General features: G+C 39.5%; 6 protein-coding genes and 1 long non-coding RNA gene across 9 annotated transcripts in view; 3 read left to right on the top strand and 4 right to left on the bottom strand.

The window, feature by feature from the left end:
- The window catches only part of LOC116044798 (splicing factor U2AF 35 kDa subunit-like), an 11,496-nt gene extending 1,508 nt beyond the window's left edge, over positions 1-9,988 (bottom strand). Inside the window, exons 1-6 of the mRNA XM_031292279.1 lie at positions 9,886-9,988; positions 7,895-7,982; positions 5,932-5,998; positions 3,195-3,244; positions 1,747-1,845; positions 1,343-1,476 (exon numbers count right to left, since the gene is read on the bottom strand). Of these exons, the coding sequence (XP_031148139.1) occupies positions 1,343-1,476; positions 1,747-1,845; positions 3,195-3,244; positions 5,932-5,998; positions 7,895-7,982; positions 9,886-9,929 (482 nt within the window). The 5' untranslated portion in view covers positions 9,930-9,988. The remainder of the gene's footprint in view (positions 1-1,342; positions 1,477-1,746; positions 1,846-3,194; positions 3,245-5,931; positions 5,999-7,894; positions 7,983-9,885) is intronic.
- A 1,705-nt stretch (positions 9,989-11,693) lies between these two features.
- Positions 11,694-16,779, top strand: LOC116044743 (B- and T-lymphocyte attenuator-like). The gene is made up of 6 exons (XM_031292180.2): positions 11,694-12,271; positions 14,815-15,147; positions 15,261-15,308; positions 15,406-15,534; positions 15,620-15,654; positions 15,750-16,779. Exons 1-6 carry the CDS (start codon positions 12,166-12,168, stop codon positions 16,053-16,055), a joined length of 957 nt encoding a protein of 318 aa, XP_031148040.1. The 5' UTR covers positions 11,694-12,165; the 3' UTR covers positions 16,056-16,779.
- A 4,208-nt stretch (positions 16,780-20,987) lies between these two features.
- On the bottom strand, positions 20,988-24,723 carry LOC118494491. Its single transcript, XR_004896651.1, has 3 exons — positions 24,371-24,723; positions 21,136-21,140; positions 20,988-21,046 (listed from the first exon to the last, which is right to left on the bottom strand). It is a non-coding gene; the product is annotated as an uncharacterized LOC118494491 (long non-coding RNA).
- Positions 21,438-23,705, top strand: LOC116044742 (B- and T-lymphocyte attenuator-like). The gene is made up of 3 exons (XM_031292179.2): positions 21,438-21,536; positions 22,571-22,897; positions 23,570-23,705. The coding sequence occupies exons 1-3, from the start codon at positions 21,461-21,463 to the stop codon at positions 23,671-23,673; spliced, it is 507 nt and encodes a 168-aa protein (XP_031148039.2). The 5' UTR covers positions 21,438-21,460; the 3' UTR covers positions 23,674-23,705.
- Positions 24,724-32,406: 7,683 nt separating the features above from the next.
- LOC116044441 (OX-2 membrane glycoprotein-like) lies at positions 32,407-49,196 on the bottom strand. Its single transcript, XM_031291599.2, has 8 exons — positions 49,019-49,196; positions 46,504-46,587; positions 46,247-46,374; positions 44,924-45,247; positions 43,825-44,154; positions 41,195-41,479; positions 39,137-39,238; positions 32,407-32,812 (listed from the first exon to the last, which is right to left on the bottom strand). The coding sequence occupies exons 3-8, from the start codon at positions 46,314-46,316 to the stop codon at positions 32,808-32,810; spliced, it is 1,116 nt and encodes a 371-aa protein (XP_031147459.1). The 5' UTR covers positions 46,317-46,374; positions 46,504-46,587; positions 49,019-49,196; the 3' UTR covers positions 32,407-32,807.
- A 397-nt stretch (positions 49,197-49,593) lies between these two features.
- LOC116044438 (immunoglobulin superfamily member 10-like) lies at positions 49,594-68,619 on the bottom strand. Its single transcript, XM_035998553.1, has 14 exons — positions 68,407-68,619; positions 68,222-68,328; positions 67,884-67,973; positions 67,045-67,296; positions 66,443-66,778; positions 55,432-55,770; positions 55,069-55,353; positions 52,779-52,817; positions 51,195-51,533; positions 50,831-51,115; positions 50,717-50,755; positions 50,523-50,616; positions 50,352-50,414; positions 49,594-50,167 (listed from the first exon to the last, which is right to left on the bottom strand). Exons 2-14 carry the CDS (start codon positions 68,265-68,267, stop codon positions 50,035-50,037), a joined length of 2,340 nt encoding a protein of 779 aa, XP_035854446.1. The 5' UTR covers positions 68,268-68,328; positions 68,407-68,619; the 3' UTR covers positions 49,594-50,034.
- Positions 58,084-62,775, top strand: LOC116044439 (EF-hand domain-containing protein 1). Of its 3 annotated transcripts, none has more exons than XM_031291598.2 (10): positions 58,084-58,323; positions 59,000-59,221; positions 59,332-59,619; positions 59,749-59,889; positions 60,738-60,930; positions 61,205-61,428; positions 61,574-61,714; positions 61,904-62,117; positions 62,385-62,537; positions 62,675-62,775. In XM_031291598.2, the coding sequence occupies exons 1-10, from the start codon at positions 58,261-58,263 to the stop codon at positions 62,701-62,703; spliced, it is 1,668 nt and encodes a 555-aa protein (XP_031147458.1). In that variant the 5' UTR covers positions 58,084-58,260; the 3' UTR covers positions 62,704-62,775. The 3 variants fall into 3 exon arrangements, with proteins under 3 accessions (XP_031147458.1, XP_035854448.1, XP_035854447.1); XM_035998555.1 differs by having other exon boundaries at positions 61,571-61,714; XM_035998554.1 differs by having other exon boundaries at positions 61,205-61,432; positions 61,572-61,714.
- Positions 68,620-70,773: the final 2,154 nt, after the last annotated feature.

Genomic DNA, 70,773 nt, shown 5'->3' with positions numbered 1-70,773 from the left:
CCCGAGACTGAAGGCAGGACACATTCAGAAACCAGTATCTCACTCAAAACAAGCATGGATGTTGTTTTTTTCAAAGTTTGTATGCGTGTGGAAGCACCAGAGACACAAAATAACACCCCAATTCCCAGAAAAAGTGATTTTTTCATAATATGGGCACTTTAAATCACAAAGCTTGAGGAGAGAGAGAGAGCCTCTGTTAAGATTAGGCAGTGAAGCAACCACCCAAAACATCTTTAGGCTGTTATGTCTGATGATATTGTGCTTCAATGGCACCTACACCCAAAGAAGCTTCCAGGTAGTTCAACCAGTTTCACAAGCCTGGAGATTTCCAAGCCCTTCAAATACTAGGCCTCAGGGCAGTGGGCCTTTCTACCCAGGTAGTAATCCAGCTTGAGCTGCAGGGGGAACAGTGAAGCTTTATCTTGGATCATCTAGCTCAAGGGGGGTGGGGGGGTGTTCCTCCCACCTCGCCAACCTGCTGCCAACACCACATGTCTTTTTGTGACTTTACCTGATGCCCCTACACACACTATGTATAGTAGTTCATCCAATAAAATGTTTCACTTCCAGCTGGACTGATGCAGCAGCAGCAATGATTTGTGGTTGTGTTCTAACTCCATTTGCAGGTCACAGAGACTATATGCTAAGCTATCCTGCTTTTCTTGTTTGATATTTGCCGGTCATACAAAGTGAAAAGGCAAACAAAAAGTTATCCGATGGGGTGCTGGTAAATGCATTTATTTAAACATTTGGTAATTGCAGTAAACACTTGCAACCGTTGAAATGTTGTAAATGTTTACTGCACTTGCAGGAAATTAATTAAAAGATCCAAGTAGTCTCGCTTTGCCAGACCCTCCTCCACAGCCCGCTGAAGAAGGGTCTGGCTACTCCACGTAGCATTCGGGGATGGGAGGAAAGCGTGCTCCGGCTTAATGGCATTTCTTTAAACCAATCAGAATCGTCATGGGCGGCGCTAAGCTCCGCACAGAGCCGCTGCAAAACAGTCGTGTGAGAGAAAACTCAGATTGGACAGACAGTCTAGCTAGCTGTCTGGATTTACCCTGCAGAGATCTGAGGAGCAGTCAACCATAGTCCTCAGAAATCCACCGAATTTAGAATTCCAACACAAAGAAAGCGGAAGGAAACGGAAAATACATGCATCCGGCGGAATTTCCTGCGGCACCGGAGCGATCCCGGAAGTGGAACGCCAAGGATATGGACTAAGATCCAAGTAACCCTTTGCTCGAAAATGTGTTGTGTCAAGTGGCTAACTCCAACGCAATAGTTAGGTTATACATTTTCAAAAAATGTATCGTCTTTAAAAAGGATTTATTACACTTACCCCATTTCATACTGGCGGCAGCAAGCTTCCCTGAAGTCAGTGACGGGGGAGAGCTCTGCGTGGATGGGTTGGGCGTTGAACCACCGATTGTTCAGGTCCATGACTGCTTTCTCTGCGTCCTCCTCACGACGAAACTACACACAGAGATGCACATGCTTAGAAGAACTAAGGATAGCTTAGGATAACTAACAACCAGTGGCAACTAATGTGAGAAAAACAAATACATTTGACTCAATGACGCTGAATTTACACTGGAAGTGAATAATTTGCCACATTCCAACTAAATTAAACTACATCTTTATGACAGTCAGTCCAATTCAGTCTTTTTAATCTTTACTATTCATATAAATCTCATTTGCATCAGCTCCACCTCTCTCATGAATACTTTTAGATCCCTCACCAACCTTAACATAAACATTGCCGACAAGGTGGTCGCCCAAGTTATCGCACACATTCATCTCCTCCACCTCTCCATATTTCTCCTCCATCTCTGTGAACACCTCCTGTATCGGAAATAAGAGAGATACTAAACAATGAACCTCTTCAACAGGTGTTTGGCAAGGTTCCTTTCTCAAAGTCAAACCAAATGGGGGAGAAAAAAAAAAACAGAACAAATGTATTTTGTATGGTTGGAGTGCGAAGGGTGAGTTAGGGAACAGTCTGAGGAAAGCAGCTGCTCTGTAGTCTGGTCTTATCTCTTAATGTTTACGTGTGCACCTGTTAACAAGAAAATGGGGTTAGCCAAGTTTAACACCTCGGCCAACCAATTTTCTGGGGGGTAACCCTGTAGATCTTCAACAGGGGGGTCCAGGGCCCCTAGGGCGTCCTCAGAGTTACTCCAGGGGGAGGGCGACCAAATTATTGTAATACCTAAAACATGAGACAGGTGCGTCGGAGGGGGATAAGAAAGTCAAAAGTTGCAAAGAAATTCCCGCACACTGTCCAACTCGCAGAAAAATAAATGTTATAGTAGGCAACATTTCTTTGCAACTTTTGAAATAATGTTTTTTTCAAAATTTAAAATGTCTTACCATGAATCCAACATATTATTAGCAAATACAAGTCACCTCATTTGTGAAAAAACCCCATTAATAAAAAGGCACTGGTCTATAGGTAAGAAGGCAGCCATTCACAGATAGTTAATCCCAAAGGATTTCACTGTGCCACATGTACGTTTTTTGTTGTCATGTTGTTCATTTTTTGGGCATTTCTGCCTTTATTAGAGAGGAAAGCTGAGATATGAAAGGGGGGAGAGAGGGGGAAGACATGCAGGAAAACCGTCACAGCTCGGCTCTGAACCCTGGACCCTCTGCGTCGAGGAACAAACCTCTGCACAGGTGTGCCCGCTCTACCAACTGAGCTAACTGGCCACCACATGTATGTTTAACACTAAATTATTTATAAAACCATACCAACAATTATTTCAATATCTTAGATAGATACTGTATTCATCCCGAAGGAAATGTTAGTATTCTATGCACTAAAAAGGTAATGTATAAAGGCTTTAGGCCACCCACATGTTATTGTAGGCCCAGTTTAATAGGCAATTTTATACAATATGGAGTAGGGGGTCCCTGCTCCGTCTCTGTCTCAGTTAAGGGGTCCTTGGCTAGAAAAACAAAAACATTGAAGTGCCCTGGTTTAAACGTTGGGTATAGAAACTAACAAATAATAATAATTCTGTGCAACAGGTTCCCACAACTGAAGCATATTGGCTTGAAGTTCATTTAACGCCTCTTATTAAAACATGCTTTTATATTGAAATGAGTGTTATCAGAAGCTGGGTTGGACGTGTACACGTACATGCTACATGTGGAATGAGGACGAGACGGCGGCACAAAAGGTCACTCACCTCAAAGAACTCATCGTAGTGCTCCTGCATTTCCACATCGCTGACGGCACCTACAGAATGTCAACAAGGGACAGTCAAGGCAATGCTAGATGGACGCCGTTGGCAACAGACAGTCTTCAAATGGACCGTGTAGCTTTTAACAAAAACAAATCTAACTGTAGCGACATGTCATGATAGGTCTTGCTATAACAGTTACACCCTGTAAACATCGAACAAAAGGGTAAAGAGTGTGTATGTTATTTGTTGCCAGAAAAACAGTCTACTCTCTCCCAACCTATTACACCGAAGCAAGGTAAAAACTAGAGCTGACCCTCCTCCTGGTTAGCGGGGTTTTACTTTGAAAGGATTTGCCAATGTGATACCTCCTTTACAAGACTGTTTGTGTAACTATATGTACCATCATGTGCAGAGGGGCCATGACGTAATACCACGTAACGTATTTTTTTAGGTTAACTACTTCATGACAACCCCTGGCTATTACAGTGCATAAAAGGGAATGTTCTAAGTTGAGGACAGCCCTAGTAGAAACCTGCTTTAATGAATCAGAAGCAACAACAAAAAAAGTGTACTCCGTGTCAAAGTGTTAAGTGCAAAGCGAAGAACACAAAAAGTTAATTATAGCTTTTAAGTCTAACACATCAGTTTCACGGCAGCAAAATAAGGAAGCTGGCACCAAATGTGTGCACATTATTGCACGACATAGCCTCGGGTGGTTTGAGAGAGGCCGGGAAAACATGCAGAACAGCATGTGGCCGGTCATTCTAACTCCAGGAAATGATGTGACACATTAGACATCCCTAGAGGACATGTTCCTACACTACGCCAAATTTATGTGGGGAGGTGTGATACAGTAAATTAAGTGCAGTCAGTGCTGGAGGGTCCTGCAGATGAAGGGAGAACTTACAGTGTAAACCATCAGCAGACTGGGCAGAGTTTTGAAGGTTATGAAGGGAAATGTTCAAGAGGGAAATGGTCTGAAATACAAAACGTAAATGTCTGTGACATAAATCAACCAAAATAAAGAGCTGAGGAAGAAAAAAATTTCATTAGAAAATTTTCTATCAGTAAATTGTGGTCCTTAGTTATTACATCTGGCAAGTTCCCGCTAATTATATGACGCCTTCAAAATCTCAGAAATGGCCACTCTGTTATTTATTGGGAGGTGAAGCTCATTGCCTGAACCCCTCACTGATTTAGAATTTATGGTTTGAGATATTCACTTATTTTCCCCTTTATTGGGGGTGTTTTTACTTTACATACATACATACATACATACATACATATATGGGTAACTGTCAGAAAATGGGCTACAATTTTAACATTTAAGTGTGTATACTAGATTTAAATTCCCATTTATATTAGAGACTATATATTTGTTTAGTAGAGCTTAAATAGGTTGTGATCTCCAGAAAGTAGGTCAAAAATAATTTTAGTTGATTGAAAGGTTTTACTTTGGGGAGGTGTAAAACAAGACACATCTAACACATACTGATCCAGGTCATGCTTGTATTAATGCTAAAATGTTGGACCCAGACTTTACTGCTCTGATGCAACCGCTAGCTACTTATTCACAATTATGGATCACTTTGATGGCTGGTACATTACATTCGTTTGTCTAGGCGCTGAATCAAAGAGAATGACCTGAAGCGGTATCCAAAAACGTTAACGATTTCAAATAGTCCTGAATTGTAGCACATGCATGCGACCACATTTGCAACATTCAACATACGAGTTAAAACACTAATAAAACTTGTCCCAACAGTCCAACCCCACAGATGCCGATTGTATTTCACAATCAAAACTAACAAAGAGGTCATTTTAGGTCAAGCCTGCTGTCGGGTAAGGGTGCCGATAAAGGACATTTCACCAGATCCACAGTCACACGTGATGCTCAAGTAAATAATGTCTATGTATCAATGGCAGAGTGAATGCAATGCTTTTAGATATACGGGATGCATAATGCAAATACGAGGCCCAAAAGAACAACACACAAGTCAATTCTAAGGCCTTCCTGCCCATTACACACTTACCTGTATGAGAGGTACTGCTTTAGCTCTACTAGACTGGTCTCAACATATTTACTGCACCCACCTACAACACACAGTTCTAGGTATTTCACCCTAATTAGCACTGTTTGTATGGGCTCAACATATTAACCGCGCACACCCACAACACACAGTTTTAGGTATTCGACCATAATGCCTCGTTTTAAGAATGACTGCCTCCGCTGACATTTGTAAAAAGCAGCTAAAGACGCATCTTTTCAGTCAGCCGTTCGTTTAACGACAGTGTTGACTGTATTCATATGTATTATATGCCTTTGTGTTTCACTATAACTTACTGTGATTTATTTGCTTTTTATGATTATAGATTTATGTATTTGGCCTGTGAAGCACTTTGTGACTGTCTGTGATAAGTGCGATATAAATAAACTGTACTTACTTATATAATCAGCAGTCTGTTGGGCTGTTTGTGTTTTGGCGTGAAGCCTCAGCTACACAAGGTTGAATAACAGATAGTGAAAGTATCAGCAGCAGGTGTTTGTGCTTTTTGTTGGCATTAAGTAATGGCCAACAAATGACTAAATATTTGGTTTGGTATACTTGTGCGATAATGGGGTCACAACAACCGGGTCTCCAGCTAACAGGGCCAAAGCAGTACCTCGCATCTGTTTGTTATATGTGAGCACCACTTTTAGGAAACACAAAGGGAGGTTGCTGACCAATGTTTAACTTACAGCGAGAAGCGTCGGCCGTCTGTGCACTGTTCTGGGGATTACGGTAGATGTTCTGAATCAAGATGGTCTGCAGGGGAAAGGACAAAAAGCATGCGATCAGATAGGATTCTTTGATAAATGTCTAGTTTCGATCTATTTCTGATGACATCAACTTCTATTCAAGCCTCCTTACATCTTTTTGATACTCATGCAGGCGTTTCCTTTGAAACTGGAAAGAAAGTCTGCATTCGTGTGCCACTTTTGTTTTTCTCCACTTACGTACACATATTAATCTTTTTCAAAATAACTTTTCTGTAAAAATCACCTTCGCCCACCTACAACAACCGGGTCTCCAGCTAACAGGTTAACTGATTAAAATGTACAATTCCATAGTAAAAGAACAAACTTGCAATTATGAACTTCTCTAATGTCCCAAACGTGAGCTCTGAAATACAACTGCTGGGAATAAGAAATGACAAAACAGGGAATGGCTGACAGAGCAGGTTTTTTCTGTAAGTAATTGCAGACACATTAACCAAAAAAAAAAAAAAAAAAAAAATCACATGGGTTAAGGAAATACTTAACATTTAAAAACAATACAAACTTTGTCAAAGTAGTGTATCCTCACTGCACATAAACACTTTTGACTCTCAGGTCTAATGCCAAAGGAAACAGGCCACGTCTGAGAGATTACATATATACTCAAAAAATGACTCGGGCGCCCGGATAGCTCAATTGGTAGAGCGGGCGCCCACATATAGAGGTTAAAGGCTGCATTACGCTTCTGCGTCAACTCCACGCCGTAGCTACGGCGTCGTGACCCTTTCGGACTTCTGCGTCGGGGTCGCTTTGCATCGCTGGTGCATTTCACCACCATAACGCTAGGGGGTGATAAGTCTGAGGTTATTTGCGAGGTGTCTTGCCAGCCAGTTTATGTCATGTTAGCAAGCAAACTTTAGCACCACTGCCCACAAAGTACTGCTTGCTGGCGAAGTGCTCATTTCAAAACGTTACTGACATATAGACACTTTACAAACGGATAACCCTGTCATTATAACCAAAATATGTCTGAGTTTATTTGCAAAGCTTATGTCAGGGAACTAGCATGTTGCTACTCCCCACAGTAGGCTGCTTGAAACACCGACTATCAACACGCAGGACGAGTTGACCAATCACGGTCCTTGCGGTCTGCGTCGCCTCGACGTGAAGTTACAAATTTTTGGAGGTGCACGTCGAGCTAGGGCGGAGGGCTCGGAGGGGGGGTTCGCGGCGACGCAGAGGGGTCTGCGGGGGTACGCCGTCGATTTGACGCAGAAGCATAGAATAGCCTTTACTCCTCGACGCAGCTGGCCCGGGTTCGACTGCGACCTGCGGCCCTTTGCTGCATGTCATTCCCCCTCTCTCTCCCCTTTCATTTATTCAGCTGTCCTGTCAATAAAGGTCTAAAAATGCCCCAAAAAAAAAATCTTTAAAAACAAAATTACATAGCACATTTTCACCTATTAGATGTATTTCAATATATTTTTTCCAAACAGCAATAAAAAAAAAAAAAGCAATCACTTTCATGAGTTATAAAGTGTTCACACAATATCCACTGTGGAATCGGCTACACTGCTTGTGACATGGGCGCGGGCCTTGATAAGTCAAAGGACAAAATATTTCAACGGCTGTGGCTCAGGAGGTACAGCAGGTGGTCCATTCATCGCAGGGTTAGTGGTTCAATCCCTGGCTGCTGTCCACATGGCGAATGTGTCCTTGAGCAAGACACTGAACCTCAAGTTGCTTCTGATGGCCAGCGCTTTGCATGGCAGCCCTGCCGACACCACTGTGTGAGTATGTGTGTGAATGGCTGAATGAGAGGCAAATTGGAAAGCACCTTGTCTGTTAGAACAGCGCTACAGCAGTCGATTTACCATTAACAGTGACACGTGAATCTCACAAAGAAGCCATTGTTGTAGGAGAAACACTGTGGTGTGATCCTCACCTGGCTGAAGGTTGGTTTGTTGTGCAATCTCGAGCAGCGGTCTCCATGTCTGCAAGCGCCAATTTTAAAATAAAAGGAACAATTGACCCTGGAAGAGAAGGAAAGGCGTCATCATACCTATAGTTCACTTTGTTTCAATTGATTCAGTAAAGGATAAGGACCTCAAAATCTTTGTTATTGTCAACAAAATCCAAAAGACAAAAAAACTATTTCTCAAGACTTTCTAGTAGAGATGGCCCAATACCATTTTTTGCTTCCCGATACCGATTCTGATACCTGAACTTCTGAACTTGCGTATCAGCCGATACCAAGTACCGATCCGATACCAGTGTGTCATATATTTTATTATGTTTTAACAAGTGTATACTACTATCCCTGTATGGATGTGATATTATTTCTATCTTTGTTGTCAGTCTGGCTCAGGTTAAAGTCTTTGTGAAACATGAACAAACACAAACATTGAATGCCACAGAACTTCCTTTTATTATGCAGTTTGACAGTCAGTTATAACGGAAAAAGAACATAAATAAACTACTTTAACGTAGATTTTCTTTAGGGCTTTATTACGTGGTATCGGATCGGTGCATAAACTCCAGTACTTCCCGATACCAGCGTTTTAGGCAGTAACGGAGCCGATTTCCCGATACTGGTATCGGAACATCTCTACTTTCTAGCTTAAAAAAAAAAAACATACAATTTTCTTTAAAAGTTTCAGTAATTAACAAAATAAAAATAAAGTTGGGCAATGTGGTGCTAAAACATGGGGTTTACAGTGTATTTATTGGGGACTACTAAGCCGCAGAGTTTGTGCACTAAATGAGTAGGGGGAGGAATTTATCGCAATCTTTTCCGTGGCAATACTGTATCGATACACAGACGCCAAGTATCTACCTATTATTATATAGCGTTGGTATGTGTTGGTCAGTTTGTCTGCTTGACAATGCCATTTTGCAGCAATAAAATTGAAGTGAGATGAACAAACAGATGTTGACATATAAATTAGTATTTGGGGCACCAGGGTAACGTAATATATATTTTTGATAATGATGGAGCTCTATGGCACACAGGTAACACTTGTTCGTCAGATCAATGTTGCTTCTGGTCTTTTCATGGGATTTCTCTGTATTACCTACAAGTATTACAACTAGACAATATCAACTAGATATTGTTTGGGAATTACATTACAACAATATTGTATTAAACATCAGATAAGTGAATTCTCTGCTTAGCTATCTTAACCAAAAGTTACCTTAATTTTTTTTTATTATTATTATTTCAGATACCACCCCTTCTACAGTTCTTTTAAAACAAGGCTTTAGACATCTGTTTGACGCTGCCTTTTATCAAATCAAGTAACTGTTCATTTCTTACACAGCACTCTAATTTTTATTCTTATATTTTATAGTTGTATGTAACGTTATAGCAGGTTGAAATGCCTTGTTGCTGAAATGGCTATTTCATTAAAGGTGCCTTGCCTTGTACGAACGGCATCAATCGTCACATTATTGCATTACATTTAGAATGAACATATCGCGATATTCAGGTCTGTAAAACGCAATTTTGCAGTGGCACTCCACTGGCGAAACGGAACAAAACAATCCGCCTGAGCAAGTCGGCAACTCTGCTAAGAAGCTCATTAATTAAGCAAGCTACACGTTACCCGGCTTTTTAATGACCTGCAAAGTATGCTTCAATATTTACGTGTGTAACGTTACAAATAAACTAGTGAAAGCTTTGCAAAATGACATATTTTGGCGTAAACCAACAGCACAGAGCAGCTGCAGGTTAGCTGAGGTGCCTTCCTGAGTTTCATTCAATGTGTTAGCTGAGCGTTAGCTTCCTGTTGCTAGTGTAAGATTGACTAGGACATTCAACAGTGCTGCGGCTACAAACTGAGCCCCGCTGAAGATGAAAAAGAACCGCTGCGAACATACTTTGCATAACACTTATCGTTTGAGCGACTACTACAATAGATATTGAATAAAACTTACTTGTCTTTCTCTGTACCGAAAATGGATGCCAGGTACTCCGCCATTTTCGGCTCGTCGGAGACGTAGTGGCTGACGTCATTACGTAAAGGGACAGCGATTGCGCAGTCACGAGAGGCGGGTATGGCTGCAGCCATCATATACTGTCTATGGCAGCAGCCGTACAGTCTTGAGTCACGACCACCCACCCGACAACTTGCAATGACCCTGAACGCCACATATCTGCGCTGTTGTCCTAGAAAATACAAATTTATTTTTATAACAATGATCTTATTATCTCAAACAAACCTACTTGTCTCGTTACTCGTCCTTAAGTTATTTATATTATAGTTTTTACTTGTAATTTTACATTTTCATTTTCTCCCCTGAGTTGTGCACAACAACAAGTGAGAAGCCTATCCCAGTAGTGGAAAGTTAACATCAAGTAGCCTAGGACAGTAAGTAGTCTACAGATGTGATGTAGGCCTACATAGGCCTACTACTTGTTTTACTTGTAGTATACTTGTAGTACTAGTATTTTTATCTTTTTCTGCTTATAAAATATGATGCAGTGTTATTGATGAAACTACCCAGGGTATAAAGTAGGCTAGTTAAAATTAGCTCAATGCATCAGTGATAATAATCCCATGTTATGAAGGCCTATATGGAATACCACAACACCCTGAAAGCACCTACTGAGTATCCTACTTTTACTTTTGATTGGGTACATATTGCTGATAGTAATTCTATACTTTTACTTCAACATTTTGAATGTGGCATATTTACTTGTAAGGGAGTATTTTTATGTGAGGTATTGTTACTTTTACTTAAGGATCTGAATAGTTCTTGTATTTTTATTCCACTATGATTATCTGATAGCTAAAATAAGTTTTTACATGAAAAACAAAGTGCTCATATAATGCATTATTAGGGTCAGGCCACCTCTCGCATTGCCAGAACTATCTCCACAGCGCTGAGGAGGAGGGTCTGGGTAGTCCACACAGCATTCCGGGATGAGAGAAAAACATGCTCTGGTTTATTGGCATTTCTTTAAACCAATCACGATCGTCTTGGGCGGCCGTATGGAGCAACGGTGCTTCTGCAAAATAGCCTCGGGAAGGAACTTGTTTTGGTGGAACGTGTACGTTCAAAGGTTGTTTCAGTCGTGCAACAGAAAACTCAGATTGGACAGATAGTCTAGCTAGCTGTCTGGATTTACCCTACAGAGATCTGAGGAGCAGTTAACCATAGTCCTCACAAATCCACCGGATTCCAAGGTAACGGACATCCGGGCCTAAATGAGGGACATTCGGCGGAATTTCCGGCGGCACCGGAGCAATCCCGGAAGTGGAACGTTGTGTATATAGACTAGGCCACCTATGATATGACAACTTGTTAAAGGTGGGCCTACATTTTACAACTGCTTATTTAGCTTACTTTTATCTGTGTAGAAACAGGACTTCAGATTTGGATACTTACATACATAACCTTCACTGTGCATATTATATTTCCTCAGAGTTTTAAAGGGACACACTTACACAACATAGATCAAAAAATAGTTATCATCTAAGCCCACAAAACTTATCTTTTTGAGCGGTCCTTTAAAACATGAATGAGGCTGACTCATTGACAGATAAGCAGTCCATAAACTGATGATGTTGCCCGATAGCAACCACACACACACACACACACACACACACACACACAGAGTGGGCATTAAAAGAGGCCACAGCATCCCCATCTCCCCTTCAGCGCACTGTGCATCCTCTGAAACCGCACTGCTGTGCACAAGGTCGCACAAGTTTGCAAGAAAGGCAGACGGTGAAGTTAAAAGAAAGGGAGAAAGAGAGGAAGTCAGCTTGAAGAGGGTGAACCACAGACACTGCCAAGAAATGATGAAGTCGCTGTCAAGGTGCACAGACTGAAACAAGACTCGGAAATGAAAAGAAAGGTAACGTGAAAGAGAAAGATTGTAGTAAAGCATTAGATCTTTGCTATTGCTGTATTGTAGCCGGGTCAGCGCCTAAGACTGGGGGAACCCCCTAATCTGAGATGTTTTGCAGCATTGGACCTGCAACATTTAGAGAAGCAAGACCACCCACACCCTCCGCTCCCCTCCAGTGCACTCGCAGCCCCTATTCTTTAAAAGGAAAAGAGGCAGAGGTAGAAAGGAGCGAGTAGAAAGAGGAAGCAGCATGTTGCTAACTAAATCCAACCTCGGCTTCAGCACTTCTCAGTTTTGTTTAGCCAAATAACGATGTGCTCAGAGGAACATTTCTCACTTGGATTGGCTGCGATTGCGAGATGACTGGAGGTTTTCTGAGTGTTCCCATCATGAGGCCTTATCACCGCTGGACCATCCTGCATGTGTCCATCTTGGCAGGGCTGCTTCTCACCTTAAATGCTGACAGTAGGTTCTTATTGTTTTTGCATATTGTCCTGTCTCAGTATTTGTGACCATTATCCAAATACCCTGGTAAAGGTTGGAGGCCTGATTTCTGTGTAGGTCATGAATTCTAAAGTGCTGTGTACATGTCTACACAGGATTTAGATTTAAAATACAACTGCTAAGTATGCAGGCAGCTTATATACAGTTTTTAAAAGGACGAAGTTGGCGTATACAGTTATTTCCCAAACCCAACAAGTGGCTCAGTTTGTTGTGAAAGTTTTAACCGATATTAGGATTATGTTATTCTTCCTTGATCATGCCACATAATAATCTTATTATATAATTGTCTTTAAAAGTACGTCATATATATATATCTTGAATGTATGTTCAACTGACACGTAAAACTAATTTTATAATGTCGGTTTCAGATGTTGAAAATACTTTCGGTTAACAGGAGGATGTTTTTCATACGTGTGGGAGCTTGATGGAAACATTTAAGAGTTTTTACACAAAAATAAATAAAAAGGCAGAAATATTTTTCAAAAACATGGAACAACTAAAATCTATTTTTCTGGAGCTTACTCATTAGCTTCATCAGTCATCTACCCACTTCACGTTCCTTGTTTCTATACATTTCCGTTTGCAGTATGTCCTGGCAACAGGAGTGGCGTGATTTCTTATTGTAAAAAAAGCTATATGTGCTGTGTGAATTACTTTATTTACTGCCACCGACCACAGTGTCATTCACATATTTGTCTACAATTCTGTGGTTTCCTTTAATGTTTCTTTGTGGTTTGAGGCCAGAGGAGGTATTATTTAATAGTGACTCATGTTGGTGGCAGTTGGTGGCACCAACATTTATAAATGGACTTTGTTCATAGAAAAAGCATAATTATCCATTACCACTATGCACATGTTACACCAGTATAGTTAACTTATTAAAAATGCCAAAATAAGCCTTTAAAAACCCATTGGTTTAAAAACAAAGTCAGTTTTTTTTTTTTTTGCAGATACATATTTTTCATAGCGACAAACCCAGTTGTCATGGAACTATAGATGTTTAGATTTTCAGTTTTTTCCAAGCATTTTAATACTGTGATGTCTGAAAGCTCCAGAACAGAGCTTGAATTGAACTCAACGTTCATGAACAGTGGAACATGTGTTGCAGTTTTCAGTGATTTATGCAAAGTAAATTGGGGATTATCAGGGTGAAATTCAGATATGTGGGTTTAAAGTTTCCATCGAGACGCAGTACGTCAGATGGGGATCATTCTCACTTCCTTCTCATGCAAATTGTGTTTCCATTTATCACAAAATGAAATGCCAGTTTCAGTGTGTGTTTTTTTAGTTAGAATTTTTACCGTACTAAGATTTGCATCACGTTGATGGTACTTTTTCCTTCCTTTCACAATATTACTAAGAAAGGCTACTTTTGTGTAGGATCGGGCATTGAGAACCGATTCCTACTTGGAATCGTTTCAAAAATTACGATTCCAGTGGAATCGTTTCTTTATTGGAATCGTTTGGAATCGTTTTAGGATTTGGTTTCAAATCCGATCATAGCTTCCCAATTTAATATGCATAAGTTTTGGTTTCCGTAGCGGCCAGGCGCTTGTTGTGTTGCAGCCTTGCCGCCAGCACAGTAAGCAGCGCTCTGGTGTGGCTTTATTTTACATTGAAAAAGGCCTATAAAAGTGCAAACCACCATTAAATCAAAATAAAACGTATTCTCCTCTTATTTGTGAAAATAGGCATGTGACCCGTTTCAACTCCACCCCTCAAAGAATCGGAATTGAGAATCGATAAGAACCGGAATCGAAAGGAAGAATCGGAATTGGAATCAGAATTAGAATTATTAAAATCCAAACGATGCCCAACCCTACTTGTGTATTTCAAATGTTAGGTGTCCTTTAACCAGTGTAACAACTCCCCTGGACCGTTCGCTTCAGGTCTTGCAAAGTCTTAGTTAGCCCTAGAATGCATTAAAAACTTCAATTTATTCAAAAGTCTTAAATGTTTTCTCTTGCCTGCAGTGAACAGTAATGTTAGTTGGTAATACTGCTAGCTACAGCTATATACGCTCATCCACCCATAATTGGCAAGTGATGATTACTGGCAAAAAAATGAATGTACTTAAATAAATTATTAATTTTTAATTGGTGAATCCATCCATTTTCCCTCTGCTTATCTGGGTCCAGGTTGTGTGAATTTAATTGATTATATCACTGGGAATTATTGTCATATGCTGCTACAAAGTACTGAAAAAATATAATATAATTGAGTTATTTTGGCTGGTGTGTGCCAAACAGGTATGAAATTGTATTCTATACTCTGTATACTCTGTATGTGGTATTGAAAAGGCCTTAAACTTTGTAACCTGCAGAAAACATGATTAAAAAACATTTTATTGTACAATATATAGTGCTACACTGTTTTCAATATCTAATGTCATATTCTTTCGTCATTAAGCTGGTATCAGATTCAATTGTTCCATTACAATAAACTGTAAAGTAAACATGAATTAACCTATTCTGTATTTGGTTTGTGTCATTTTCCTTTTGCAGGTCAGAATTCAACTTGTGACATAGAAATTAGAGTACGTCGCAGCACGGTTTATGAAGCTGTCCCTGGGAAAGACCTTCAGATTAACTGCCCAGTTGCTTTCTGCAACAATTCCCCACCGACAGTCTCCTGGTATAAATATGAGACAACTACACCTGTCCCTGTTGATGTCAGCAGTAGCAGTCACATTAAAACAAGGTGGACACCTTTAAAGCCTTTAGAAGGGATATCGTATTTGATCTTCCAAAAAATACTCAGAAACGACTCAGGTGAGTATCGGTGTCAAACTGGAGACAGTGTGAGTCATAAGATCAACGTCTCTGTCGATGGTGAGTGTAACATTTTTACTAATTTAATACATCTAAACTAAACTGACCTAAGAAACCTGTGTTCACATTGTACAGCTCATATTTATAACTGCCATTAACAAAATGTCTATTTGTTATAGGTATATATGGTGAGAATAATGTTACACAGAATGACACAAGTAAGAAAAGTTTATATATAGTGTTAGTGCTACACTGCTATTCCACATGCTTTCCATGTCTTAATATTAATCTGATTTAATTGAGTCAAACTTCTTTTTATTGCAGAAATAATGGTTTTGGATCCTGAATCACCCAGAGACAATCTATGGATATACATGTACTTTGCAGCTGGGATTGTGCCATTTGTCATCATAGTGATCATTTTATCCATTGTATCAATGCGAGGGTGTAAAGGTGAGATGTTGTATAAATATGCCATATGCCACATGACTGTGACTCCAAAAACATAAACTAATTTCATCAAAATGCCATCATGCAGGGAAGCCAAAGAAAGAGTTACAAACTGAAAGTCAGGTAAGACGAGTATATATTTCAAACTTACAGTCCATCCCATTTTCCCCATTTTTAACACTTTACTGCAAAATGCTTTTTTTTTGGGATGTTTTCAGTACATGGCGATCCCCATGGTCGAGCAACCCTTCCCACACGCCAGCATCCAGCCCTCGCCAAGAGGAACCCCCTCTGCGCCGCCATCTCGGAGGTCCACCCGGAGGATTACATCGCCCTCACAACCCAATGAGCTGCCAACACCAAGAGACAATGAGGAAGAGGGGAGTTCTATTGTGTATGCTGCTCTCAACCATCAGCTTCCAGCGGGGGCTGCTGCTCGGCCGCCACGGAGACAACAGGAGGAGACTTCAGAGTATGCGGCTATCCGTGTTAAAGACCCATCACCCAATATAAATTACTTCTAAGTGGACGACAACTCACATTAGCCGGAGTAATGTGCGTCTTTGATGTTGGAGAGAGTAAATAGGGCGAGGACCACGTTTCAAACTGGTACATCCCAGAGGAGCTCAGCAGAGCGATTTAAAAGGAGATATACAGAAAACTCGCCCTGGACAGGCAACGTTTTTTCCATTTGTGTTTTTGTAAAAAAAAAAACGCTCTCTTATCACAACATGAGGAAAATAAAACCGGACATCTACCTGAGACTCTAAAGATTTGCCCTTTGCTAAAATTTGCATCTCCATCTGGTCCCTGCACACCAGCACAGGTGTTTTTCACTCTGACTGATTAGACGTCTGCTCAAGGTGAAGTTTGGCTAGGGGGAGCTGTGCTGGGAATTTGTGATGTCATCATGTACCAATAAGAATGGGTACACCCTAAACATGCCAAATTAAAATGGAATGTAACCAAGTGGTCTCCACTCCATTTCAATTCAGCCAGAGGCCCAAAGACAACAAGGTACCTATAATGTTTTGCTATAAGGTTGCCTTGTTTGCATCATCAAACAGTAAAACCTTATCATTTTGCTTTCACGGAAATGTTATTGACATTATCCCGCTGGAGCCATGTTGCAGGATTTCTTCAAATATACGAGGCTGTGAGCGACCAAACTGCCAACCTGATCTCACAGAATTCCGTGAAATGAACACGGCCCCTTAACTCAAAATCTGTGGCAGTGTCACGGAATCGGCGAAAATTCCGTGATGGGCCCACGGAAGCATTCCGTGAAATTAACACGGCCCCTTAAAAGTCAGAAACCCAACGGGTTGGGTTTAGGAAAAGAACAACGGACAGTTGGGTTTAGGAATTCTGACACGCGGAACACGATCCCCGGTCTCCTGGGTGAAAGTCCTGTGTTATTTGACCCATCCACCACCCAAACCAACCTCCTTATGCAGATATTCGGCCTTTCATACTATTTGCTACCGTTGTCACTCTTAATGCTACGTCATCTCCTCATTGACTTTACTTTGGCATTGTTTTCCGTGGTGGCCACACGGAATTCCGTCCCACCACCACGTAATGCGCTGTTAACAGTTCGTGATCATTTCACGGAATTCTGTGAGACCAGGCTGAAACTGCAGATGCGCTGATCCAACACTCGCTCTGATATCATAAATTGTCTGAGAGCAGACAAGTTAAAGGGTAAGGCTGGTGATACTGGTTTTGTTATTGTACAACAAATCCCATAAAAAAAGACCAACAAGATTGAATTGATCCTACTAACACATATTGTCTGTGTGTCTAAAACCTGATATAACTTATGTGAACTTCTAAAAACACATTGAGGAACCTCCCTGTTGCACTGGGTGACATGTTTCTTTACCATGAACACACACACACACACACACACACACACACACACACACTCACTCTAGTTTATTTTGACTCCCACATTCACCATCCTGCTGACACAAATACTCACAAATGGACCAAGTGTGTATTAATCTGCAGCTGAAAATAGTCTAACAAATCACTTTTTTACTCCTGTGTGAGTAATGTCTGTTAAAACCTGCAGTGCCTCTACACCAGCTGTTTTAGGAAATTACTTTTCAAAAATGAAACTATATATTTGTGCTTCATTCTTAAAGTTTTGTCTTCTTAAGAACCAATGAGCTTGGGGTCAAGTGCCACAGGCAGGATGGGGAGTCAGACAGTATTACAAAATAAACTAACGTTTTTGGTATTTCATTGGATTTGTTGACAGTAAGAAAAATATAGAACTACACCAGCCTTATCCTCTAACATGCAAGTGGGAAAAGGGCTGAAACCATGCTAAGAAGTCCTCTATCTTTAATTCTACAACATTAGAGGCTAAACGCAGCACCATCTCTAACCAAACTAAATGTGTTTTTTTTTTACAGAATATTTGCAAACTGTCTTCAACTAAAGAGGATTTGTTTGTGATCTTGCTTTGAATGTTTTGTGGCATGCACTCACTGACGGTTCAAACTGTGACCATCCATGACTTGAATTCACTCTGACGAGTGACATCACATCTGATAACAGTAATGGTTTTATGGGCTGACAGATTGTATATCACAGCCACTATTAGCACACTTTCTGACTATGTGAATGACGAATGAACTTCTGTAGTTTTGCTTTTCAAAAACTTTTATAATTGTTATTTCATTTAACTTATGTGCAATCAAATAGCATAATGTGTAATCAAATAATATGTAACCATGACTGTTTGATTTGAATTAAGATTATATGACGCCATCACTGCTGAGTCGCTTTTGTACCGTTTTTTCTGTAAAACAATCTAATACGATGGAAGCAAAAATGTTTACTAGAAAACCACCAGACTTTCAGATGTAACGAGGTTAAAAAAAAAGGTGTGTGTGTGTGTGTGTGTGTGTGTGTCTAAAATGTCCTTTTTGGGCTTTGATATGTATGTTGAGTGTAATGGGGGTATGCATATGCAGGGTAATCAAAAGCAGGAAGTTAAGTAAACCACTGTGATCTTTAGAGCAGCCCTACAGTGATAGCTGTTTGACTCTAGTGGATACAGCAGCTGGTTCCCACCATGAGACTTAACTACTGCCTGACCATCCTTCATGTGTCCACCTTAGCGGCTCTCTTCCTCCCTTTGGATGCTGATAGTAAGTTTTTGTTATTCTATCTACCGTACATCGCTCACTCTCAATCTGAGCCGGTCTTTGTTTCTATTTTGTTAATTAACGGGTTCAAGAATAGGAAGAAGTTAAACAATGTTTTGCATGTTAAAGATTATAAAGACTGAAAAGGTTTTAAATACACGTATTATACCTCGCACATAAAATCCAGGGCAGGCGTACAGACACTCAAAGACTCAACAGCGCAGCGTTCAAAACTTGACAGGGAAGTAAAGTAGTCAATAAACTAGACTGAATATGAATGTTTTTGGTTTAATTCCTATAAAAGGGAAAAAGTAAAAGACATAAGATTTTACTCTGTGAAAAAAACCTAAAGAAAACCCAATGACTTCCTGTTAAAATTGGGTCTTTGATGCTATAACGTAGTAACTTTAGCTCATCGTTTGCACCTCAGGAGGATCTTTATGGAGCATCTTTAGATGGTTGATGGAAAATATTAGCCATTCTTCTCATACAACCATTCCAGCAAGTAAAAATGTCAAAGATTTAGCTGTTTCTTGATCCACTTGTGTCATTTTTATTCTGAGAATAACGATTACAAGTAAAAAGCAGGCTACATACTGCATGGCAGAACAGCTTTGTAATAAGGTAGGATCGCCATCAAAGACATTGGGGCAGGTCTTTTGCTGTGAAATTAAGCCTCTTGGTCACTGTTCTAGCTTCATACTTGGCATCACTTTCTCACAAGTTTCCTCTCCTTCATTAAGATTCATTGGCAGACCCTGATCCCAACCATGGCTTCAACACCCAAACTCTAACATTAAGTAGTGTAAACTTAACCCTTGTGTCGTCTTCCCATCGCCCATGCAACTTTTTGTATTTCTACGCTTTTCCTGACTCTTGTCCTGATGTTTTTGTCACTTTTTCCGACGTTTTTGTTGCGTTTTTGTGCTTTTTAAAAACGTTTTGCCGCTTTTTTCGACATTTTTTTTTTTCAAATACTATAAGATTTAATAAAACACCCAAATCCAATGAGAACAGTGAACTGACCATTTATTTTACTTGTAAAGAGCGTTGTATGGAACCACCCACGTTATCTTTTTGACAATATGGTTGAAAGAAATCCAAATTTCTGATATATAGAAACTTTGAAAATGGGTCATATTTGACCCGAGGACAACAGGAGGGTTAAACATTTTTAATTTAGAAGATTTAAGGTCGCACAGAACCCAATGCAAAAAAAAGTGCTTTAACCACAGAAATATCACACATGATTTGCTGACCTGAATTGAAAGTTTGATGGCAGCAGCTGCAACATTTCAAACTTTTTTCTGTGCTCTGATTCTTTTCTTTTCTACTCCTGCAGACTGATTTTGAAAATGTCACTTTGCATCGCTTTCATATTTTGTCATCATCAGCTGGTATCACATTGCCCCAGTCATTTCTAATCTTCTGTCATTTTTTTCTTTTGCAGGTGAAGTTTCAAATTGTAAAGTTGAAATTAAAGTAGGCAGCACAGTTTATAAAGCTCTCCTTGGAGAAGACCTTCGGATTAACTGCACAGTTGCTTTTTGCAACAATTCACAACCGACAGTCTCCTGGTATAAAGTTGGGGAAACTAAACGTGTCCCTGTCAAAAGCTGCAGTCACATTAAAACAGAGTGTAAACTTGTAAAGCATTTAGAAGGGATATCGTTTTTGGTCTTTGAAAAAATACGCACAAGTGACTCAGGTGTGTATCAGTGTAAAGTGGGAGGCAGTATGAGTCCTGAGATCAGCGTCTCTGTCCATGGTGAGTGATCCTTCTGCACAGCATGGATTATACTGGACTGTACAGATGCTGAATTCACTCTCTCACAGTGATATCGCCATTTCACATGCATTATATGGCTTACATTCTTTATTGAGGCTGAGTCAAATGTCCTCTTTTATCTTGCAGAGAGCCCAGAAGACACTTTCTGGCCATATGTGTACCGTGGTGTCGGACTCATGGTGTTTGTCCTCATAATGCTAACTTTATGTGTTGCATCAAGATGCGGGAGTAAAGGTGAGGAGTTTTGATCTTTACATACAGTGATTGTTCAGCAGCAGAGGCACTCTGCAGACGTCCTGATGAAGGTCTAATCTAAAAAAAAAAAAAACATGAAAAAATGCCACAAAAGATTAATAACAAATATATAATACAGGACATACTATATAACATTACTATAATCATTCTGAGAACAGTAACTAATCTCTCCTGTTCTCAATCTAATCATGCAGGAGAATCCAGGGACACACCAGATCTGAGCTGCCAGCCCTCCCATGATGCATTGCCTCCCACTCATATCTATGAAAATGATTAGTAGTCTCCATGTCTGTGCCTTGATATCAATCTGCTCAGTTAAAATCATTCATATCAAAACATTTCATAGTATTCATTTCAAGATTTTGTAACCTGCACATTGTATCTCATTTATTCACATACTGATACTTGTTTATCAATGCTTGGCTTTGCTGTTATGTTTTGTATTTTTATGTAATATGCTTTGTGAATGATTAATGTGATTCTCGTGGCCTTAAAATGAACATGTACATTTTTACATTGACCAAATTAAATGATTAATTGATACATTTCTTCAAAATGATGTGTTTACTGTTGTGCATACTATTAAGTGTAATGGGGGTATGCATACGCCAAAGACCACCGAAAGCAGGAAGTAAAGTACACCACTGTAGTATCTAGAGCAGACAGTGATAGCTGTTCTACACAAGTGACAAGAGACAATAGCTGGTTTTTGAGTGTTCCCACCATGAGACTTGACTACTGCCTGACCACCCTTCATGTGTCCATCTTAGCGGCTCTCTTCCTCACTTTGGATGCTGATAGTAAGTTTTTGTTATTCTATCTACTGTACATCGCTCACTCTCAATCTGAGCAGGTCTTTGTTTCTCTTTTGTTAAGTAACGCATTTACGAATAGGAATCAGATAAATAGATAGATAGAGATAGACAGATAGAGATAGAGATACTTTATTTATCCAGAAGGAAATTAAGGTGTCCAATAGCTTATACACAACATACATACACATAGGCACACAGACATATGACATCCACGCACACATACGTAGTACAAAAATACAAAGGAAGATATCAATAGTGTGCCCTTACAGTAAAGTTAGATTGTAGCATGAAATAATGTTTTGCATGTTAAAGGTTATAAAGAGTGAAAAGGTTTGAAATACACTTATTATACCTCACACATAAAATCCAGAGCAGGCGTACAGACACACCCAAAGACTCAATGGTGCAGCATTAGAACTCAACAAGGAAATAGATTGGACGTGAATGTAGTTAGAGTCTATTTATTTCCTATGTAGAAAAAAGTAAAAGACATGAGCAACCATGTCATAAACGTAAAGCCTAACTGTGTAAAAAATAAAGAAAACAACCGACATAATTGGCTTTGTAAAATGGAAGTTGTAAAATGGGTCTGCTGCTATAATGCAGACTGTAGTTCATTGTTTGCACCTTGAGAGGATCTTTATAAATATGTGTAGATGGTTGATGAAAAAGATTTTGGTTAGAATAAATACATACATAATTACATAATGTATAAACAAACATTTGAATTTGGAAGATTTTAGGTCTCACTAAACAAAAAAAGTGCTTTCACCACAAAGATACCACAAATGACTTGTGACCTAAAGTTAGGTTTGATGGCAGCAGCTGCAGCATTAAAAACTTCATCTGTGATCTCATTCTTTTCTGTCTCATTCCTAGACTGATTTTGAAAATGTTAGATCACCTTTCACTGCTTTCTGATTATGTCATCATCAGCTGGTTTTAGACTTTCCATCAAGTGTGGATAAATTGTCCAATCTTTCCTAATCTGTATGTTTTTTGTTATTTTCCATTTGCAGGTCAGAATTCAACTTGTGACATAGAAATTAGAGTACGTCGCAGCACGGTTTATGAAGCTGTCCCTGGGAAAGACCTTCAGATTAACTGCCCAGTTGCTTTCTGCAACAATTCCCCACCGAGAATCTCCTGGTATAAATATGAGACAACTACACCTGTCCCTGTTGATGTCAGCAGTAGCAGTCACATTAAAACAAGGTGGACACCTTTAAAGCCTTTAGAAGGGATATCGTATTTGATCTTCCAAAAAATACTCAGAAACGACTCAGGTGAGTATCGGTGTCAAACTGGAGACAGTGTGAGTCATAAGATCTACGTCTCTGTCGATGGTGAGTGTAACATTTTTACTAATTTAATACATCTAAACTAAACTGACCTAAGAAACCTGTGTTCACATTGTACAGCTCATATTTATAACTGCCATTAACAAAATGTCTATTTGTTATAGGTATATATGGTGAGAATAATGTTACACAGAATGACACAAGTAAGAAAAGTTTATATATAGTGTTAGTGCTACACTGCTATTCCACATGCTTTCCATGTCTTAATATTAATCTGATTTAATTGAGTCAAACTTCTTTTTATTGCAGAAATAATGGTTTTGGATCCTGAATCACCCAGAGACAATCTATGGATGATCTACATGTACTTTGCAGCTGGGATTGTGCCATTTGTCATCATAGTGATCATTTTATCCATTGTATCAATGCGAGGGTGTAAAGGTGAGATGTTGTATAAATATGCCATATGCCACATGACTGTGACTCCAAAAACATAAACTAATTTCATCAAAATGCCATCATGCAGGGAAGCCAAAGAAAGAGTTGCAAACTGATTTGGAAAATGTTATGAGTGTGACATTTTTCATTAATTTAATACATCTATACTACACTGACCTAAGAAACCTGTGTTCATATTGTACAGCTCATATTTCTTACTGCTATTAACAAAATGCCTATCTTTGTATCATTAAGACTTAATTCTGTATTATGTTATAGGTGAGGGTGAGAGTAATGTTACACGGAATGACACAAGTATAAGAAAAATGTATAGTGTTGTGCAGCAACAATGCTATTCCACATGCTTTCCAAATCTTTATTAGACTGGGTAAACCCAGCCCGATCTGCCGGTGATTTAATTTCACCCTGCAGCTCAGGCTGGAAACTTGTACGTTTATCTATCCTGCTTCCGTTACAAATTTGCGGGAACCAATCACAAACTGGCTTATCCACCTGGTGCTCTGTTGGCGGGTTTAACACGATGACAATAGAGAAGCGACCATGCTGCTTTTTGTTTACATTCAACAAGCCAGCCACCAAAGCGCAGCAACCCATTGATGCCGCTGCTACGTCACCCAGATCGTTGGTCTGATTGGTTGAAGGACTATCCAATTGCGTACAGAGTCATTTGAACTATGCCCGTTGATCACGCCTCTTGTGCAGTAGAAAATATAGAGCAGACTCCCCGGACTAATGTTCAAAAGCAGAGGCACTCTGCAGACGTCCTGATGAAGGTGTAATCTGAAAAACAGAACAGTAAGAAAACATGAAAAATGCCACAAAACAATAAGATTAAATATGTTATACAGGACCTATTGATTATTATAATTCTGAGAACAGTAACTAATCTCTCCTGTTCTCAATCTAATCATGCAGGAGAATCCAGAGACACACCAGATCTGAGCCACCAGCCCTCCCATGATGCATTGACTACCACCACTATCTATGAAAATGTTAAGTAGTCCCCAAACTTTGTGCCTTGATATCAATCTGCTCAGTTGAAATTATTCATAACAAAACATTTCATAGTATTCAGTTTAAGATTTGGGAACCTGCAACTTGTATTTGATTTATTAAATTCTTTACCGATTTGTGTTTATCAATGCTTGGCTTTCTTGTTACTTTTTGTATTTTTATGTAATATGCTTTGGGAATTATTAATTTGGTTTTCATGGCATTCAAATAAAACAAATGTTCTTTTACATAGAATAAATAGGATACATTCCTTCATAATGATGTGTTTAATATGTTGTGAATAACATTGAATATTGCTGTTACTTCATTTTGTGTTTTTGTGTTCCTGTAAATCAAGCTGTAATAACACAGAAGTGAAATTTGTCACATGAGAAACCGCTATTGTTAAGATTTACCAATGTGTGTGTGTGCAGAATGTCACACATTCAAAGGTAAATAGTTTTGTTTCCTGTACAGGCAACACTCTTGCACGCGGTGCAGATACCCTTTTTAAATGTGATTGTCTGTGTGTGTGTGTGTGTGTGTGTGTGTGTGTGTGTGTGTGTGTGTGTGTGTGTGTGCGTACCTCTGTTCTTTATGCTCCCTTTTGATTTCAATCAATTACACTATCTGTTGTGCTTTGGGAGCCGAATGTCACCTGGCGAACAGGAAGCAGAATTACACCACACGTCACATTAAAGGTGCCCTGCCACACAAAACTGTTTTTACTTACATTTTTTGAAATATGTTAGGTCCATATGTGTTTGTGTTATGTCGTGAATGTGAAAATGAACTGCTACCTCCTCTGTCAGCTCTAGCCACTGAAAAGAAATAAGCGGAGAAATCAGGCCAATTACAAAAGCTGGTCGGTCTGACATCATGTTGTCTGAGCTCATTACTATTCATGAGCTCGCCCAGTTGCGCTTGTTAAAGGATGCTGATAGCCAGGCTCTCATTGGCTAGCTGTTAGCTAATCAGAGTCAAGCAGCTTAGCTCGTTGAATATTAATGAGAACTGGCAAAAATCGAGCTGAGTCTTCCTGCAGGCTTTCTATACCACGCTAGAATGGCTAGAAACAAGGTAACCAAGGCATTTTTTCCACAAAAAAATGTTACAGAGTCCATGGTAGAACTTCAGACATTACTACAAAGTAATGAAATACGTGTGGCAGGGCACCTTTAATGTATGTAAAAACAATAAAAGGGTGGATGTTGCTAAGCTGTGCTAATTAAAGGGATGAGGATGATGGGAATGTCATTAGTTCTGCAGGTATTTGGTCATAAAATAAAGTAATGGACAAGTGAAATTTGACCTGCTGTGGCAGTAGAGGAAAAGCCAGAGGATCACTACAACATCCTTAAGATACAAAATCACATTAAAAATCCATCTAATAGATATTGAGATATTTCAGTCTGTACCAAAGTGGTGGACCGACCAACCTTAACTGCCATACTAGCATGGCTAAAAAAACTATATTTTAGAATGTTAGCCTACATTTGGAGTTAAAAGAAATTGAAGTAAATCTGCATCTTTAATATTGATAGAGGAATGTGTTGCGTATCGGCAGATAAATAACAAAAACTTGTGGTATAATCAACACATTCTCACTCCTATCGTGTAAAATACGGACGCTTGGTCAGGTGCCTTTGGCGTTGTTATTAACACTAAAAGTCTCCTTTATCTAAACGCGCTGGGTCAGGACTATTGGCGTCACTTTTGACGCAGTTAGGTTAAGGAAAAGATTGTGAGTGGGCTTATAAAAAGGTACGTTTCCATGACACACGGGACAAGAATGGGACAGTTAGGTTTAGGAAAAGAAGAACGGGACAGTTGGGTTTAGGAAAAGAAGAACGGGACAGTTGGGTTTAGGAAAAGAAGAACGGGACAGTTGGGTTCAGGAAAAGAAGAACGGGACAGTTGGGTTTAGGAAAAGAAGAACGGGACAGTTGGGTTCAGGAAAAGAAGAACGGGACAGTTGGGTTTAGTAAGAGAAGAAAGCGACAGTTGGGTTCAGGAAACGTGACACGAACCCCGGTCTCCTGGGTGAAAGGCAAGCTAATTTCACAAAGCCAAAGCACAGAATTGGCAGAGTTTGAAAAATGAAAATGCATAACAGGGAAGGCAAGTGCAATTAATACATTTCCTTTGATTTCAACACTGAAACTATACTATCATCCAAGGTACTCATTTCAGTATAAGTCACTTTTAACCAACAGGTGTTGAAGCACGTTTGGAGCAGGCCAACAGAAAGGGGAAAACCTTGTTCTATTTCAGCTCATCACAAGATTAACTCTCTCCCACCCTGAATCCAGGAAATGAAACATTTCACTTCAGACTGAAACCAGCTACAGTATTCATAAAAACTGAACCAAAAGTCTCCACAGGCCTCCCCGTGTGAAGTTCCATTCAAAAGGTCATTTCTACGACACAAATATTTTTTATAGAGAAAGAGAAAACATTAATTGTTGTATATCTAAATATAGTGGAGTGTTAATAAAAATGTGTACAAGAACAAAGCTGACAATATAAAAAAACATAATTTTTGAGTCTCTCAGAACATAAGACATTTTTCTTTTAAAGAGTGGATTTAATGTTTTATCTTCCATACGTAAAAGGCTTGACATCTAGCACACAATGGCATTACATTTTTATTCATAATTAACACTAAATGAGCAGCAACTTCATTTTAGAGTGTAAAGTTGTGATTTCGTGGCACAAAGCTGTGACCACATTGACGGTCTGATAATGTTTTGTAGTCTTTTATAATCAACAAAAGTTCTGTCAAGGAGAGTAGTTTGCAGCTGATTAAATGGGCACAACAAACACAATTCAAAAGTGAGTGATAGGGAGTTGGTCTTACAGTTTAGGGCTGCATGAAGCACCACGAGCAGCGTGGCCTGTGGGATGTGTTACCTCTGTGGTTTTGAAAGTGCTAAAAGCTGTCATACATAGCTGCATTGCTTGCGCAATACTATTGTCAAGACCCCACCTATGACATGCTACATCGCCCACCACCCATGTGGAACATAGACTCTTTGCCCCTATGCTTTAGAGTTACAAACAAGGAAGTACAAAATTGTTGTGCATGTGGCTGTTTCCAGTTGTTATTACATGCCAATATCTTTAAAAAGATGTGCTAGTTTCTTCATTATTTTACTTTGGAATAGTGAAAGTGGAGTAAATGTGCACAAAAATATGAATTAAGACTGAATGGGGGGAGGGGGGGCATTTGAGAACTCTTGCTTTAAAGCAAATTAAACATTGCTACCATCTAGTGGTGTAAAAGCAAAATTCTGAATTCTGAACTTAAAAGGGAACTGGGCATATAATTAATTTCCTAACAGTGTTAAAAGTAGGGGTATAAGAAAAAATTGATACACTTGAGTATCGCAATATTTTATTCAGCAATACTGTATCGATTTTCAAAAACGCAGTATAGATTTTTTTAATTATTATTTAAATTTTTTAGTTTATGTGCAAAAATATTCATGTAAGATGGTGGTTCATGTTTATGTTGTGTTTAAACCCCCTACTGCTAGATGGCTATGCTGAGACACACCACTAGTGTCCTTGCCTAACAGTGCCTAACTTTTTGCTATGGCTATGGCCTACTGGCCTAGTGGCTATGGCATATTAAAATTTGCTCACTAAGAACCTGTAAACCACAATCCCAAACTGGCAGTTTGATTTTCTGTGTACTGAATTGTTTACCTAAGTAAACTTCTTTGACTTTTATGCACATCATGTCTTTTTTTAAATATTAGTTTTTCTAAAAATACTTCCCAATACATCGCCTTACGCACAGTATCGAAATATATTGCAATATATTGAATCGTGACCCATGTATCGTGATACGTATCGTATCGCCAGATTCTTGCCAATACACAGCCCTAGTTAAAAGCCACTCACCAAAACAAAGTGATTTTTATTGTGAAGTCCACTCGAGGTCAGAACAGTTTCCTCCAGATAAGCCTCAATGTTTTTATTAATAGTCATTTTTTTGTTGTTGCTTTAATAACATCACTGTTAACAATCAAAAAGAAACAGTAACAAAGGAACTACTTACCCTTTCCTGTCTTTGTGAGGTTTGTGGAAACTGTAATACAAAAAAAGTTTATTTATATGAAAGATGTTTGGGAAAAACTTTGCAATGGTTCAATTCAGACTGTAGAGTTTAGTTGTTTGTTTTTTTTACCTCTGAGCCGCTGCGTCGAGGCCCGAGGACTGTAGAGTTTAGTTAATTTAATACCTGACGCGCCTCGTGTGATATGTGATTTTGCGATTCTCACGAGACCTCGTGATATCGTGAATATTCAGTTGCCGGGCACGGTAATTGATTTCATAAACAATAAAAGTCCACTCAAGAGCTATTTTTTTTTTTACATTCTATACTCAAGACTAGCCTTTTCGCCCAGATAAACCGATTTATCCTAGCCTCTTTTTTTTAACCATGTACTTAATACGGTTATATAATTCAACCATTTATCCATTACTTGTATTGTTACTACGGTATTATTATAAAAGTATAGGCCTATATTATTATACTATTACTATTAATATATTATTACTATTTTAAGTGTTATCCCAGCTACTTTTAACTATTACAAGTGTTTTCACATTACTTCAATGTAATGTTTTCCCAATTTATTTTTTAGCTTACTATTAAAAATTTTTCCTATTATTTTTAGCTAGATATTTCAAGTGTTTTCCCCTTACCTTAGCTAACTGTTCTAACATTTTCATGCAGCAAAATCTTGATGGTCTTGTCTTGATTATGAAAACTTGACATTAATCAAAGTGACATTACCAGAAGTTGTCTTGGTCATGACAAGTTGACATTACATTTGTTTGGGATGTCTTTGTAATAACAACTTGACATTAAACAGGATGACATTATGTCAAGTTGTCATGACAAAGACATCTTCTGGTAATGTCACTTTAATTAATGTCAAGTTGTCATGATCAAGACAACCCAAACAATGTCAACTTGCCATGACAAAAACCGAATGACACTTAATGACAGAAGTCACGAACGTTTATGACTTGTTTATAACGTTTATGATGCGTTCATGACAGTGTCATGTCGCGATTATGTCGATACCTTCAAGTAAAGTGTTACCCTACAATCTTTCCACATACCCCTTGGCTCCAGCAGAATTGGTTGGGAATCCCACCATGAGACTATAACGGCTTTCTAAAATCATTTTAAGGAACAATAAAAGCAATTGCATCCTGTGGACTTGAGGTTTAACTCATGGCAACAATTATTTTACAACGTATTTTTCAAATAGTTATTTTGCTATGAAACTAAAAAAATGTATCCATGACTCACTCAAATAATTCCTAAAACAACTGTTTGTGTGGGATGTGTGTTAATTTGAGGCTATTTTAAGCTTTAAATATTTGCATTGGTTCATCATAGATTATAAAAAAAAAGGCATGAAACACAGTTATGCCACTAACAAGGTCTGACAGAGAAATAGTGAAGTCACTGGAGTGGGCTGTTGGAGGAAATGAGTTTCCTATTGTAACATTATGGTGAGGTTTCTGTACCACCCACAGGCTTCATACATTCACCCAACAACGTCTAAAAGAATTCAAGTTGGTTCGGAGAGTTCAGTTACACATGTGAGGTATTACTTACGTCTAATATTCTTACTCAATATCTCAAAACACAGATCATACAAATCAAAACAAAAGCAGATAAAGTCTCAGGTTTTATTTCCACTTCTAACTTCAGATTTATCTCAGCACCTGTACAAGAAACTAATGATCAAATCTTACAGATACTAAAAAGGTGAACGCTGTTAAAAAAACAAGACACTATTAACACTGAAGACATGATTATTCACCTGAAATAAAAAAAGAAAACAGCAGGTCGTCAACTTAGCTACGCTTTTTAAAAACTTCAATAAAAGGCATTTATTAACATTCAAACCTAATATTCACCTTTATATACAGACAATTTAATGTTAAACCACCCAACAGCTGAGTTTATTTGTTAATAGAAAATATATATATATATTTTTTTTTCCTGATAAATGAGGTATAAATTACATTTTCTACGATTAACTATACTGTGCACAGCCCATATGCAGACTGATCTCATAAAATGGTGTATGACACGCCAATTCGTATGCCATTATTGGCGTGTTATAAAGACGTATACTTGCTTTTTAGCACGTTTATTTGAATTTGAAAACACAGGACTTTCACCCAGGAGACCGGGGATCTCGTCCTGCGTGTGACGTTTCCTTGTCCCGTCGCTTTCTTCTTTTATTAAAGGCAACCCCGTTTTTCATTTTCTAAACCCAACCCTTCTTTTCCTAAACTCAACCGTAGCTTTCTTCTCGCGATAACACGTTGTTCTTGCGATAACACGCTAAGTGGCGATAACACGCCAAGTGGCGATAACACGCCAAGTGGCGATGGCATGTGTACGCCCGCTCTATACAGCGTAGACATACGTACAGATAACATGCCACTTGGCTTAAGAAAGTTGCCGTGTATATTCACGCAAAGTCATGATGCCATGTTGCCCATAGGCCAATATTAATATTTTCCCAAATAGAAAGTTATATTCTAAGACTGGTGTTGTGTAAGTGGTGAAATGTTGTGCAACAATGCAATACACACATATATGGAGGACACGCTCTAAATGTCTTTGCACACACACTCTGTCACAGATCACACACACAGTGATTCACAGCTGCAGGGTTCATGCACACAGGAATCGTTTGGGCGGTGTTTTAACCACCCAGCGCTTGAAGTTTACAGGGTCGACCACCCTTCTCTGTCACGCACAACACAGCAGCTATAAATAACAAACCTTTCATTCTTTCCCACTCAAACCCATCCTTTTAGTCTTGAGTCACACCAGGGCCGGTTCACTAAAAGTCAGATTTTAGCCTCCATCCCCCTTCGTCTTTTGGATTTCCATGGCATGGCATCCTATTAATCATCCTTCTTTTCTAGTTTACAAAAAAATGGTTGTGTCATTGACAACCACAAATACAGTGTTTTCAGGTGATGTAGCAGGCTGTGGTGACCGTTATGGTGGTCAACAGCAATCAGGCTAGCCTGGGAAAACCCTGACGAACTTCAGGTAAATTTGAGATTTGCTCTGCAAGTCAGTCTGCCCAAGAGCCCATTAAAGCCCATTTCCAATTTTTCCAAATCGAGGCATCAATCACAACCGTTGAGGGGGGATTTACACGATGACGATAGCGCAGCGACGGCAAGTAGCTTGTTGTTTACATTCAACATGACGGCCACCAAAGCGCAGCAACCCGTTGATGCTGCCATCTCTGCTACGTCACCCGGATCGTTGGTCTAATTGGTTTTAAGGACTATCCAATTGCGCCCAGAGGCATTTGAGCGGCGTCCGTTGGTGACGCCCCTTTGGAAATGAGCTGTGAATGAATCTTTCCCAGACCCACTGTCAACCAGGCTAGCAATCAGGCAGCAGTGGCCAAGAAAGTTTCAGCCACCCTAAAAGGCTCTGAAGAACAATTTTCTCATCATCTTCTTCCTCTGAGCGATGGGGGGGGGGTCCTATGTGGAGACAGGAACAGTGGAACAGTTTTGGTTGTTTCCACTGAGTTATTTCAGTGTCGCCATGTTCGTCTGTGCACCAATCGGGATTGAGCAAAGTGTCAATTAAAAGCGTCTGATGACAGTTGTGGGGGTTGTTTGCTTTTGTTGCCAGATCACCGTCGGTCACATCTGATCAAACCGCACTCACACAACGACCCGATGACAGTTAGCTGAGTTTTTCAGCATTAAACTCTAAAAATAAATACCTAGGAACATCTAATCCACTTTCATTTGTGCTCGTTTAGCAAAATGAACGTCATATAGAAAGAATTAAGATTTGAAACCATGTTTTAAGGGGCTTTAAAAGAATATAGAAATAAGTCAATGTTTGAGTTGCTTTTAAATGGAACCTAATCAATTTCCCACTGATAAATGATGTATTAATGTATTTAAATTTAGATTACATTAGTTGATTTCTTTTGACAAGCTACCCAACAAAGAACATTTCAGACCAACAGAGAACTCTACTCAAGCTCGATATATGAACCATAATTTAAAAATATATACATTATCACAACATCTGAGAATTGACCTTATACACTGCAACACCACTGGACCTCCATGAAGCCATAAGATCTACTGATCCAAATCCAACACCCCCTTATTCATATCACAAGGATCTCATCAATCATCAAAGCAACTATTCTAGTGTAAGTGTAATATCTAGCATTAAATAATGTGGTTTTAGTGCCGTTTACGTTGTAGTAAATGACATGAGAAATGTGTGTGTGCACTAGCGGGACCCTCCCAGCCCGTGGAAGCAGAACCAGCAGCGTCGGTTCAGTTCTGTGAAAGCTCTGTTCCCTTCCTCTGCACGCTGAGCTGGAGGGCACGGTGCTGAGCAGCTAGGTCAGGCTCAGAGCTCCACTGGACCTTCATCAAAGCAGCAGTGACGTCGGCATCCAAATCAGTCTGGACACAGAGAGAGAGAGAGACACACACACACACACACACACACACACACACACACACAGAGAGTTGGGTCAGCTTTGTCCCAAGAAACTTTCCACAACGTTTTATTTCCCATTTCCCATTAATCAACACAAATCCTTTCCCCCCCCCCCCAGCAGTCTGCATGTCCTGTCGGGCTGTGACACCATTTTCCTACAGGGCACCCTCTGAGATTTCATCTGTGAAAAGGTTGAGCACTATGAGTTTAGGGGGACATCAGGTATTTATCCTTAAAGAAAAGCAAAGTGAGTTTCAGAAAATATGCCACTGCTAAAACTATAGATTTGTTTGAAAAGCACAAAGTTACATTTATTATAACAAGGGAAACAAGTATATAATATTGTCCAATTCATTATAATAAAACTTGACTCTACACTCTTTATTTTAAACTGTAGCTAAATGCTAACAGGACTGGCACTACACATGTTGACATCAATCATTTTCTATGAAGACTACAGCTCCAACAAGTTCTTATTTGCTTATGAGATAATGCCAATCCGCTACTATTATTCATCAGAGTATATGAGGTGGAAGTCAGTGCAAAGTGTTAAGGCCAATAAGGGCTGGGAATCAAACTGTTGTTTCTCCAGTGAAGAATGAGTTTCCCAAACCAAAAATGTCTTAACATCACAGGCAGAGGTTGTATTTACTTGATATAAATCCCACCCAGGAATGCAAAAATAAACACAGCAAGCACATACACGCTTGTATCCCCAAAACACCCACTTCATTCCAAAAAGACCACATGCACATATATAATGAAACATTGCAGGAATTCCTTCGCCGTGATCAAGTGACTGCCACGCCTCAATGTACATGTGGCAGCAACGGGAGTTATTTAGAGGTTAGTTTGTAGCGTTAAAGCTGAATCGACACATGTAGCCTAAAAGCCCAGTAGAGCGAGAGTGACAAGTGAAATGTGTGACACAGAGCTTGGAAAATCAATCAACACTGCAGAGGCCAGATGTTTCTGAAAAAGAAAGCAGAAGGTGTCACTTTCATCAGGTGAGGAATTTGGGCTGCATCTCATAGTCCTTATTTGATAGCTCCTCGACTCCTCGGCTGAACCAGAAGTTGTTCTGTCCCTCCTCAGCGAAGGCTGTCTCAAAGCTCTTATTTCTGCCGCGAGGAGCGAGCATTAAGGAGCTATAGGCGAGGATACACGAGAGCAGCCTTCCTGGAAGCCGTGCAGCTGAAGTAGTTGCTAACTCCGTCCATACAGCTGACAAATTAATGTGACGCTTCAGAGGAAAGGACGTCTCATCCCTCTAAAAAAACACATTTCCTCGTTTCCTCTCTCCTCCGATGATTTCCTCCCGTCTCTCCCGTGCCTCCTCGGCGGGAGGGACTAAGACGCGAGGAAGGGAGGCAAGTGGAGGAGTCGAGGATGTGGCGCGCTGCTATATCATGTTTTTCTACCTCTAATCTCTAAGGAGCAATCTGTGTTACCCTCAGTCTTGCCCTCATGACCGGATGTGTTGACTCCACATACGTACTTCCTGCCGTGCTACAGATTAAAAGCTGCCACTGAAAACATTGGCTTTCATGATTAAACGTCTCTTATCTGAGGTTAACTCCTTGTCCTTGTAGCTGTGCCACCACTGCACCTTATAGTCTGTACATCTCCACCCGGTCCCACCAAAAAAACAAACATGGAAACACAGACACAAATAGCAAGCAGCATTTTTACTGGAAGAACCTCAGTCCTTGGCCCTACTTCCCAGCTGTGATTGAAGGCTGAATAACGCCCACTGATTCAGAGGCAACCACAAAGGACCATTTGTGGCCGGCTCGCGGTACAACTTTAGCCACAGACATCACAACTTTTCATGCCGTCCACAGTGGCTTTCTCTGCAGCTGAACATCTCAGACACACTTTAAATGCTCTGCATCCCTCCAGCAACTAACAACAAAACAAAAAATATATTCCCTCTTACCTCTAGTGGTATCTACTGTAAGTCATGCACATAGTTTTACAGTATATGCGCCAGTTTTGAGATATTTAGCTGTGGTATTTGTAGATTAGTTTGGGGTATTTCACATGAGAAATGTATGTATTTGTGTTTTTTCCTCTGCTCATCTTACAGGTTTGACACTGGCAGAAAAAGGTGAGGGTGCGCGTTTAAGTTTTTGAACGTAAAACACATTTGTTTTTGGTCTCTTGATTGTTGGTGATTTTGTCACAAAACAGAATAGAAAAAAAAACACTTTCAGTATTTAGTTTTCAGGGGCTATAAAAGAGTTTTCAATAGGAATATTTCTTTGGTAGAAAGTAGTTCATGAACACTGATGGGCAGTAACGCGTTAGAAGTAACGCGTTATTGTAATCCGATTACTTTTTTCAAGTAACGAGTAAAGTAAGGGATTACAATTGCAAAAACAGTAATTAGATTACTGTTACTTCCCCGTAAGCAGGCTGCGTTACTTAACCGTGATTTTGTTTCGTGAGACCGTGCGCCGCGACGTCAGTGGTAAACACCGACATGTGTAGTGTTGAAGAAGAGACAACATGGAGCACGGGAGAGAGCAGGACCATGCAAGCGTTTAATGCTTGGAAGTACCGACATTACTTTGAGTTTGACTCGGTTAAAGGTGACAAAAACATCAGCGTCCGCTGTACACTCTGTGTGGGAAGAAAACTTTTATCTACAGCGAAAAATTCCACCTCAAATCTGAGCAAGCACCTAGCAAGCCGGCACAGGAATGTGAAACTCACTGAAAAAAAAAAACCTGAACCCCCAACTGACATGACCGCTGCGGCTACATCCAATTCCACCGGGCAAACCTCCGAGGGCCCCTCTCCTGCTAAACAGGTGAAAATAGACTTAAAAGCGACAGGACTTAGTGTCGCTGAACTGAAGAAGCTCATCGCTGGCTATATTGTCGAGGACATGCTGCCAATTTCCACTGTTTTATTCAGGTCGTGCATCATAGTTTTGAAAAGTAACTTAACTAGTAAAGTAACTAATTACTTTTGAAAATAAGTAATCAGTAAAGTAACTGGATTACTTTCTTGGAGAAGTAATCAGTAACTAATTACTATTTCCAAGTAACTTGACCAACACTGTTCATGAATATTATCATACTAACCAAGACTGTTTCCAAAAAAACAGTCCTGGTTGGTATGGATAATATACACTGTTTTAAGTGTACTTTGTCAATGAATTCTCAGAGATGATTATTTTGTCAAAAGGCATAATGAAACCAAAACTACTTTCATTACTATGCAACTAAATGGGGTAGAGAGAATATGTGTTTTTGTAGCTCAGGTAAACCAATCCTTTAATTGGATCTACCTATCTTTATTAATTGTGTATCACCGGCCATTGCATTAATGTTAAATTTGATGCCAACATTGATATTGATACAAACTGGATCACTCATATCCTGTGAGATCTGAGGTGTGAAACCCCGTTGTAGTCGAGTGTGTGGGTAACATTCACAAAATGCTCTCTGTGTATGATGCAATTAAAAAAGCTTTAAAGTGCTCATATTATGCTCATTTTCAATTTCGTAATTGTATTTAGAGGTTGTACCAGAATAGGTTTATGTGGTTTAATTTTCAGAAAACACCATATATTTGTTGTACTGCACATTGTTGCAGCTCCTCTTTTCACCCTGTATGTTGAGCTAATCAAAATGAATGAGGCCAGCTCCAAATAAAGACAAATGCATCACAGCTCTCTTCCCTTAAACTGCAATCTGAATCACATCACAGTAAAAGCCTGTATTCCTGGCACATCTCAGCCAAGACTGGGAAATACAGTACGTCTGTGTGTGTGTGTGTGTGTGTGTGTGTGTGTGTGTGTGTGTGTGTGTGTGTGTCTGTACAGTCGAGTGTTGTTATCAGCTGGGCAGGCTCTCAACTTTGGGCTCTGTTCCTCCCTGTCACTGCTCCCTCCACCAGGCCTCTAATGTCTAACAGTCCAAAGGATTAGACAGAGAAAGAGGCTCTTTTCTTCTGGCTGCTACCTCGCTACAATAAGCACAACCACTTGTTATTCTGCTCAGGATGCACGGAGTTGGAAAATGAGGAAAGACCTTCAAGCAATGTGGAAAGTCTCAAGCAAACGGGAGCTTTTTTTTTTTTTTTTTTTCTCCAGAGAAAAATCTATTTTTGCAGTGACCCAGCTGCCATGTATTCAAGATCTCCCACAGATACTTGTGCAAGTTCTGGTTCAATACCACACCATCAATCACGTGCAAATACAGTGTTTTCAAGAGTGTCAAGACTGGCCCCGACTGTCATGAGTTTAAGAAAAACACAAACACTCTTAAATCAACAGCATGATTGAGGCATTGTTGTGTGCGACCCATGTGGGCGAATGTTGGTTTTGGCGCTCGACATGATGAGGTGACGAATAAAGTAGGAATTAAAAAGATGTGTCATTGGGTTTCCAGCTTTAAGACATGAGGAAAATGCACATATGTGGCGCCTGCTTTCTTATCGCACAAGAAAACAAAGAGGAGGAGAAGCTGAAGAAAAAAGAAAACTCATAAATCTTATTGAGGAAATGCATTGCGCTGGAAGAATTTAGAAACCTTGTAAAAAAGGTCCATGCAGGTATGACAAAAATATCAAATATAAACTATATTTAATTGTCGTATGACTCTGGTTGGCTCATGCGCCACAAAGCGAAATTGTGCACTGCCAAATCGAGAGTTGCCGTGAGACCGTCCTGACCCCGACACATCAGCTGCAACTTTTCTTTTTCTTCCTTTACGAATTTTGTTGGCCGGCAGAAGCACAAACGTCAGCCAAAGCTTCTGTCGTTGCCGCGATAACTTTGCTTTTCCCTGCCTCTCCTTGGCGGGCAGAGAAGTGATGATAAAAGGGGGAAATGGGCAGCGGTCCACACGCCACATTACGCTGGCAGCACACCGTTTCCATGACACCCAGTGAGGATTGTTGGAAAGGTGTTAAGAGGAGTCAAGGGAGTGTCAATGACACATGAGTAAGCATGCCACCTCTGTGTGGAAAGTCGCTGTGAGCCCTGCAAACTGACCTTTTGACATGTGAGGTATTTCATGGTTTGACACTATATTCACTTCCTGAGATTTCTTTCCCACACTACAAACAGTTGAAACAGCTGAATTTACCAAATCTTCTGAATTTCTCCAGAACAAATTAGTTAAAACAGAGAATATTCTTTTTTTTGGTTTGTTTTTTTGAAAGGCCCTTTTGAAGCATTGACCCCATATTGCCACATTTTTACATCCAGCAGACAAGGAGCAACATTAGCACTCATTTGGAGTTGTGTTTGTGTCCAATTGATGAATGTATATCCAATATCCATTCTATTTTTGCTCTTTCTTTGGTCTCTACCAACTCCTGAGGGAAATATCTGGCTCTTTAGCTACTTACTGCTCCATGTTTACCAGCTAGTCGCTACATTTATCTTGTTTGATAGCATAGTGGTTTTCACTAAAGACAGCTGACTGGTGCGCCTGGAAATGATGCTGATGAGAGTGCAACAAAAACAATAAAGTTGCAGGGCCAGAAAACCAAAACAACGAGCTGAAAGTCGGTGAAATTCTCCCTAGAGTTGAGGGGAACTGCAAACCAGTTATAATTCTTTGTGGTGATCCGAATATAAACATATTGACAACATCAGCTTTAAGTACGACTTTTAACGTTTTTTTTTTTTTTTTTTTACGTTGTTTTAGTCAGGATTGGCTCAAGTTCTCCGAGGTTGTTTTAGTGTGCCAAGATGTTTATGTAACCAGTAGAAATGTAGCAATTCATCACAATCGCTACAATGACAAGAGGCTCTCAAAACTTGGCCAGCACAACAGGCCACAAAACAAACAATGTGCTGCATATCAGCAGTGTTTTTCTCCCATCATAGAGATCCTGTAAGGAAGAAAATCCCATAGAAAAAGACTGATCCTGAAGTCCTCAGCCTGTTTATTTTTTATTTTTTTTACAGTTACACCTCAGGCTTCTGCTGAACTCAAAAGTGCCTCTTATTCACTTTCTCCGCCCACACTTTCCTGAACTGCTGGCAGCTTCAAAAGAAAAACATCCACCTTCACATACTCTCATTACAGGAGTTAACAGTATGTTGGTTACACTTCCCAGAATGCCTTTGGAAAACCACTAGAGAACCTTGTTGCACACAGCTGCTGCAAACACTGGTTCTTCAACCAGTGTATGCCGTTTTAGGTGGATTCAATGAAATCCTAATTAAACAAAATGTGGATAGAATATGTAAATACATTTTGTCAAGTCATTTAAGAAGAGGGAATGTGGCTTGAAAGTGCAGCTGCAGAGTCGGGACTCACCGTCGGTACAGATGAAGCACTTGCAGAGACACACACAGAGACACAGGAGGAGGACCGCTGCCACACCGCACACTGAGAGGAGGATGACCATGGCAGGACCCACTGCAACACACACACACTTCCATTTAAAGCACCGTTTATGTTTGATGACATCTGGACTAAACATGTTAGGTGATGTGGTACCAGAATAATGACTTTCTTATGAGGAAAATAATCCTTCTCGTATGCTGCAACATTACAGGATTCAGGAGGCCATCAAAGCAGCCATAATTACCCGTGACTAGAAATAGCTGAGAATACACACATGTTGAAAACAAAGAGCCTCTTTCTGCTTCACCTCAGCACCCAAGAATGGGAAATAGAATTGGTTTCTACATATTTTTGAGACAGTACTGGTATGTCGTTTAATTCTGGCTTGTTTCTTGTGCTGCTGTAACATCTAATCTCACGCTCAGATTTTACAAACAAAATTACTACGAAGTCCACCTGGCTAACGGCAGATTTTATTTGTGGTTACACCTTATTTTTTTTATTACACTCTCTTTCACTAAGAGGATCCGACAGGTTCGATGTCGCACGGACCGCTACAGGACATCATTCCTACCACAGGCAATACAACTTTTTAACACTTCATCACTGAGTGTTTTAGATAACAATACTGTACTAAGTGCAACTTGCACAAACATAGGTTTTACTTACATCTTTATAAATACTATTTAAGTAGTTGGTACATTTTTATTCCCAACTTGTATATACGTTTGTACATTCTCCACTTTGTATTTTTTTAATCATAATTTTTTGAATAGTTGTTCTTGTATTCTATCCTATTTATTATTATTTCATGTATTTTCTGTACGTTTGCTGTGTGTCTGATATTTTGCTGCTGTTGCACCGTAATTTCCCATTTTGGGATCAAGAAAAATCTATCTATATCTATCTATCTATTTTGCTTGCTTTTGTCAGAAGCTAATATCTCTAAATTTTAACCCATTTAATTCAATTCAATTTTATTTATAGTATCAAATCATAACAGAAGTTATATCAAGACACTGTACAGATAGAGTAGGTCTAGACCACACTATAATTTACAAAGACCCAACAATTCTAGTAATTCCCCCAAGAGCAAGCATTTAGTGCGACAGTGGCGAGGAAAAACTCCCTTTTAGGGAGAAACCTGGGGCAGACCCAGGCTCTTGGTAGGCGGTGTCTGACGGTTACTATTTTAATTTGTTGTACTATAAGTAATATTATTCTAAAGGCCCTACACCACCGTGGTGCACAGGTGTTTTCACTTTTTGTGTCCTGTAGGACTGTGCATGAGAACTCTGTAAAAGAGAAAATTAGGGGAGTGGTTGAATGCAAAAAAAGTGAGAGCATTAAGTTATGCTAAATATGTGCATAAATACAAGCACTTAATGGCATACAGAACACTGTGTGGAAAACGCTGGGACTAGCAGCTCCTCTGGATCGCGGCATGTTTCAAGCTTGACGCTCCTCCTCAGACAGCATTCATTTGTTCATGGGAATGAATAAATAATAATAATAATAATAATACATATAAAAACATTTTCACCTGGTCTGTTATAATTCCTATCTAACTTTATGGCTGGTTCTTTGATATGTTTTTTTTTATTTTTTTAAATAATTATTCAGTAGGCTACTTGCAGTGGTAGAAGAAGTACTCTGATGCAAGTACTCACAAATATACCCCACTTAGTGCCTTTTTTTGAGCACATATGTAGCATATGAATTTTCTTCCTCACTTATTTGCGTTTAACAGGTCCCTTACTTTTTATGTGTGTTGAAACTGACCCATTTGGGAAGTCTGTTCACATGGTTTTTCAGGGTGAACACACTTGTGTGCAGGCCCTTTATGATAAGGTTGTTGTGAGTTAATCTGACTGTAGATCAGCAAAGTGGACCAGGCTTCTAACTGCAGTGAGATGTGAAACATCATACAGAATAATAGAAGAATTGGTCAAATTGTGAAAACCTTTACATTTAATGTGATAAAATGTGATAAAAACCCCATTGGAACAGGATTTACGAGCTCCTCACCGTTTGTGTTGAGGGACACTGTCAGGGGTTTGTTCAGACCCGGGTGGTGCACGATGCACTCGACGGACTGGTCGTTGAGCATCGCTGATTGGAATAACAGAGTGCTCGTGACTACCGTCGTGCCGTCGCCCTGGTCGTAGGCGGATGAAGCGGGCGGTCCAAGTGTCCGGTTGTCCCCGCCGACGTTCCACATGATCTCTGCTGCAGGTCGGGACTGGGCCGTGCAGTTGGCCTCGGTGACTCCTGACGACGAGGTCACATAACTCACCTCTGGTTTGGGTAAAACTGGTGAAAGAAAGATTGTGTTCAGTGGCTGTTTTTAATGAATGAATGAATGAATGAATGAATGAATTTTTATTTATTGGTCGTAACCAAAGGGTAGGGTCGGAAGCTTCAGCTTATATAAGGCCCCCCCTTGTCACATTTTTAAAATAAACTAATTTTCAAGGGAATAAAATCGACAAGACGAAAAAAGATAAAAAAAATTATATGAAAAAAAAAAAAAAATCAAAACATGCCTACATCTACCTACGTACATACATACCTACATACATACACACACACACAGACATACATACATACATACATACATACATACATACATCCATTTAGGGTCAGTGCTTATATACATTGCAATTGCCACCTTAAGGTAAATAATATCATATTTAATGATGACAACCATTAATGGTAATGATGCCTATCATCATCAACATGACTATCCACCTTCGCACACAATAATATTACTCAATTTCTATACTTATCTAGTATCATATCTTTGAACCCTTTTTTAAATTTAAAAACATTTCCGATATGTTTTAATTCCCTTGGCAATGCGTTCCATAACTTCACGCCACAGACAGAAATGCACCTGCTTTTCATTACTGTGTTACAGGTGGTTGTTTCCAATTAAGGTCGCCTCTGAGGGCGTAACCCCCTTCTCTTTCTCTAAACATGGTTTGAATGTTGGGGGGAAAGTAGATTATTTCGAGCCTTATACAGAACTAACGTAGTATTTTGGTTCACCAGCTCCATGAATTTCAGTGTGTTTGACTTAAGAAATAAAGAATTAGTATGATAATTGAAGCCGACATTATTCACAACTCGTATAGCTCTTTTCTGAACTGTGCACACTGTCTGTAGAGTGGTTTTACAGGCATTGCCCCAAATCTCAACACAGTACGTTAAATATGGTAGTATCAGCGTGCTGTAGAGAGCTACAGAGCTGTTCATAGATCTATAATTTAGGAAGTATCTGACTTTACTCAATACCCCAATGCTTCTGGAAATTTTGGATCTTACATGGTTTACTTGTGATTTCCAACTGATTTTATGGTCAATTATTACCCCTAGAAAGGTGTGTTCATAAACTCTCTCTAATAGATATAGTTTTGTGATACTGGAAGCCGTCTTGTATTTTGGTCTGAGCCTGCCAATCACAGACAACAGAAAGCAGAGATTTGTTCCTCTGCCTTTATAATGGAGATGGAGAGACAGAGCACATCGCCTGTCAATCTCTTTCCCCCGGAGGACACAATGACACATGTTGTCCTCCGACGGGCCGCCAGAAAACAGAGGCAAAGCAGCTTTTACTAACTCTGGGTGGTTGTGTGTCTGGATCTTCGGTCAGGGGAGACAAAGCTTGTTTAGCAGAGCAAGGAGAAGGACATACACACACACACAGGCCTTGTGTCTAGGGAAACAGTAAGCCACTCATCCCCTGGGCTTTCTCCCAAATTAATCACCCCTTTCCCCCTCAGTGACACCCCTCCCTCTGTCAACATCTCACACACGCACGTACGCACGCACGAGGGAAAAGCGCTGTCACCGAAACAGTAGTTTAATGACCCACTTGAGAAACTTTCACCTCAGGGTTTGTTTATACACAGCGCTTCCCTTCCCTTTCCTGAGCTATATCTGGGATACACACATACACACACTTCCTCTCAGCCTACAGTGTATCTCCAGTACAAAACGTGTCAAGAACATTTGGAAAATAATCCCTAAGATGTACAGTGTTTGTATTCAGTCAGGACTGTGCAGTGTTAGCTTTAAAGCTCCCTATAAATAAATATAAAATACAAAATGTATTAGTCTAATACAATTTTATATTGTTTTTTGTGCCGGTCTCTATGTATTTTCTGGTTGACTTTTGTATATTTGTATAAAATGCAGATCTACAGTAGAAACAGCCACTGCCAACTAGGTTCAACTTGTTTCAATAAAAAAAATCCACATTAAATAATGAAATCATAATTTATGTCTTTTCACATGGGGCAGTTCCCTCAGCATCATTTTTTCCCCCCCATTAAATGACAGAAAGGAGCGGTTGAACGAACGGAAACTTCTCTCTGTTGCTTCATCGACTTGTTTAGAACAATGTCGGGAAATACCTAACATTAGTCATAAGTTCAGTAAGTCATAGCTTTATTAAAACATAATTAATTTGCAATGGCATCACCCAAGAAAGATAAATGGGGCACTCAAGGATCTAAATTAAGGATCCCGATCTCCTTTAAAAATACTTCTCCAAGCACCTACCCTGCACACACCATTCTGTTCCCATTTAAGGAGTTCTGGCTCATATGCAGTGTGATTTCCCACGAGGAAATAGATAGTACACGGGTACTCACCATGAACAGAGAGGCAGGCAGTGTCCCGTCTGGTTCCGTCTGGGTACGTGTGGAACTCGCAGGTGTAGCAGGCCTCGTCCTCAGTCCTGACCGCCTGGATGGTGAGTTGGGTGTCGCTCAGAGATCGGCTCAAGCTAAACCGAGCCTTGTACTGCTCCTCTACAATCCGGTGGCCACGCTTGGCGTAGGAGGCCACGGTGGTGGTGTCGCCCTGCTCGGCCGTCTTCGTCCACAGCACCTGGTGCACCCTCTCGGGGAGGCTGTACCAGCAGGACAGGGTGGCCAGCTTCCCGCTCACCGCCGTCTTGTTGCCATCCAGTTGCACTTTACCTGGGACAAAGGAAATGCTCCCGTTATTAAAAGGTGCTCTAAGCGATGTTGGGTGATGGCACTTGTTGTTGACGTCCCACCCCCAAATCCTTCTTGTTGGTTATTGGCTGGAACACTGTTATGTTGTGTGGTGCAGGTTGGCGCAGTTTGTTTTTGTTGCCGTTTGTGGAGACTGGACTGTCTACAGAGAGAGCGTTTTTTTTTTTACAGTGTGTTCAGGGGACAGGCAGCTCGCGGATAGTGAGGAGATGTTTGCTGTATGTGACAAAAATGTTGAAGCCTAAAAAACGTGTGACATCACTTTACACAACCTTTAATATCAAGACAATGAAGATGATATGCAATAGCACGTTGGCTCTGTGTTGATTTATTTCTTCTGGCATCAAAATGTGCAATAAAAACTTCACATGACTGCTGCTTGTGTGCAGGAGCCAGGGTAACGAGGGTAAAGAGGAGTCTGGGTGTAATAAAAATGTAAGTGCACAATTAATAGTAACAACAGGAAGTGCCAAGACTAGCTGGGTGGCGGGCAGGCTTTCTTCCCTGCGAGTTCAAACCTCAGCCTACTACTTCCTGTCTCATACTGTAAGGGGTCTAGTAATAAAAACATAACACTATGTGTGACGTGTGTGAAGAAAAGAAAAAAAGTGTGTGGAAAAAAAGAACAAAAGTTCAAATGTTAGGTGTGAGCAGCAGCACTGGAAAATGCTTATTGAAGATAACTTGTTCTTTAAAGATAACATGAGCTAGGGGGGGGGGGGAAACTGACCGGTGACGCTGACGCACGTCGTGCCATCTAGCGGGCCCCTGGGGTAAACATCAAAGATGCAGCGGTAGCAGCCCTCGTCATCAGGCCCCACCCTCTGGAGGGTGATGTAGCTGGCGTCGTTGCGGGAGGCGGTGAGCTGCACGTTGGATTCTTGATGGCTGATGCGGATTGGCACACTTTGTTCGTACGCCAGGAGGACCTTCTTGTGCCTGTTGAGCCAGCGCACTTGCCGGACGGTGTCGCCCGCTTTCGTGGTGACGTTGCAGCTAAGCAGCAGGGAATGACCTACCTCTGCGCTCAGACTGGCAGGAGCTACCACCTGACCTGAGTTCAGAGACCATATTACATTTCACTTTTATGAAGCCTAAAATAAGTAAATGTGAAAAAAACTTCATTACAAGTTAAAAGTATTACCCGGGACTGATATATTATTATTATTTTACAATATTAGATAATGAATATTCTCCACCCTCCATAGGGTCACAAGATACATTTGAGAGGATGTGAGATGATTAATGAGAAAGGAAAGAAGAAAAATAAAAAAGGTCTGATACACAACTGTGTATTAATTTTTCTAATCTCGAAGCTTTTACTTTGAAATATTCAATAATTGTATCTCTTTGAGCCTCGAACATCTGAATAAAACTATTGAGAAGTGTCTTACTGTAACATCTGGAACAAACAAGGAGCACCGACTAGATGCGGCTTTTTTGTAACAAGTAACAAGCCAAACGTTTTTTAAAACTTGGCATATGTTTTGTTTATGTAAAATCTTGTCAAATGAAAAATGTGTAGTGGAGTAAAAAAGTACAATATTTCTTTCTACAATATAGTGAAGTAGAGGTATAAAGTAGAATTCAATGTAAAAAGGCAGGCATTGTTAAGTTCTTTCCTTAACCCTTGTGTTGCCTTCCCGTTGACCATGCAACTTTGTGTTTTTCTGGGTCGAAATTTCAACGTTTTGTTGTTCTTTTTCAACACTGACATTTTTGTCGATTTTATTCAAAAAATGTTGTCACTTTCTTTCCAATTTTTTTTAATAATGTTTTTGTCAATTTTTTGTCGCCTTTTCCGATGTTTTTTCGACAAGTTTTTGTCACCTTTGGAAATGTTTTTTTGTCACTTTTTTTTCAGCGTTTTTGTAGCTTTTTCCAACATTTGTCACTTTTTTTTTTCCAACATTCTTATGTCACAGTTGACCCGAGGTCAACAGGAGGGTTAATAGATGTGTACTAAGTTACATTCACTGACATCACTGCCAAAATGAATATAAAACAGCAGAGCACTCAGTACCAAAAAGCAATTACTGACTGCAGAGCGTACCTTGCGTCCTGGAAACAGCCGTTCCTACTATCCAGAGCAGCAGACACAGGGGCAAGGCAGATCCACACATTGCACACGGAGGCTGGGTTATCAACTCACAGTGAGCCAGTAACACATCCAGGCTGCAGCTGCAAAACACAAACACTGTCAGAGAGCTTTACACAGCTTCAACCACAACTAGTTTGAGGCTACACACAATTAAAACATTATTAAAGAAACAAGTCGTGTGAGTGAAGAAGGCTGTGATGCAGATGTACCCCCGTCAGCTGTCCAGTGTTTTGACTTGTTGAGCTGCTGTTGGTCAGAACAGCTGTAGCTGCATCTCACTGACACACTGTCTGCTGTAATGGGAAACATGAAGCCAGAGGATGACATTAGCAATGACAGCATCGTCTCAGCCTCATAAGAGATCACTTTTTAAAACGTTCCTAGATCCTGAAAACAATCAATGCAACATACAGTATTGTATCGGGGTATGGTTGCATGGAACTCACTTCAGGCTGAGAATGCTAAAACGCACAATAAATCAAGCTTTAAAAAACAAGTAAAGCAACATCTAAGGGCCCTAAGCCTGTAACCATATTCTGTAACTACTTTTGTACTTTGTATGTATAGGAATATTTATGTGTATACAAAAATGTTGTAAGATTTAACTTTTCTATTTTCAGTGCATATGTATGTATGTAATATTTATAAGAGTATATGAAGAGGAATATGTATAGTTATATTTGCAAGAAGGAATAATGCTAGTTATACTGCTCTTATTTTTAGTTTTATATCATGTGGCTGTCTTGTCTGAAAACGTCTTATCTGTTATAATGTTTTATGTTTTGTATGGACCCCAGGAAGAGTAGCTGATGTTCTGCATCAGCTGATGGGGATCCTAATAAAATAAAATTCAAAATCACCCTTTACTTACTTAAAGAAATAGGGCCGGGTATTGCCAATGATTTCCCGAATCATTTCGGTTCCGATCCAATAACATTTCTGATTGGATATTGATTAGGTTAGGGAAATTTCAGTTACAAAACCAGTTTAGCTTGGCTATAAAAAAGAGATTCTCAGAGAACTTCTGCTGTGAACTGTACGAACAAGAAGCAACCCTCAAATATGTTTTATAATGCACCGGGTTAATGTTTACATTACGAAAAAAAAAAAAAGTTTAAAAGTACTTTTTTACTTAACATGGCAGTCATTGAAAAGACATATTAAAAGATTTTAATTGGAGAATTGATTATTTTAACCCAGCCCTACTTAAAAAAATAAAATAAAAGTGTGAACAACTCAACTTTTTTTCGCAGCTCTGGCACATTAGTTGCCAATGGTAATACAATGTGTTGGCATCAACAACAACAGCTGCTGACTCATGAAACATCACCTGGGGTGTAATGGAGGTGTTTACATGATAGTCCTGACAGCATGCACATCCTCTCCAGTAAACCCAACAATCATCCGGCAGCAAAACAAGCTGCCACACTTGGGATGTCTAGACAGAGGCGACCTCGAGATTTCAAAATCAAAACCTGAAATCCTCAACGAAAATTACAGTGGTCGGATGGTGACGCAAGTGGTGATGAGGAGGCAGTAGTCAGTAAGGTGATCACGACATGAGTGACTTTGTATGTAAAAAGGTGTGTGGAGGGTGCAGACGCCATCTAAGCTCAGCCGTTGGTTGGCTGTCAAACATCACATAGTGTTAAGAAGACAATTAGATCTGTAAACGTACCGGAGAATTCTACTCTCAGATCACTTCTCCACACCCTGGACAAAAAGGTGGGAACAGCAGGGATCAGGCATAAACTGGCCTTTGATCAGAATCAACCAAACCGCGTTAAAACCACAAGACAGACCTCAGAGCTTTATGGGCGTTGTGTGCTCTTTTACAGTGCCAACCATCTGGCTTCAAACATGCAGCCTGCTCCTGTTGGGCAACAGTTAAATCACCTTTCAACTCCACTGAGGTCTCACTGTGGGCTTTTGTAACATATCTGATTGACATCTAGGCTTTTAATGTGAAAGCAGCAGATAAAGCCCAAGGAAGGTAGTACATTTCACATTCATGAGAGCTGAATACTTAATGTTCACCAAGAGAGGGGCTGAAACAGGCTGGCAAACTGAATCCTCAAAACTTGCCCTACATCCAGATGTGCACTTGACATTTTTGCACAGCTGGTTCAATCCCAGAGAACAAACGTTACGTGAGATTTCTTGAACCGATTGCTAAGAAAAAACCTGGAAACCACATAATATTTTTTTTTCTTCTTCATATAATCAAGCCAATTTTGTGGAACTGTAAATCTGTCTCTTGACTTGCCAAGTGTACCACATGATAATCATAATAGATTGATACAATAAAATACAATACAGACAAGTAACACATTAAACATGTCATGAAAATGGATTTCTACAGCCAGGAATACTAAGAAAAATATCAACTGATTTAGATATAAAAAAAAAAAGTAAAGTAATTAATGTATTTTCTAGTGTATGTCAATGATACAAGTGAGTTCATTATAAGGCACCAAAACAACTTTTAAAGAAAAAGTTATTTGCAGTAAAAAACAAACAAAAGAAAAACAATATTAGTTTAAAAACATACTTATCGACTTAAAAACATGCCAAGGAGTTTCACCATGAAGTTAGAGGAACTCATTTAAGTGAGTTGACATTCCTGGCTGGATTAAGTAAGAATGACTACAATGGTAACATTTCAAGTTATTCCACATCAATTTAGCTGCAACTGCACTCGTAATAAAAGACATCTAAACTTACGAGCTGATAGATGAAAGTCCGCAGAAGACGGTGTGAGCTCCCAGCAGTACTTGAGTTGCTCCCTGTGCTACAGGTAGTGTGGAACTGGAGCAGAAGAATCCATGCTTCCGAGATTAAACTACAACTGAACCAACCCATGGATGTACCAACCGCGTTGAGTTTCCTGCTGCCTGCTCCCTGATCTCTTAATACCGTCAACTCTTCTTCGGCTACATTTGAAGGAAAAACAGGACCTCCAGTGGCCATGTTGTGCAACTACTGCTACAAATCTGAACCAGAAAAAAACTGATATTTTATTAAATACAAATGCAAATTTTGTCTAGGGGTGATTATTCTATTTGGTGTTATTAGAGATGCAGTATATTCTTTGGATCATCACACGGAGCTTCCAAAAATGAAGAGACTCTCTCCTTGCCATGGAACACTTATTTTGTGAAATGTTCCTTTAAGAAAGTAATGACATACATGATTTATATTCAATGCCCACAGTAGCACCTATGAGCCACATTTTTACGTATTAGACAACACAAACACTCATTTTGATTTGAGATGTGTTTTGCGGACACATTTTTTTAATTTTGTTAAATGCTCCTTTGACGCAAGATTCATACACATTCTATATTCATATTCAGCATATTTACAGTCCCCTGGAATTTCATCTTTGCTATATTTCAGTTCACGTGAAAAACAAAACAAAAAGAAGCAGTAGTGAATTTATATATACATATATAACAGTAAATTGGTGTAAAATTATCAAATTAATTATATTACAGATGTTACAAAATGCTTACATAAAAACATAAGTCAAATGCTAAAATAAATTCAAGTATGAAAACATTAAGACCAAATCTACAGTGTACATGAATCTCTGTGATCTGCTGGAATAATTATCTATGAACTGGGACAGACGTGTCCTGTGGGCCGTATTGGAAAATTGATCTTAAACATGTTTTCAGGCTTTGAGGCAGTTTTGTTCAAGTCCAACTGTCTTCATTCAGGGACTTCGGCCTTGTGGGTTATTCTGTGTCACTAAATAAGTTGCGACTTAATGTTGGAGATGATACTTTAGGGTAGATGTGATGTTTTTTTCTCCCAGTAGACACCCGTTGCCGTACCTCATTCACTAGACTCATTAAAGGTGTTTTGGGCCTTCAGATAAAAACAAGACATTGGTCAGTTGCCAAATCAGTCTGAACAACAGTGATGCAGACAAACATGCTTATGATGAATACACAATTAGTCCATGAGTAAAGGGGCATCATATTTGGCTTCATGAATTAATAACACATGCAAACGATGCAAATACAAAAAGAAAATGCATAAATGGACTTACTCATGGTGATCTTTAGTTGTTTTCTGAGGTGTCTTGTTCTCCTCAGAGTCCCTGTGTGACAGACTGAAGGAACAAACATTTATTTATGGGTTTTATCTGAAAATATCTCAATCAATCGTAATCAAATTAACTCTGAGACACTGGTATTACAACAAGACAGTTTGAAATTACCAGTTCCAATATTTTCTTATGAGCCAGACGGTGATGATTGCAGCAAGACAAACACCGGCCATTACCACAGACAACACAATAATCAAAGTGAAATCTGGGAGAGAAGAGAAAAAAATTATTAAGACTCAGCATTCATAAAGCAACTACATATCAAATGCTAATACTGACTTGAGGCCACCTAAAGGCTAACTTACTGTCATCACTGTTATCAGACCTAGATTCCTCATCAAAACCTAAAAAACAAAAAAGACATGAGCTATAAAGTTTATATCAATCTATAAATCTGTATCTTCAGAAGTTTTTCTCACCATCAGACGGCTGTCTGATCTCAGGAATCATGGTAAACACCTCTATCTGAGGACCAGAGAGCACTCGCACTGCACATCCAACCTGTGTGCTGTCGCCATGGAGACGAGGCAGCACAGCTGTAGCGGTGACAGTGACTGTACCGTTGGTGTTGGTGACACTGGAAGAGTTGTGGTGAGGGACAGTCAGTGTAACTGTGGGAGCAGGTCGACCTGTGGCCGAGCAGGACACTACTGCCTCTTCAGGAGAGTTGGATTCTCCAACATGGAGAATGGCTTCATGCAGCTCTGCAAAGATCATATATTTAAAAAAATATATCATATGAATGATCACGTAAATGTCTCTAATAATGCAATAAGTTCTTACCATAAAGTAGGAGGCAGGTTGTAGCAGTGAGAGCTCCTTCAGGGTAGGTGTTAAACAAACAGCGATAGCATCCTTCATCCTGCTCCGTCACCTTCCTGATGACTATGGAGTTGTTCTGCAGTCCAGCACATTTAAACTCCACTTTCTCTTCAAAACCAGCATTCACTCTTTGACCAAAGTATTTGTTGTGGGTAGCTAGATTCTTCTCCCCCTCAGGTAAAATTTTCTGCCATGTGACTTGCAGAACATCTTTAGATTGCATCAGCTGACAGTTTAACTGAGCCTCTTCTCCCACTGCTGCCATCACAGTCTGCTGGGTTTCTATCAGAGAGGTTAGACCTGCAGGAGATGACAGTTTTAGAGGTGGAGTGCGTAACACAGCATATTTCTTCACTTCCAACACCAACTAAAATAGGATATATGGGGAAAGGGGGACATATCGGTCAGTGGTGAGACTGATCATGTGCTGAATTTACACTGGATTTTAACATTACGCTGCGCGACGGCCTGCTTTTGCTCCAGTGTTTTCTTATATTGCATGTCTGTGTCCTCTCGTGCGCTTAGAGCAGCAACTAACCTTTATCTACCTGTGCAGGTACAGTAAGGAGAGAAAAACACACGATCTGGGCAGAGAAAGTAGTCTACTGACAGCTGCTGTTTGGGACAGGACAGTCATCTATCTGGAACATTACGCAGCTTTAATAACACGATGAATGCTACGGGCACCACGTGTATCCGGGTCAGACTCTGGAAAATAGGGCATATGTTCCCGTGCGCATGTTGTGGTTACTTGGCGCACAAGTGAAGTCTCATTTGTTTAGGCATTTGTTTCTTTGCAAGATATGATAACAAATGTGAATTTTAGCATTAAGCTATGCAAACGTATTATCAAAATGAACCGCCCAAAACATTACACAATAACTCTAAAAACACAGGAGTCACACATCTGTGCTTTCAGTCTAAGAACAATAGGCTACATTATATAGACTTAGGCTAAATTAAATGAGGCTACTTTATCATCTCTTTCTCACCTTTGTGAAAGACTCCCAACGCACAAACGAATTGTAGGACTGCACGGAGCGCCATCGGGTCTGAGTCTGATTTGAATTTACCGCCCAAAGTTGTCGCAGGTCTGATACGTGTCCACCTTTCTTGGCTGTGGCCCAATTAGGCCATAAAGTGCAGGAGTGGCACCAAGTACCTGCACACGGGCGCACAAACACGTCTGAATAGCATTCATTTATTATTTCTGTATCCACTACTCTAATCTAGGCTGCATTACTAACACTACAGTATCTTACAGTTCTGTGTTGACATTTTTAATTTTAAAGATAAATAGACCTACCAATCACAACACAACAGGGTAGCTTTATCCATAAACATGTATAAAGCTATATACTTTATTCTTTCAGTGCTCAAGAAGAAACTGTACCTCCAAAAGCATTTATAGGCTATACAACAGAAAACAATGACGATTCAAAAATAAAGTCACAGTATAAAGTTACAACAAAATTAAAATAAATACGCCTGCAACTACACATCAAATGCTAATACTGACTTGAGGCCACCTAAAGGTTAACTTACTGTGACCACTGTTATCAGACCTAGATTTCTCATCAAAACCTAAAAAATAAAAAAGACATGAGCTATAAAGTATTTATCAATGTATAAATCTGTATCTCTGGAAGTGTTTTTCACCATCAGCAGACGGCATATATTTGTTGTTGGTGCAGTCAACAGGGAGATTGGCTATAAAGTTACTGTATGATATAGATTTTTAGATGTGTTGTGGTGTTTGAACTTTTCTGTGTCGGCATATAGACAACATCTCACTTGCATAAATGAATATCATTATTATTAATAACAAGCCTAGGTATAGCCAACAGTTTAAGGAGTAGCCTATTAATATACTTACACACTGCCTGTCAAATAATATGATTTTAGATGGATAGAGAGATTATAAATCCAGGGCAACAATAACATGTGAACACCAGTAAAACCCCCTTCATCACACAAACTTTTTATAAAACTGTTTTATTAAAAAAAAACTAACTCAGATGTGCAAAGTAAATAATTGTGAATGGGAAATAAAAACATGTAATCTAAAATGAGATAATTAGACATAGTGGTAAAACTCAATAGCCACAGATGTTAATAAATAAGTATAAAGTTCACTGCGTTAGTCTACCGCATGACGTCAGATGTGGATGAGGTTAGAGTCAGTGCCAGTGGGGGGGGGGGGGGGGTCCTGGGCCTTTGTTGATGAGGCCAGCTGCAGTCAGGAAGAAACAGGTATTGCTCTATTCTCCGACGTGCACTCTAATGATCAGCCTTTTATACATTTATTTTTAGCTTACGTCACTGCAAAGATTTTAAGTGACCTTTTTGCATCAAATTTTTCATTTGTTTAACATTCCTTAAATAAAGGAACAATATACAAACAATGTGAAAACATCAAAATGATAATGAAATGCTATTAAAAAGATCACATAAACATGGAGCGGTATACAAAATACAAAACCTATTTTTTGGAAACACTCATGTGTTTTAGTTTTTGTCTGAGTGTCTGAGTACTGGCGCTGCAGTCTTGAGGGTTATTCTGTGTTACATTGTTGACACACATCAAAATCAAGTCTTCTTGGTGAAGGTGACTGCTCTGGCTGGTCACTTGTCAGACTTTTCTCAGGAGTTGTCCGTTTTCTGATTTGATTGTTGTCCTGCGTGACTACACACGTATGGACCCTTGAGAAGAAAAAGACGCTGACATTATTACATGATGCCATACATATTTCTATAACTAAATTCCTCTGAACAACAGGAATGAACATGCTGACTATAAGAGAACGATGATGGCTTCATGTACAAATATATGTAGAGAGACAAGGTGGTATAGAAAAACAAATTCTGTAATAGACAGAGTGCAGAACATGTAAATCATTTAGTGAAGTATTACATATGTGTAAGTTAATAACAATTAGAAAGTGTCTTACTCTTCAGGTTCTTGGATGCTTGTGTTGTCCGTCTTGTTCTTCTCAGAGTCCCTGTGTGACAGGATAAAGGATTTTAGGTTTAAAGGATTCAAGAACAGTTAGAGCAGGACAGACATTTATCAATTATTTATTTACTGGTTCCTATGTTTTCGTATAAGCAGCACGGTGATGATTACAGCAGAAATATTGCAATGACTAAATAAAATTGAACAGGTAATATGAATAAACATGCTGACAATGAGTACACAGTGATCCAAAATCAAGATAAAGTGATATTCATTACAATTACATTTTGCCGTAAATATCAGATTATCCAGGAAGTTAAAAGGATAATAAGTTGATATAGAGACAAAATGTGACAATATACAACAGAGTGTAGACAGGTCATATTATTTTGTGAGAGTGAAGTGAAGGATGACAAGTACAGAGTGTCTTACTCATTAGTATCATGGATTGCAGTTGGAGGCATCTCATCCAGGTCCCTGTGTGACAGACTGAAGGATTTAAGAACAGTTAGAGCAGGACAGACATTTATCAACTAGCATAGACTGAGACAGATAGTGACTAAAAGAAGTACCTGTTGTGCTTTTTTTGTCTAAGCATGGCAGTGATGATGACAGCAGCTACACAAACACAGACTGCCAATAGGCTTACCACAGACGGTATGATCCAAATCCTACCTTTAAGAAAAAAGGGAAAAAATGTTGATATGATAAACAAGTTATTAAACAATTGAATGGGAATAGGCCTACATCTGAACATTAACTTACTGCGTTCACTATTATTAGTTTCAGATTCCTCATCAAAACCTAAAAAAAAGAAAAGATATGAGCTATAAAGTTTATATCAATCTATAAATCTGTATCTTTGGAAGTTTTTCTCACCATCAGACGGCTGTCTGATCTCAGGAATCATGGTAAACACCTCTATCTGAGGACCAGAGAGCACTCGCACTGCACATCCAACCTGTGTGCTGTTGTCATGGAGACGAGGCAGCACAGCTGTAGTGGTGACAGTGACTGTACCGTTGGTGTTGGTGACACTGGAAGAGTTGTGGTGAGGGACAGTCAGTGTAACTGTGGGAGCAGGTCGACCTGTGGCCGAGCAGGACACTACTGCCTCTTCAGGAGAGTTGGATTCTCCAACATGGAGAATGGCTTCATGCAGCTCTGCAAAGATCATATTAAAAAAAATATATCATATGAATGATCAGGTACATGTCTCTGACAACACAGTTAGGTTCTTACCATAGAGTTGGAGGCAGGTTGTAGCAGTGAGAGCACCTTCAGGGTAGGTGTTAAACAAACAGTGATAGCATCCTTCATCCTGCTCCGTCACCTTCCTGATGACTATGGAGCTGTTCTGCAGTCCAGCAGCTTTAAACTCCACTTTGTTTCTAAAGTCAGGATTCACCCATTTATCAAATTCGTTGCTGTAAGTAGCTAGATTCTTGTCCTCATCAGGTAAACGTTTCTGCCATGTGACTTGCAGAACATCTTTAGATTGCATCAGCTGACAGTTTAACTGAGCCTCTTCTCCCACTGCTGCCATCACAGTCTGCTGGGTTTCTATCAGAGAGGTTAGACCTGCAGGAAACACAACTCAAACATTAATAAGATACTCCACAGAATTCACTTCACTGGGCAAAACATGTTTAGAATGGGAATCTCATCAGAAATCTATCTGTATTGCACACAAATAGCCCGGATAGCTGTGTTTACATCACCTGGACCACTGCACGCACATTACACATTTGTGGAAAGAGATCACAAGACATCCTTCTGAACTGGACATCACTGAAGACCATGTAAGCATAAGCAATATATATATATATATATATATATATATATAATATATAATATATATGTATTGGTATTAATATTATGGCTACTGATAATCATTATATGGACACGACTGAATCTAACTGTCAATCCCTCATAAATCCCAATCAGGTCTGGGAGCAGTTTTGGAAGGGATCCAGCACACAATGGGCCAGACTACTCCATTATATAATAGCAATATGAAAACTTCGTAAAAACGTAGAAAAATCGTAGCCTACTGTAATTCAAATTCATAGCAGTAATTAGGCCTACGTAAGGCAACAACAATAATAGCCTACTGCTGACCATGGATGTATTAAGAGAACTGCTGACCCGTTCTGCAGAAAGAAAGTAGATCTCCTGCAGGAAATGACAGCTCATATTGTGGTTGTGATCTAATAGGCTGCGATGCTGCAAGTCCAATTCAGGGATGAAGTCTGATTTGTTAGGACATTTTTTATTTGCAAAATAAGATATAAAATATGACTTAACCAATGCAAAATCATTAACCGCCAAATAAAAGCGTTGCGCAACTATAAACAATACAAACACATAGCTCCATTTTGAGGCTATAGGCTACAAATAAATCACACAGTTCTAGTAGGGGAAACACACATGACTGTTTCTTTCTCACCTTCCTGAAAGACTCCAAACGCTCCCAACGCACTAAGGAAATATGTGACTGCACGGTGTGCCATCTTTGTTTCATACCAAGTTTACCGCCATCTGTTTAAAATCGAAAGTTGTAACACTGCACTTATGCTGCGCCCATTAAAGGGCGGGTCTTTCCTAGAACTGTAGTGGGTCCAGGTAATACCATGGTCCAGGTCTACTGCCCCCAGAGGGGAAGTGTATTATAGGACAATGTAAGACTTTCCACAGGGAAAAACATGCTGCCTTTTGAAGATGTTTTTGTAGAATTCATCTCAACCCTTAATCATTTCTATTTTATAATAGCCTATTTAATAGTTTAGTTGTGTTGTGTATTTTTGTTCTCAGGTATGGTTTATTAAGAGATCATTCTTTTTCAGGGATGCAATCCTAGTGTTTCTGTTTGGTTGATGTATTTGCTTCCTAAGAAGAGGATCAGTCCATCAACACAGATCTCAGCATTTAAAGAAAAGAATCAAAAATATCATATAAAGAGCATTAAGGAGGTTTAGTGATGTATCCTTATTTTTGATACAGTATTGTTTAATTCACAGTCGCCTACATTGTCTTTTCTAGCTATTATAATTCTTATTAAGAGGTGCAGGCTACTTATAGATAGTCTATAAAGGCTATATGCAACTGCTTTACACAATTGTATTTTCTTTTTCAAATATTTGTCCAATTCTGAATGTTTTATCGTCTTTCTATATTTCTTATGATTGTACTTTCTGTGTTGTTGTTCTGAATCGATGACATTGTAAATGAGGGTTACCCCTCAATAATCTCACGAGGATCAATAAAGGTTATAATAAAGTAATTTCCCCCTTTGGGCCCTCTATGGGTTAAACTGCAAAGGGCCCACTATGGATTTCAGGGGGGCTGCCCATGTGTGGGCTTCCCACTAAAAATCCACAGTGGGTCCCGATGGCGGATGTATGTGGGCTGCCCCTGCCCACACTGCCCACACTACCCACACTAAACCCAAAGGGGGCCCGCAGTGCCCTGTTTGCTGGGATATATCTATGGTACATACATATAGTGGATGACCTGTGGGCTGGTGGTTATTCTATCAATTTCTATCAGTGAGATGGATTTGGTGTTGCTCGCCCCCTGGTGGTGAAGTTAGAGCTCTTCAGTTTGGGTTGATTAAGTCTCCCATTTATGAAAGTTATTTTTAGCTACAGCAAACGTTTTTTCGAATAAAACTTCTTGAATTAATTAGCTAGGCTATAACACGTAACGTTGGGCTACTGTAAGATACTGAACAACTTGATATTATGGATGTTTACTATTTTTTTTTTTTAAAGTTTATCCATTTCAATATCTTATCATTATGGACATTAATTTATTACCCTTGATTTAAACTCTGAATATATTTAAGTAGCCTAGTTTTCATAAATAGTTGTTTACTTTTTTGAAATGTTCTTGACATGGTTGCTGTCCTGCAGTTTCCATGGATACCACAAACTTACTACGACGGACGGAGCTGTGTAGTTTAACAAAACGTAGCTAGGCTAAACTAATTCCATCAATTACGAAAAGTACTCTGTTAAACAGCTTGCGCAGGTGAGGAAATCGAGGAAAAAAAATACCTCAAGACCGACAATGTCTGGGAACTGGAATAGCGGACTACCATTTTTACCAGGATACGCTTTTTATGATGTTACGGTAAGAATGCTGGTTCTCCTACAGGCTCTAACGTTTTACGTTAGCTAGCTAGTCACTTTATTTATTCGCAAGCAAATTGCTGTTTTCTATCTGTAACGCAAATGCATTCCTCCAGTCCTTGTGTCGAATAACTGGATAGCAGTTTCGACAGTGCTATTCAGGCTTGACCGAGTTTCTAAAATTAAAATGTAATTACAATTAAAAAGTGTTTATTCTAGGGTTGTTGTTTTAAGGCCACCCCTCTCTTTAAGTGGTATGTTCCGTCTGCCCAGCGCAGTTCAAGAGCTCCTATTAGTCCAATTACGCCCAAAATGATTGTAACGGCTTTGTTTAGGACTGTTGTGTGCGTCCATTGAACTTAATTAGCCTACTTTAAGTCTCATATTAATACGGGTTTATGTATAATCATCTCGTTTTTAGTTAGTTCTTGCTCTTCTCCAATTAAGAGAAATATGGGGCTGCAGTGTTAGCTTATAGAGCCTATGCCTACTTGCATTCAATACGCCTCTGTTTTGTAATTTCTCATTGTAAACACACTATTAAGCCTGTAGTCACTGTATCTTGTGGGTTCAAGCTATATACATTTTATTGTTGATATCTGGCCTGGCACCATTGGGGTTTATATTGTGATTTACCAGAGCTAATGTATCTCCTCCTGAATGATCTGTCTCTGCAGAAGTCAGCCTTCCATCGTCCCCAGACACTGGACTACAAGAATGGCTATGCCCTGCCCCGTCGCCCCACTGTGGGCATTGGACAGGATCCTCTTTTCTCAGAGCAGTTAATCCTGCAGGAAATCAGTAAGCTGTCTTCTGAGACACCAGCCATTACTTATGGCTCCTTTGACCAGAGTGTAGTCGAAGACTTTATCCCAGCTCATGTGGCCCTTGACAAGAAGGTAGATTAAGGCGTAGAAGACCAGTATTTGAAGATTGTTGTTTCTGTTCAATTAACTATCTAATAAATTCCCTTTCTTTGTCTTTTCTTCACCACCCTCTTGTCTTGTAGGTGCTGCGCTTCTATGCATATTTTCAGGAAAATATCCTGTTTTCCCCTGAAGAGGAGTGCCGTGCACGCCCAGTGGTCATTTACTACTACCTTGAGGATGACAGCATGTGCATCATTGAGCCCGTGGTAGAGAATTCTGGGATGCCGCAGGGGAAACGGATCAAACGCCAGCGTCTGCCCAAGAATGAACGTGGAGAGCATTACCAGTGGAAAGACCTGAATATTGGCATGGACCTGGAGGTGTACGGGGTCAAGTACCGCATCACGCAGTGCGATGCTTTTACAAAGGTACAGCACTCAACCTGGCTGCATGAATGCTCTCGCAGTATTATTTTCTCTGTGTGTCTGACAAAAAAAAATATGGATATGTTGTTGTAAATATACTCTGCGTCTGTGTCTCTCATTCATCACATACAGGAATTCATGGAGAGTGAGGGCATTGTTCTGAACGACCCAGAGCCGATGCCTTGCGTCACTCGTGGCAAAAACCCTCGGCCTTCCTACACAACACCGTCTGAATTTGACAACAAGCAGCAGTTTCTCACCATGGATCGTAAGGTAAAGGGAATCCCTTCCATTCAAAAACTCACTGGATCATCGTTACAAACCCTAATCGGCAGCTATTAACAAAGAAGCAGGAGTACAATAACTCTCCTAATCTCCTATTCAAGGTTTTTAGAAAAGAAAAAATGATCTGCTTTTTGTTTGTTTTTATACCTGCCATAATATTATATTGGCTTTTGCAGATATCAGTATAGGTCACCTAGTCTAACTAAAACCTTATTGAATTTTTGGTGAAGCTCCTGTGTTTTCAATTTAATGTTGAGCCTATGTCAACAGTTACAAGTGAAGCCAATTTCATAGATTAATTGACACTAATATGGAACCTAAAACAAAGTGTTGTTCCAAACCACTGAGATTAAATAAGTGACCCTGCATAGTTAAAGGTGCAGTAGGTAAGCCTTATAAAACTAACTTTCTGTCATATTTGCTGAAACTGACCCTATGTTCCAGTAGAACTACATGAAGCAGGTCATTTAAAAATAATCTGGCTCCTCTGGCACCACCTACAGCCTGTAGTGTGATTTGCAAAAATCCACAGCTCCCTGTTCAGACACACCAATCAGGGCAGGGGGGGGGGTGTGTCTAACTGCGTGTCCATCACTGCTCATGCACACGCATTCATTCTCCCTTGTGGGGGGGGGGAGGGGCTTAGGCGACCATTTTGGGCTTTAGCGGAAATGGGGGGAGGGACTGAGAAGTTGTCGATGTTCACATTTTTTGGCTAAGTCCTGGATCTTCACAATCCTACCTACGGTACCTTTAATTAGGTGTTTTTTAATTTGAGATTTGCATTTGGCATACCCATTCTAGTTTCACGCCTCTTTTAACCTCTTCTTGGTCAGGTGCTGCGTTTCTTTGCCCTGTGGGACGACGCTGACTCTCTGTTCGGGGAGACCCGGCCTGTCACCATCCAGTATTACCTGGTGGACGACACGGTGGAGATCAGAGAGATCCACAAACCCAACAGTGGCCGCGACCCCTTCCCTGTCCTGATGCGCAGACAGAAGCTGCCCAAGAAAATCAAGCCAGAGTCGGGTGAGATGCAACGCTGTGTCACTTTTAGCTGCGTCTATAACTACATTAGATCTGATGAAGTGCTTTGGTCGGGTGTCTCTTTGTGTCCAGTCATGTACAGTCAAACGTGAATGCCTTTAGAAAGTGTCTCCAATTTTACATCATAACATCAACAACACAATTTATATAATTTGACACTGTAATTGGAGTAGTGTTTATAATGTTTTTGTCAATCTGAATTGTTTTAGACAACATGACATAGATTTAAAGACAAAATCCTCTTATTCCTATCCAGAGACCTTTCCCCGCTGTGTGCTGGAGGTTTCAACAGCAGAAGTAGATGAGTACTACTCCCCCAAAGACTTCCAGGCTGGTCAGAGGATTACCCTGCTGGGCCGCCACTTCCTGCTGTACGACTGTGATGGCTTCACTAAAGAGTATTACCAAAAGAACCACCCTGACATGAAGATGAATCCCTCAGAGCTACCAAAAAACACTGACCTGCTTCGGGAGAAGAAGGTGAGAAACTGATACTGATCTCTTTTGTTGTCCTTTACAAAACTATAGCATCAGTATTGCCTGAGGGTATGTGACTTAATGTTGTTATAGATAAAAATAAATTTAAAAAATCTCATTCGTTACCCTCTCCTGTCCATGTTTACAGGAGGTTCCTCCCTATAATGGTTTTGGTTCACTTGAAGACTCTCTCCAGAATTGTTTCTCTTTAATTCCTGAGCCCCCCAAAAAGAATGTGCTAAAGATGTTGGAAAACGACCACAAAGTGTTGCGCTACAGTGCCAGGCTGGTGAGTCCAACATGCATGAGAACGTGTCTGTGCTGCGTCTTTGACCAAACCTTGTGAATAACTAGTAGTTTGCTATATGTACATAGTTACAAGTTAGCCAACTGCATTCAACCAAAATCCAGAGCCGTTAACAACAAACCAGATCATTTCTCTCCGTACTTCAGCTGCCCTGTGTTACTGACATTTCAGGACTCCCAGAATCCCGAAGATGAGGGCCGACGTTTCATACTGTCCTACTTCCTGTCCAACGACATGATCAGTATTTATGAAAAGTCCAGTCGCAACTCTGGTATCATTGGTGGCCAGTTCCTTGAAAAGACGCGCATTCCCAAGCCTGGCTCTACACTGGACAACCCTGAGTTCTACTCACCTGCAGACTTTGCTATTGGAGCCACTGTGGAGGGTAACATTCTCAGTTAAACAGCCTGTATTTATTTGTTCTGTTATTATGTCTTAGTTTTCAAAAGGACTATTTTTATTCAGAAATTACATATTTTCTCCATGGAAAAATCAGCAGTGTATAACTCACGTTGTTACTGTATACATGTCCTACTTGATACATTAAGCTGAATCCAGAATGGTAATTAATTCCAATAGGTGTTCAATAGATAACATAACCTAAAATCTCAGCTCACGGCATCTTTCTCCTCTCTCTCGTCTGTTTTTGCAGTTTTCAGCCGCCGCTTTGTGTTGACCGATGCTGACCACTATGTGCTGATGTACCTGGAGTCCAACGCAAGCCAGATTCCGTGTCAGACACTGGATTCTTTGCGACAGAAGCTGGGTGTAGGGACGACCAATAATCAATCAGCTGACCAAAATGGTAAAAAAATCGAATCAGCCTTTTAGCAAGTTCTCTAGAATGGTCTCTCAGTTGTAATGGTTTTCCAGTAGATGTCACGTTTTACATTTTTTGACTTATACAACAATTTATGCCTTCTTTTTTAAATTCTTTATCAGGTGGTGATGTAGGAGAGCCATCTTCATGATGTCGGGGGAAGGCTGGATTGCCTCAAGACTTGTTCACTCCCCCGATAAATTAGACCACAAATCAAATCAAAGCCTGTGCAGAACGTTTCTTGACATAAACGAACACTGGACCTGCTGCAGAAAGAGACTACAAAACAATTCCAACTGTTTAACTAAAAATTAATTAATTCACAATCTTGACAGTAACGGTTGCCCCGGACAACAAGGGGGACCACAGTTTAGTTTGGTCTGGTTGCCCACGTTTGCACCCTCCAGTTCTGTGATCAAAGAAATCTGCTATTTCTGAGTGCTGGTACCACATGTCATCATACATAACAGCACTACAATTAAAAGTGAAGTAAATAACTCCAATAAGGTACAAAATCAAAATAGATTGACTAGTACAACTACTGTTTATTCACATATACACCTTTATATAATTAGTATAGTGAAATGATTTTAAAATGTCACAGTGTAATTGAATGATATTACTTAAGTCCTTTCTGACAGGTTGGAGCAGTGTAAAGAGGAAGATACAAAGTTTTTTGTACTCTCTCATTTTCAAATATGTAAATTTTCCAGACAATTAAAGGGCCCTATAACCATCCAGAGACATACATCACTGGACAAACAAAAACCTCACTTCCATATATGAATGAAATAAATATCAATGAATGTCGTCCGATTCTATTGTTGTGAGGAGTCTTATTTTTTTGAATCCAGTGCAACACAGAGTAAACATAAGTGAAATCACTTTTCACATTAAAACATCATGGTTTCATCGACCAAACAAAAACAAATGAATACATGGAATGACTCAATGAATACATTAATAAAAACACATCAGCTTAAAGATTAATTATTACAAATTTGCCTTTATCTTTATCACAAATACAACCACACAGTATATTTGCACTGAGAAATAAATAACATTAGTACACAATGAACGTTAAAGTGCAAAATGACCAAGATACGTATATATTATGTCTATTTAATATATTATCTAATTTAAATGCTATATACATATTGATATACATATACTAATTTTAGCATACAATAATTTTGATTGCTTCACCTGTAAACTTTATAATTTCATCAAATAAATAAATTTGCTATGCAAAAAATGTATGTAGGCTCTTTTTTTCCCCACAATGCACACTAGATGACGCCAGAGGACATTTCCTTGTTTTCACCAAAACACATCAGTTGGTTATGCTGTGATGTGCCTGTTGGATTACTTTAAAGCTCTTCAACGTTTTTTAAGCCAAGGACCACTTAACTAAAAGAGAGACGGAGCTGGGACCCCCTACTACATATATTAGTAGACAATTAAGTTGCGTATTAAACTGGGCCTACCTTGTATATGTATAGGGCGGCCTAAAGCCTTTACCTTTTTAGTGAATAGAATACTAAGCTATTAATTGTTGGCATGATTTTATGAATCATGTTTTAATGTTGAACATACATGTAGCACAGTGAAACCTTTAGGATGAACTGTATCTGTGGATGGCTACCTTAGTGACTACCTTACCTACAGGCCAGTAAGCATATCAATAATGGGTTGTTTTTTCCCACTAATAAACTGATTTATATTTGCTAATATGTTGGATTCATGTTAAGGACGTTTTAATTTTTGAAAAAAAACGTAGCAATAATTTGGTGGCCCCTCCCTGCAGTAACTCTGAGGACCCTGAGCCCCCTGTTGAAGATCAACCTTGACTGTACTATTGCACTAAGTTGCAGTCACTGTAACCCTGATAAGAGGTTGAAAGTTGTGCATAAAATAAATTAAGCTCAAATGTAGACTCCTTGTCTGCTCACTAACTTTTTACCTCACAGTCACTGGTCACTATTCAGAACATTTTTACATTCTACAGAGTCAGAACAGCTGCTTTGCTGGTAGCTCCATAAACAATGTTAAAGTGCTAAGTTTTGAAATTCAAGGTGAAATGGTAGTTTTGAAAACTATCTGTGGAAAATGGATCTTGCATAGCAGCTTGTAAAATGCAAATGTTTTTTCATGCTTGCATGCTTAAATGACAGCTGTGTGAAAGTCCAAATGCTGATTAAACGCTTTCATCTCTTCTGCTACCCTTTAACCTGCCAGGAAAAGAGAAACGTTAATTATACATTGCCCATGAGGTGAATTATACTACATTTACAAATACATTGTCTTGCATTGTGTCAAATACCTCACCTTTTTCGCTTCACTGCAGCAGCAACAGTAATTGCAAAAATAAACACTACAGCAGTGATTACAAGTGCGATCCCTGATGAAGATAGTCCTTTCCCTGGAAACAAACAGCATAGGGTTAGTCTAAACAGTACTAAGGTAAACTACATTTAACTAGAAGAGGAAGGTGGGGGGGATTTTCAGGGTAACATTTGTACTTTTTACTGCTGAGAATTGACTTCCCTTGTCTGTCAGATGACCTCCCCATGGGAGAGCCAATGTCATGAGTCATTACTGGGACAGGTTGTTGAACGTGAAAGCTTAGGAAGTGAAACTAAAATGTTGGTAATTCAATGAGTCGCTGCACAGCTGACTCTGTCACACTGCAACTTCAACGTCATTGATATCATCGTAGAGATCAAAAGACAACACAAGGAAATCCACATTAAGTGGGGCACTGAATAATAAGCACATGGAATACATACACGATCACATCATTCAAAGTCCTCCAGTCACAATTAAGGTGGCAGTTTTTTTTTTCCATTATAAATCTATATAAACTATTAACAATCACAAATAAAATCTGACAAGTACAATTACAACCTACAAATCTAAACCAGTACAATCAATGATAAAACTAAAATGGAACCCTAATGCCCTGTATACACACACAGAGAAATACTACAGAAATAAAAATCCAACCAGTTAGCACTTAGACTGAGTTCATTCACACGGTGCATTTGATGCACTTCCCAGACTTCCTCATGGATTATTGAGTTCCTGGTTCAGCGAATTGGACACGGAAGTGTTACAGAACTAGGACACAACTAGGCATATCATAATAATGATGTCACAACAATATATTATGATCCTGATACGTCACACTGTGACGACAGGATGTGGTAAATGTTTGACTTTATCTTCCAGTCATTCAGAATGATTAAGCAAACTGCTGAGAATTTTTCTGTAAGCTTTCCTTCCAGTACACTACAACAGGATTTATTTTCTTGGCACGTCTTCCTTTGACACACTAATTTCCTCTCTCTTTCCATCTGGCTGCATTCATGTTCCAGGAATGCTTGTTACTAACTTATCTCCAGGGAGCTTATTCCCGGAGTCCTTATGTTTTCTTACCTCGCAGTTTTCCATGAATTGGGGTGGCAGCTAAATCATGGTTGCAGGTGCCGTGATCTTGCTCGATACCCTGCTATTATTATTATTATTAATCCTATTTCTCTATATCTATATATCTGTATCAGTGTCTGCGTCCAAACAGCGACAGATGGCGCCCTGGGTCTGTCTGAGGTTTCTCCCTAAAAGGAAGTTTTTCCTCGCCACTGTCACACCAATCTATAAATTCTATAAATCTATAAATTATAGAGTGTGGTCTAGACCTACTCTATCTGTAAAGTGTCTTGAGATAACTCTTATGATTTGATACTATAAATAAAAGAAAATGTCACTTTCTAAGAGCAACACACCACATTGCTATATAAAAGGTAATACAAAATATAATATATATATATATATATATATATATATATATATATATATAAAAGGCTATACAAAATGATTGATATGCCTACCTTCTTCCTTCTTCTTGTTGTTGTTCTTCTTCTGTAAAGAAAAGGGAATCCTCTCCCGCCTCTGTCCCGTCACTCCAGTGTTCAGCAGACAATCCACATTTCCTTCCCAGTTTGAGGGCACTTGCAGAGTGATGTTGCTGCTGCTGGTAAACGTGTGGTCACTGTTTGTTACTGTAGCAGTCTGTGGTTGGTCCGCCGGGGTGGCACTAGGTGAGAAGTCCCACTGAATGGTTGGAGCTGGTTTACCTGTAGCAGAGCAGCTGAACACAACCTTCACGTATTCTTCGTCCTGTTCACTGCTGGGAGCTTGCACTTCTGTTTTAAACCTGGATATCCCTACCATAGAGAATCAAAACTGGTCATTTTGAGAGCTAACAAAGATGATTTGATCACTTGAACACTTTAGTTACACTTTACAGAATAAGGACAAGTTCGAAAATGAACGGAACTCTTCAGAAAAAAAAAAAAAAAAAAAGTCTCATTTTTGGGCTTCAACCAGCAAAAACAATGCTGGTATTACTTAATTTGTTTTTCATTTTCCTGTATTCCCAGAATTGCAATTTAGTTTCAGGACTTTTTCCACAGAATTTGCTGCAATTTACCTTGCACCGTGAGGCAAGTCTGCTTTCTTTTGGACCCATCGGGATACACGTTGAAAGAGCAAATATAACAGCTTTCATCCCCCCATGTAACACTGGCCAGAGTAATTGATGTCGAGTTGAGAGACGCCTCTGTGAAAATCACTTTCCCTCTGTAAGGATCATTTACTTGCTGTCCAAACCGCTTGCTGTAGGATGCCAAATTCTCAATGGACTCGTCTTTGAAAAGCCTCTGCCATGTAACCTGGAGCACACCTGTTGGGAATAGTAAACGTCCAATCAATACATTTACTCAAGTGCTGAAGTACAACATTTGAGATACTTGTACTTTACTTGAATATTCTGCTACATTTCAAAAGGGGAAATACTGCACTTTTTACTACACAATTATTTGAAAGCTTTAGTTTACAAATTAAGATGACGACTTGTTATATGTATATTTAGCTACATCTTAATATATACAAGCACATCTGAAATGATTAGTCAATTAAATCAATTGGAAGATAATTAATTGGCCAATTTTTTAAAGTGTGTGTGTGTGTATATATATATATATATATATATATATATATATATATATATATATATATATATATATAAATATGTAATAAGGGGGCATTTTCCTGCCTTGAATAATTTACTTTTATTACTTTAAGTAGGCTACATTTTTCTGATTATACTCATATAGCCTATTTTTATTTAAGTAACATTTTCATTGCAGAACTTGTGTGTGGTATTAGTACTAAAGATTCAGAATACTTCACCCTCCACTACTGGTCACATCTTTACTATAAAACTGGCAGTTAAAAAAATTATATAAAATAAAAAAAAACCTTTTGTACCTGTAGGGTTGGCTACTGCACACCTGTAATGCGCATTGCTGCCGTAGTCAGCTGTTGTATTTCCATAACCAGTAATCTGTGACGTGCAGGCTGAAAATAAACACAGCTGAGTTTCAGACCTATAGTAAAATATCCATTTGTTGTGATGTTTAGTATAAAAATAACTTGTTGAATACACTTTGACTATGCATACATTACAGAATATAGATATAGATTCAATGTATGGGCAGATGATAATATCCGACTACAAAAAAAGGCTGGATTCTATTTTGTAAAAAAAAAAAAAACTACTACAGTGAATATGGAAGTGCTCGCCCTCTCCTGTCAGTGTCACTTACCTTTAAATAGCAAACCAGCCAGTATCAGGAGAGGCAACATCTTCATCTGCTGTTGTACAGAGAATACTTTCAGTTTAGCCTCTGAGCAGGCTTTTATAGGGGCTGTCCTTAAAATGAAACAGAAAGATAGAAGGCAGGGGCTTTAATCTGGGAATTAGGGGAAAAAAAAAAAAACATCTACTTACAGTACATAAGGTTGAGGTTAAATTCTATACTGTTAGGTTTAGCATTAGCTTTTAACTGGACCCACAATGCAGACTGCCAGACACGTGAACAGGAGGAAGTTGAAAAAAAAAAAAAGATTTAATGACCAAAAAGTGCAGGTGATTCAACAGGTCAGGTGAGTATGGCTGGTCAGTGTGGCACAGAAGGGAAAAAAAGCAGGTTTAGGCAGGTTTTTCCAAAAATATGAGACTGAGCACAAGAAAATACTTTGTGACTCAAGACCAAGTTGTTGCCACAGTAGGTTTCACAACAAACTGGCAAAGGCTGGAGGGAAAGGAACGGGCCACAGGTGTATGGAGCAGCAGGTGTGTGTTGGAGTCGATGAGCAGAATGTAGGACAGACACACACACACACACACACACACACACACACACACACACACTGACAGACAGGAGGAAAACAAACATACAACAGGACGGGAGAGGGAAAAACACATGAGAACAAGAGGAAATAGACAAAGTACTGCAGATCCTAACATTTGAATGGTATAAAAAAATGGACTACATTTATTATGCTGGACTAACAAGGTAAAACACATTGAATATTCATAAGATAGCTAATATTTTATTAATAAAATCAATAACACTTCAGGTTATATGTGTAATTAAAGGGTGAGGTTAAATTAAATAAGTCAGTTGGACTCATTTCAACCTCATTTTGAAACTCACATCACTTATCTCTCATTGCTAACACCACTACTGTAGTCCAGTAAATTGTGTACTTACTGTACAACTGTACAACAACTCCAGTAATCCCAAGTGGTCAAAAAAATCCCAGAGCAGAAGCAGAAGTTCTCCCCTGCTGAGCGTGTGCAAACTGTGGCCTGTGGTGTTAACACCATTTCCTTTTGAAGTATGTAATCATATTCAAATTCTCAATTCAAATAGTACGTGTGAAAACAAACATGTGATGCTTGACATCTGTTGCTCCAGCGGACTCGAACTGATTCTGGAAAGCCTACCATCGAGGGGGAAAACAGTAGTTACTGTACTTCTGTGTAACAAGATGACAATACTTATAGAAACAAGTCTCTAATATAGGGAAAGTACTATACTATATCATTCATTCAAATTCATGGCAGGTCTTGAAAGTGTTAATATCCCATAATCGCTCTATTACCATTTCCACTGCTAAATCAACCACTTTGCCCGTCCTCAGTTATACCACATTGGGTTAAAGGTACTCCTTACGGCCTATAATTGTAAATGTTCCGCATGTGAAAAACAAGTTTTTCGCCCAGCATATTTTAGTGTGGGATTACTACCAAACAATGGTGTTGTATGTATAGTGTGGATTCAGTTCTTTGTCAACATGTTTCACTTCATTTTTTTTTAAATGACAGAAGAATCTTATTCCATATAATTTTATGATGTCATGTTCAGTCATCCTCATGAATTGCTAACACATTTCTGACAATGCCCACACGCCTAGACAAGGAATCTTTTGTAATACTGAAACTCTTGTTTTATCTTCAGGAAATCCGTCAAAGGTCCATTGTTGCTGGAATGGGCTGTAACTTTATATTTAGGTTAGAAGTGGGATGCATTGCAGCACATTACAACAAGAAAGAGAGTGGGCTATCATGCTTAAAGAGGCCTCAAACGTGCTGTATACTAGCCGCAGCTGACCTGTCGAGCGCCAGTGTGACGTCATGGGAGCGCAGTAAACATTTATACCAAGGGGGTAAGCTTCTCCTCGGAACGCGTAGCTCCTATGGCGCCATTTTGATGCTAACAAGCCATCACCTCCTGTTAGCATTCCATTGACTGCCATTCATTTTGGCGGCACTTTGACAGCGAATAACTTTAATCTGAAGCGTTTAAAGACTCTGTTTGTCCATTGTTTATTTCTAAAGAAACATGACAATGTATAAAAGTCTCCATTACCTTGTACCTCACGTTATGGCTCTGTAGCAGACGTTTTTGTAAAAATAGGCTAACGATTGTGTCATAACCACGGGACTTACTGTCGCACAGTAGAGGAATTACCGTATAGTACAGGAGAAGCTCGCAGGCAATGTCGACTCACATTAGTTGTTTAAGTTACTAATGTTAACTAGCATTTTAGTTAGCAATAATTAGCCTGTGCCTATGTTATCTCCTTACACATACCTACGCTCTCCGTCTCTGCAAGATTGGGAATGATTGAGATTTCTCTTGGCACAGCTACCAGAAGACTTCCAACTTTTAGACAGGTTGTTCACGGCACATTTACGTCGTCTCTCTCAGTTGGAGGCTGCGCAGTAACGCTCAGCTATCACCGGAAAAGTGCTTCTAATATCCTTCACTGGTATCCAGAGCAATGGGATCTGTTGGTCCAGTTTATA

This window comes from Sander lucioperca, chromosome 24 (assembly GCF_008315115.2).
Source record: "Sander lucioperca isolate FBNREF2018 chromosome 24, SLUC_FBN_1.2, whole genome shotgun sequence".
In the NCBI taxonomy this organism is placed as follows: Eukaryota; Metazoa; Chordata; class Actinopteri; order Perciformes; family Percidae; genus Sander; species Sander lucioperca.
This window is presented reverse-complemented; position numbering and strand designations above follow the sequence as displayed.

Bases quoted from the DNA above. Each gene is read 5' to 3' on its own strand.
- LOC116044743 (XM_031292180.2), top strand. From the start codon at position 12,166: ATGACTGGAGGTTTTCTGAGTGTTCCCATCATGAGGCCTTATCACCGC. The intron at 12,272-14,814 runs GTAGGTTCTTAT...TTCCTTTTGCAG, and splicing joins TCTCACCTTAAATGCTGACA to GTCAGAATTCAACTTGTGAC. The intron at 15,309-15,405 runs GTTTATATATAG...TTTTTATTGCAG, and splicing joins GAATGACACAAGTAAGAAAA to AAATAATGGTTTTGGATCCT.
- LOC116044742 (XM_031292179.2), top strand. From the start codon at position 21,461: ATGAGACTTGACTACTGCCTGACCACCCTTCATGTGTCCATCTTAGCG. The intron at 21,537-22,570 runs GTAAGTTTTTGT...TTCCATTTGCAG, and splicing joins CCTCACTTTGGATGCTGATA to GTCAGAATTCAACTTGTGAC. The intron at 22,898-23,569 runs GTGAGTGTAACA...ATTATGTTATAG, and splicing joins GATCTACGTCTCTGTCGATG to GTGAGGGTGAGAGTAATGTT.
- LOC116044441 (XM_031291599.2), bottom strand. From the start codon at position 46,316: ATGTGTGGATCTGCCTTGCCCCTGTGTCTGCTGCTCTGGATAGTAGGA. The intron at 44,155-44,923 runs GTCAGTTTCCCC...CCTTTGTCCCAG, and splicing joins GACGTGCGTCAGCGTCACCG to GTAAAGTGCAACTGGATGGC. The intron at 41,480-43,824 runs GTGAGTACCCGT...TTCTTTCACCAG, and splicing joins TGCCTGCCTCTCTGTTCATG to TTTTACCCAAACCAGAGGTG.
- LOC116044439 (XM_035998554.1), top strand. From the start codon at position 58,261: ATGTCTGGGAACTGGAATAGCGGACTACCATTTTTACCAGGATACGCT. The intron at 60,931-61,204 runs GTGAGATGCAAC...ATTCCTATCCAG, and splicing joins GAAAATCAAGCCAGAGTCGG to AGACCTTTCCCCGCTGTGTG. The intron at 61,433-61,571 runs GAAACTGATACT...GTCCATGTTTAC, and splicing joins GCTTCGGGAGAAGAAGGTGA to AGGAGGTTCCTCCCTATAAT.
- LOC116044438 (XM_035998553.1), bottom strand. From the start codon at position 68,267: ATGAAGATGTTGCCTCTCCTGATACTGGCTGGTTTGCTATTTAAAG. The intron at 51,116-51,194 runs GTAAGAACTTAT...TGATCTTTGCAG, and splicing joins AACCTGCCTCCTACTTTATG to AGCTGCATGAAGCCATTCTC. The intron at 50,756-50,830 runs GTGAGAAAAACT...TTTGTTTTTTAG, and splicing joins GATCAGACAGCCGTCTGATG to GTTTTGATGAGGAATCTAGG.